Genomic DNA, 60,948 nt, shown 5'->3' on the forward strand with positions numbered 1-60,948 from the left:
CCCATTAAACGAATGGACAGGCCAAGAACAATAAACCTGGCCCAAAACATTAAGAGGCCTGGGAACAGTGGAAATCAGAAAGCAACTTGGGCCTTGGAAGAACTAGAATGGGGCTCAAAACGCAAACTAAATCCAGCTGATCTTTTAAAAACAAACCCACGTGATCCCTGACTAAGAAAAGTCAACAAAATCGGCTGAAATCAAGATTGAACAGGAGCAGGTATGAAAGAAGCACGTTTCTGAAAAACTCTGTTGCCAGGAGACCAAGCCCCGTTTTGTTTATTCAGAAGATATCCTTCTGCACCAAAGAAGGCGCCATTTTCAAAAAGATAAGCACACGCTGTTTCTATGAAAAAGAAATAAAGCGGGAAACAGGGAGTTGTTCAAAAACTGGGAACTTGCCATCGCAAGCTTCAGACTCTTGCAAAAGCAGTTAAAATGGAAGAACAGTATGGCACCCCATCAAAACGCAGGGAAATGATCACTTCAAGAAACTAATTGATAAGTGCTCGCATGCCAGAAGATGAATGGAACCCCTGTTTGTTTTAAATTAAAAATTAAAAAGATCTTTTGATTACTTGCCGCCCACTTTCAAAAGAACACTTCATATATATAAGAGGGGGTGAACAGAGAAAAAAGGACACCCAATCAACCAACTCAACCAAAACCTAGTCAAAAGACAAACACTCAAAATGATCACTTGATCACGAGAACTCCAAGCTAAGTCCAACAGACCCAGAGTCTGAAGTATCTTAATTTCAAAAGCTTTTTCAACAAGCTTGTAAGAATCATCCTGTTTTGCTCCCAGCAAGGGCAGCTGAACCACTGTTTCTGATTCGAAATTCCACTTCACAAATCAACAATAACGAGGTCTCTCTCTTTCTCTCTCTCTCTCTCTCTCTCTCTCTCGTTACAAATCTGGTTCAGCAGAGCCAAGACAAGCAGAGTTTTGAGTTTTCTCAAATATGAAAACCTCAACAAATTTATGAAAAGCCCTGACTAAGCAGCACAGGTATTACAGTCCATTTCCAGCTCGAGTCTAGCCACTTCTGCCCCTTTCAGACTGGAGAAGTCCCAGTTCTGCCCATCCAAAAGCCTTCCAAGGTTCGAAATAGATTAAAGGTCTGCCAAACTCAAGCTTTGGTATCGATTTGCAGCTGAAGCCTAGCAGTTGAAGTTGTTAAAAGTCCAGTCCAGCACAGGCGTACCCAGTCCAGCCCAGAACAGAGGCAATTATCCAGACAGAAATGGAAGCACAGCCCTCTTCTTGTCCTTGTATAGTCAGTTTTCCCTTTTTGAGTCTTGTAAAAGGGAGTTCTGCCTGAAATTGGTTCAATCTGTCATCTTTCATTCTGGCCAGAACTACCGGTTTTCGTACTGAGGAAAATTGTAAAAGTCCTTACCAGTCTAAGGCATAGAAAAGAACTTACTTGGGAGATATTCCTCACCCAAATTCACAATCGCTTGTTCAAAGTCAATAGCTTGGGGCGCAAGTTATTTTTACTCTCAAATCTGTTATAATTGAAAAATTGCTAACGGTGGCACGCTCGACACACAAAGAAAGTTAATTTATTGACCAACCATGGTCTTTAAATTAATGGGGAACTTTACCCTACCGTCACAGGTACACAAAAAGGGGTGAACAAAATCTACTATATCATCCCAATTTTCTATAACTTTAAATCGAAAACCTCTAGCATCGTCATGAGACTACCAAACAAATAATCAAAGTCAAATAAGAATCTTATAAGTACTCTTTAACAACAGAAAAAAACAGAGCACATAATAACATTGTACTAGTGTAACCATAAAAGAGATCATTGTACAGACAATAATTTTCCTTCTCTTCACTATAGCACGCTTCTGTCTTAACCTCGTTAACATGTTATCAATATTAACAGTAGCCATACCTGTTTATATGTCTGAATTAAACAACTACAGAGCAGGAAACGATATAGAAATCAGAGAAGACAAAAACACAAAAACACAAAACAACTACAGTGACGCATACAGAGTTGTTTAGTATACATATATAGAATTGACCCCAAAAAGCACAAAACAACTACAGTGACGCATACATTGACGCAAAACAACAACTACATAGAATTGACCCAAAAAGCAGAACCCTTTCTCTTCTATAACAAATAAATACATATATAGAGTTGTTTAGTATATGGATATGCATGAACCTGAAAGAACAGAGACGCATACAGAGTCGGAGAAAGCAGAAGAGCAGAAGATCAGAGACAGGAAGAACAGAGACTCACAGTTTTTTTCTTACTTCTCTGGCTCGCAGCTTTTTTTATAAAGCGACAAGGCAATCTGTTGTTCAGGGTTTCATAGGTTTTATAGAGCAACAAGGCCTCCAAACTTGGCGCTGTTTTTAAGTTTGGCGCCTTTTTTCTTTCTTTTTTTTTTTCATGAAAATTTTGGCGTTTTTTTTTATTATTTAAATTTTGGCACAACGGAAAATATGAATTCCCGCACTGCGGAAATTGTCAAATGACGCCTATTTTGGTGGAAATTAAACTCGGGAATTTGATGCCTCAATTTCCATGATTTTTTCCGCGCGTCATTTAATAAATTCCGCGCTTAAATTGCCAAACAAGGGAATTGTCAATTTCTCATCTTAAATTCCCGACTTTTAGCTAAATTCCGCGTTATTTTCCCTCATCCAAACGGAGGGTAAAGGTAAAGACAAAAATGATTTGGTGAATACGAGTGAAAGACGAAATGCCTTTGTTGAAAGGTCTGAGGCCTTTTTCGAATAAAACCAGACCAAAGATGATCACCATGCTCATGCCAAAGCCTGATTGCTAATCCCCCATTCCCACGTGCCAAGCTGCAATTTCATTGGTGACCAAAGTTGCTATTTTCCCCACACGTGATGGTGTCTTTTTTAAATTTTTTGGGTCAAACTGAAATTTCATCGAAGGATTCTTCAGGGAATTGCATTTGAGTTGACTACTGAGCTGGGTGCATCATCTTCCTCAACACTTATTTTTATTTTTATTTTTAAATTTGTGCTCTTTGACTAACAGAGTTGGATATGTTAAATGGACCTCAAGCTATTCACCATTCACTATTTTGGTATTATTGTTACCATTAACATCTTCATTCTTCAATTCAAAGCCTTCAAAAGGTAATAGTATTGTCTTTCTCAAGTTTTACTTAATTTAGTGCGTGCATTATGTTTAAAAAAAATTCTTGAATGTTCAAAGTGCTTGCTTGTTCATTTTGCTGGTTTGGAAACTGGGTTTTGACTCTAAGAGCTTAATGAACTGGAATTGATAGTTTTGGGGATTGGAAGTTCATTCATTTCCTTCAAATGAAAACTGGGTTTTTATTCTTTCATGGATTTTGGTTGCTTTCTTTATTTTTATTACTTATGCTCTGGAATTAATGGGAGTTGGTGCAAAAAGATGTGGATAATTTGCTGGATCAGTTTGGCAAGCATCAGTCAAAGACATTTCTTTTCCCCAAATGAATCTTGATTTAATCTGTGCTAAGTTAAGGATATTTCATCTCAATTGTTTGCTGATTGAGTGTGCTCCTTGAATCAATTGCCTCACAGAGTCTAGATAGACAGTTGGAAAAGTCAGTAAAGTTCGGTGAGAATGTGTTCCCAGTGATCAGAAATAAGGTTAAGGAACCTCTAACATCTCATTGATCACTGGGAACTGTGGGAATGTGTATTTATTTGACAAAATACATGTAGAATTTGGTAGCATACGGTTTTGAGTAGCAATGGATGCTCTGCAAGTTATTGCTTCTGCAACACAGATAGTTTCAAGCATGGTAAGTGCTATATCTGCATTAGAAGAAGCGTCTAGAAATTTCGATGAAGCTCCAAAGAGAATTCGGAGCTTAGAGGAATTTGTCTGTGATCTTGAAAACTTGAGTCGCCGAATTAAGCAAAAACATGTCAACAAGCTTCATAATCCTCAATTAGATTACCAAATCCAAAGCTTGAATTCCCTGATAGAACGCCTACATCCAAATATCAACAAGGCCAGGAGAATGGTGTCAAAAAATAAGGTTAAGAACATAGCTAAGGTAGTTTGGACTTCTATGGCTGGAGATCCACTTGAAAGACTAGTAAACTCAATAAGGGATGACTTGAATTGGTGGCTTGAATCTCAAACAATGGTTCACCATGTTGAGAAAGCAATAGAATCAACTGCACAAAACACCTCAGTTCAACTGAAAATCAAGACCGAACAAGGCTACCCTGTTTCGAGTAAATGTTATTCTGTGAGGAATTTACTGGAACAAGATGGTTCTCATCGAGTCATTCTAATTGTTGGGCTATCTGGTATTGGGAAGTCTTTTTTGGCTCGTCAAGTAGCTTCTGATCCTCCAGAGAAATTCATGGATGGTGCAGTTGAACTTGCTTTTGGCCAATGGTGCAGTAGAGCTGCTTGCAACAGAAGTATAGGTGAATACCAGAGGCGCTTGGCAAGAAAACTGTGTAAATTTCTGGTGCAGATCGGATTTTGGAAGAAGATTAAGGATGAATGTTCTGGAGACCTTGAATATATTGGTTGTTTGCTTCAACAAGCCTTGTATGGGAAGAGCATTCTTATTCTTCTCGATGATGTATGGGAGCAGGATATCATTGAGAGATTTGCAAAGTTATATGATAATGATTGCAAGTACCTTGTCACAACAAGAAATGAAGCTGTCTATGAAATAACAGAAGCTGAAAAGGTGGAACTAAGCAAAGACGACATAAAGGAGATAAGCATGGAAGTTCTTCTCTACCATAGCCTCCTAAGCAAAGAAGAGTTACCGGTATGAACCACATTACACTACAATTCTATTTCTGCAAAATTACTAAAATGGATTGTCACAAGTTTTCAGCCATTACATTGTTTTGATGCATATATGTTTTCTGTGTGGTTCCTATAGAGATTTTACATGATCTTATAGTCAAGCCTGCAGTTGTATTTGTAAAAGGTGGAGATGTAGTCGAATAACATTGATTAAGCCTCAGATGCATCCACTTTCTTTATGTGCTCTTCTGTCAATTTTCCAGTTTTTCTTCACTTATTTGTTGGAATTTTCTTATTCTATATGTAGCATGTAGCAGAAAGCTTACTAGAGCGTTGTGGCCACCACCCTCTGACAGTTGCTGTTATGGGTAAGGCTCTCAGAAAAGAAATGAGAGCTGATAAATGGGCACAGGCTATCACCAACTTATCCACCTTTGCTACATGTGCACCCGGTCCTGTATCGTATGTGAACGAAAAAGAAGCTGAGAATGCAGTAACCATTTTTGGGTCCTTTGAGTTCAGTCTAGATGCAATGCCTGGAGACTCTCGAAAGCTCTTCATTGCTCTTTCGGCTCTTTCATGGGCAGAACCTGTACCAGAAGCTTGTGTTGAGGCTGTCTGGTCAGTTCTTGGGCAGGAGACCTTGTTCCATCTCGTAGTCTGCAAGCTTGTTGAAGGCTCTTTGCTGATGAAAATCGATACAGATCCCTTATACTTGGTACATGACATGGTTGCTCTGTACCTTGGTAGCAAGACAAACGATTCGGTGGAGATACTACTAAATGAATCCACACCTGAAGAAACTGCATTCATCTGCCCCTGGCTTCTTATATTTGGGAAAGAGAAAGTAAAGAGTTTTGCTGAAAAGAAAATAGTGCATTTCCTCAAAGGATTTGAGGAAAAGCAGGTGATTATCACATTAAAGGCCTCTATCCAGGCTCTAATGGCTAGCAAATCCATTTCCGAACTCGAAGAAAGTAGAGCAAGCTTTAGTAGCTTATTGGGTCCTAGGACCGCGGACCTGATCTCTACGGAATCACAGAGTCTGATTGCTGTATCTGCACAAGCCATCACCACTGTATTTCGCAAGACTGATTATTGCAATTATTTTCCATACCTTGAAGCTACTGGCGCAGTCAGCAAGTTGGCAATAATCTTAGAAACTTGTGAGGACCCTTTGATCCAAACAGATATTTCAATTGTACTCGCAAAGCTTGCAGAATTTGGAAGCCCAAACACAGTCGAGAAGGTGCTCTGGAGCATTCCATTCAATCGTTTGGCCAATTTGCTCTCTCCAACTGCCGAGGAATGGCATGAGAGCATGTTTACCATATTGATGTCATTAACCAAATCTGGGAAATCGAAAGCCGTCGAGAGAATGCTTGCTTTTGAGATTGATAAGAATCTTCTTTTGCTCCTTGCGAATGGATCCGAAGTAGCTCAACATCATGCCATAGTTGCATTGAAGGCATTTTATGAGTTGGGAGGCCCTCATGTGTTAAGGTCTCTTGAACCCACAAATCTAAACGTTTTGCCATGGCAAGCTAGACATTATTTGGAAAGATTTGCTTTGATAGATCAAAATGTGCCCCTTCTACCGAAGTCGCAAACTTTTGAAGATGTCATTCATAAGGTACTAGACAGCGATAACGAGATGGTATTGGAGGCAATGCAAGATCTCATACCAATTGTGGAGAAAGCAGGAGAACCAGGAATTAGAGACATGATTACAAAAAGTCCACTAATCAAACGGCTTTCCGAACTCTTGCAGCCCGGACAGTATGAACAAAATTCAATGATTTCTCAATCTGCTTTCCTATTGACGAAGCTAGCTTGCTCTGGTGGAGAACCCTGCATTAAAAAGTTTCTGGAGTATGATATTGTACCCAACCTAGTTAAGATGATGCATTGCAGCATTGCAGAGTTGCAGGATGCAGCCTACACAGCACTACACCAGATGCTTTTTGACAGTGGTGGCGCTCTTGTTTTGAACCAAATCCTTAAGATGGGTCTCATAGAGAGGATGGTTCAATCACTGGAGAGCAGATCAATGAAGACCCGGGAAGTGAACATGCGGTGCTTCTTAGATATTGTGGAGCTCGGAAACAAATCCTGCATAGAGCTCATGTTTTCTTTGCTAGTGGTGGAGAAGCTTGTGAAAATAGAAAAGGCTAGTGGGGGGTCTGGGGAAACCTTGCTTGGATTTCTGAAGGGCATAGATAAGTGTAAGCACCTTTCTACGGCAGAGCGCAGAGTGATGAAAAAGCAAGTGGTTAGGAAGATAAGGACTTCCCTTAAAGGCCATAAATTTGAAGGTCAGATTTTAGGAGCTGTTGATGCTTGTGTATCTGAGGGCTCAAAATCTGGTAGCAGCAGCAGTGGTAGTAGTAGTCGTAGACACAAAAGGTCATAACTTTGCGGCTTCTTTAGTGGAAATTACCAGATCTTGCATTGAGATTTACATGTCAATCAAAGTATTTAGTTCAATCCGGACTCCATCAGTTTTGAAATGTATTTGTATGATCAGCAGTCCGCTTTTCTCAATCTGGAAGATGGCCTCAATCAAACTGAAAGCCTGATTGAATCTCAGTAAATTTGAAATCCGAATTCAACTTGAATTTACAAAATTAGAGATCCTAGTGTTTATCGATTTCATCTTTTGGCATTATGCCATTGTTACTCTTTTAATATACTCAGTTTTATGCAGAGGAAAAGCTTATAGTACAAGAATTAAGTGAACTACAATCAAACAAAGTGAGATGTGAAATCTCAACCAGAAGCAATTTAACCATGCCAAAAGCAGACAGAAGTAGGCCACTTGGTTTATAATGTTTAAGCAAGTCAATATAGCCATAGGATAAGTGAACTAAAAGGTTCTTAATTATGGGCTAATTGGTTTAATATTATTTAACTCAGACTTTGAACCCAAATCAACCAAATGATCCGCTACTAGGTATTGTTTCTGTATCTGTAGATGTTAGACAATAACTCTAAGCACGGTAAAGTTGCACTCATCATAGAAGTTGACCCAAATTAACCAATAATATGCATTTGTCAAAGGATGTATAAGTAAAATCTAAGCACTTAAACTGTCAACTTCATTATCATAATTTGTGCAGGGAACTGCCACACACGACATGTTTATGCTTATGTAGTCGGAAAGCTACATTATTAAGGATAAACTAAGAAAACAATTATTAATTTAACCACAAACTGAACATGATACAATAGTATACAGAATAGTATGAAGTCCGAAGAACGGTTTAGCAGGTTGAGCCAATTAAATCAGCCTGTGAGCTCCTCCATCTTGCCCTATTAGTCCAGGATAGTTGTTAGAGAGCTAGGATTTTAACAAACCGAAGTGGATGAGGATCAAGCTGTCATGTAAATGAAACATACCAGTGAAATATATTTCTCAGCATCAGTTCGTTTAAGAAAATGCATAGAGTGACGAGCAAAATTGGCTGTATTATCGCTTGGTAATTCTACTTCACCCATGTCGTCGAGTACTCTCACCTTGATGTAGGGATCTTTTGGGGGCACCATATCCTGGAAAACACAAGAACTCAGAATGATAATGAAACTTCTGTCATTAATAACCAAGAGTCAAGTTTCTCAAATCATTTGCATTAATATCATCTCCATTGTGCCACTCAATTAAAGTACAGTACTTTCCAGTTTTTAACAACAACAGCCATCCAGCTTGAATCATTCCAATTATGAACATGCCCATTGAATCAGCAACCCATCTTAGTTTTAATTCACAAACATCTAAATATCATAGAGAAGGACTCGATAACCTATGCGTTTATTTTACTATGAAGTTTAATTGCGAGTATATAGAGAGAGATTACCACTGCCAACTCGAGAACCACTCTCGACATATATGATTTTAAAGCTTCTGAATGTTTCTTAAAGTACTCTTTCTCTGAGTGACTAAGCTTCTCTTGAATTTCTTCTGGAATTTCAGACCCGACCTTCCATACCAGATTTCGTAAAATTTCTGCTCGGTTGTACCTGCATGGTTATAAGAACCATGTGAACTTAAAATATACCAACTAGAATGAAGCGTAATCATATAAAAACACAACAGATAAAAACATTACATATACGCCATCAAGCATCGTTTATTGCGAACTAAAGAGAGGTGGTGAATGAGCTGCCCATAGTGGTCCTCATTCTTAGTTGTTTCGACATCTAATCCTGCTTCCTGCATTTTTCTGTTGCAACATCAAGTCATATGTGAGTTGATTGAGTATACAAGCCAAAAGATATATCATGCATATGGAATTGTAGACAGAAAGCAAAGAGATGCACAGTTTTAAACAATACATGAAACGAGAGTTCTCAAAACAAAATATATGAAACTATAACTGAATTCTTGAGGCAAGTGCCAAAATGCCCCTATTACAAGATGATTTGTAATCCAACTCTGAATCTTGGGACAACCTAAGTCCACGCTGAAAAATGTTAAAGACTGGCTCAACAAAGTAATACACCAACCAACAAAACAGTGTAATGAAAAAATGATTTACAACGTTGTAATATGTCATATTCATTGTCTGAATGTCTTAACTGGCACAGGTCTTTTCTTCCAGTAAATTGTAAAGTTAGGAAAACAAAAATTACAAAGAAAGAATATATTAAATTGACTAGGCATACAATAAAGCCTGAGTTACATGAAGTAATCATAAAACATTGTTACAGGAAGTCATTTACAGAAATCATCATCTGTGATTTAGACATATGGAAGTAAAACGTGCAATATATTGTGTTAACTTGAAGACTTACAGGGACCGCATAAATATAAATAGTTACTATCTGACATAATAGATGTTCAATGTTGAAAATGGTTTACGAAAGCAATTAAACAACAGAAAATTCCCCTTAGTTTTAGCACCAGCACAACCACAATGAATATTAAGAACGATTTCACCAGGTAATCTGAACGACTTCATCATCTCAGGTGAGATTGAGCATGTGATTTTCTGCTGTAGAATGCCATGAGGAAACGCAACCAAAAAAAAAAAAAAAAACCAATTACAATAGAAAAACTCAAAATTGTGTTACCTTATCAAGGATCGAAGGTCAGCAAAGTGTTGACTACATTCTGCAATTACTTCACTAAATACATCACTCTACAAGATGAAGGCAAGATATATCAAATTAGAGGATACTACATATAACTTGACAAAAACAGATAGAATTAGAGAAATTCGGATTAAAATTAGAAATAGGGCAGTAGGGAAGTTCTCTCAGTACACTGAAAGGCGTGAGCTGCCCCTTTTCGCCATTTGCAATTTCTTTGACCAGTTGGATGGCTTTTGTCCCATACATCATAAAATTCAAAATAAGTCGATCGAAATGAGTGCTCCTTAAAAGACCTGCATTCATTGAAACATTTCATCAAACAGTTAAGCACATTAAATTGAGACCCTAAAGTACCCAATTAACCCAGGTCAAAAACTCACCAAAGGCAGAGGTTTTGAATAATTTTTGGAAATTAATTAATGGGTTTTGAGATTGAGAAGTAAAGATCCCACTTTTAGATTGTGGGTTGCTCAATGAGCATCTATTTTCACAGAGAGAGAGAGAGAGAGAGAGACAGAGACAGAGATTAATCCCCGAAAATAATTTTAAAAATTTACAAGAAAATAAAAGAGGGAAATCCACATCCAGTAACTGAAACCCAACTGCAACCCACAAAATTCAAAGAAGCAGAAGATTCGGAACTCACTGCTTCAAGAGTTGGCGACCATGAATTATAATCCTTGGGCTTCTTATGGGCTGGTGCTTTCTCTAATTAGAAGCCTGGAAGCGCATTCTGGTGTTTATTGGATGTAGTCTGTCGTCGAAGGAAGGGATGAGCGGGACGAGGGAAGGTGCCGATCCGAGTAAGATTAGGCGTGGGAGAGAAAAATTGAGAGAGTGAAAATCTTTTATCTATTTCGGGTTTTGGCTTTTCGCGGCTTTTTTATTTGGATTTTTAAAGTAACCGCTAAAACCATAGGTGGTTCAAAATAAAAATTAAAAGTTAGAGTACTGTTAAACGAACCATAAAATTAACTGAGTACATCTTACGATTTAAGTACACTCTAATGTTTAAATTAAAATGTAAAATTAACTAAGTACACCATATTTTACTACCAAAAATATCCATAGTACACCTTCTTTAATTTTTAATCTTTTAAAGTATTTAAAATAAACAAATAAAGTAAAATAATAATAAAATAATATTTTAACAAAACTCTCTCTCTCTCTCCTCTGCTTCTTCTTCTTCTTCTTCTTCTTCTTTCTTCTTCTTCTTCTATCTCTCTCCTGTGTGACCACCACCACTTGGTTTGTATTATTGATTGTTTAAGTTTTATGCATACAAAAATCAACTGGGATCAATACACTTCTCCTGGATTCCGAGTTGTATGTTAAAAATTAAGTCAATTTGTTTGAAGGCATGGGTTCAAAAGCTCAAGCAGTAAAACAAAGTTTTTAATTCTTAATTAAATATATTGTCTTCAATCTTTCGAGAGAGGTGTGGGTTTTCAATCTAATTTAGGGAGATTTGGTAGTTTGGGAATTTGGGGACAGCATATCTCAACTCGTCTCAGAGTGGGGTGGGTTGGGAAGGAGAGAGAGCTGTTTCTCTTTTTTTAAAATTTTATTTTATTTTTTGGTTTTAAATACTTTTAAAAATTAAAATTAAAGAGTTGACCATAGTTATAACAATGGACATGCGTCAAGTCTTAAGGATGGTGTACATATTGGGGTACACAATTCAATATATCTTTTTTTGTCATTTTATATTAGGATAAATTAGTAATTCAATAAATAGTTTGATAGTAGGTTGTACTCAGTTAATTTTAGGGTTCGTTTAGCAGCACTCAAAAGTTAATATGGTATTTGCGCATATACTTAAAAGTTCAAATGATATTTATGCAAATGTTTATTTTATGTTAGATCATGTGAGGACTCTAGTTTAAATTCACTTATAATCGTAAAATCTCAAAGTCTTGAACAAAACCTATGACAATGTGTTGTGTCGGATTCACTGCACCAAAATAGATTCAGCTGCATCCTCAACTTGTGATACTCGCAAGTGCACGAGCCGTTTGGTAGTATAGCATATGTAAGTGCGAGGTCGATCCCACGAGGATTGGTGTGATTGAATGATCCAATTTGTTTCCCCTACACAAAATAGAAATGAAAAAGAAAATAAATAAAACAAGAAGAAAAAAAAAATGAAATAACTCAAGCAAATAAGTTCCCAAGTTCAATTAGATTAACGGATTGATTCTAGCTAAAGTATGATTAAGCCATGGTGTTTGGTCATAACCTTGTGTTCCTAATTCCCTAATTTGATCATTTGTTGTCTAACCTAAAACTAAGCATTAGGAACCCATTAAGCATAGAAGAACAATTTAAACAACCAAGTATGTATCTAATCCCTGTTGTCGAATGTCCATACATACTCTTCCTATTCATAGTTCAATTCGAATTAAAGCATGGTGTCTACTCTTAATTCAAACCAAGATAGCTAACATGCAAGCCTAAATGGTGATCAATCATTCAAACTAGCATATTAACTTATAAGCATAATGAATAAGAACAAAAACCATAATTGAAACTTGGAAACTAATTAAACTTGAATGCTTAAGAAAGAATGTACATTACAAATAAAAGTAAAGTGGAACAAAGAAAACTTGAAGAAAAATTCAGTAAACTCATTTTATTACAACAATTGACAACTTGAAAGGAAACTAAGAGAATTTGAGAGAGAGAAGGGAAGGGAGCTCTAGAGAAGTGTTTGAGAGCTCCCCCCCTTGGGGTGTGTTTTGAAGCTTGAAGGCTTCTCTATTTATAGGGCTAAGAGGGAGGAACAACATGATGAAATCCAACACCACCATTCCTCTTTTAATACAACCCATAACTCACACTTCATCTTGTCTATGTTAGTGTGGTTGGAATCAATCTCATCCCATACTTCTTTTGCTGCACCTCAAGCTTTCTTCACATGGGATCAAAGGTGATCAATTGTGGCTGCCTTTTGCTGCCAACCCATGTGGTCTTCTTTTGGTTGTTGAACAAAAACGAGTCTTCTGAACCAGACTTGGTGTAGGAAGGCCAGAGGTTTCAAAACTTATCCAATGGGGCTCAAATTTGGATATGTTATAGTAGACACCCATTGGAACAACTTCTATGAAGAAAGTATTCCTATCGGAGCAGTAGAAGTGTGCGTTTTGGGCCTTTCAATTTGGCTGCCGAACAGAGACTGGAATTGACTTCATTTCATTTATGCTTTACATGCATGCACATGCTTTCTCTTTAATAGCTCCAGCATGTACCAACTTGCTCCTTTAGAATTTCATAGCTGGAATGCCTCCCCACTTCACTCATTATGTTGGATCCAAAGTCAGTTGCAGCATGGGTGAGGCACTGCAAATCCTCCTGAGCATGGTTCAGTGTTGGACGGGCTAAGGACTCCACATATGTTCAATTGGGCTGAATTTTGGATATGTTATACTAGACACCCAATTGAACAACTTCTATGAAGAATGTCTCCTCATCCGAGTTGTACAGATTGCTGAAATGAGACCTGCAAGGTGACTTACGAAACTGGACTGACAAGAAGTGTGGCCCAACTTTGGTTTTGTCTTTAAGCTCTTGCTCTTATCCCAATCAGCCCTTAACATGCATGGATTGCATCAAATGTGATCTCTTGCTATCTTAACCTACAAAACATACAAACAGAGGTAAGTGACTCAAAATAAAGAGAAACTAAGCAAAATCACTAAGTAAAGAAGGCAAGCAAGTGTATGAAATTATGGACTTATCAAAACAGAAAATGGATTAAAAGCACAAGTTTAACTCAATAACATAACCAAATCATAAGCTAGAAGGGTACAAAATGATATACAATTATGAACCGATCACAATGAAACCGTTTCAAAACTCCAACTATAAATCCATATTATATTTTAAAGGGAGATTCATTATTATACCCAATATATGAGCCCAAATTATTATTTTTTAATAAAAAAACCCTATAAAAAATAGACTTTAGAAACACACCAAAAGTCCATTTATAACATAACAAAAAGGCTTTTTACTTCTTTTAAATTACAAAATTTCCATTGATTTCTTAAAACAAATCCAACCCCAAAACCTTATAAAAAAGCCCAAAACACTCAACAGGACATCAAAGTAATTTAATAATCAAAATTAAATTCAATAGAGCCAGTTGTCATTTTTTGGGTTTTTTTTTGTTTGTTTATAGAAATTAAATGGTGTAGGGTTTATCTATATTATTAGGGATAAGAAAGGGTATATGACTAAATATCTCTATTTTAAATAGTAGCTAAAACGAGACATGAAAGACAGAAGGAAATAAAAATTTGGGTGCCAAAGATATTTAAAAAAAGTTATAACAAATACATTGGGCTATAACAAAGAATAATAATAATAATCCTCATAATATTACAATTGAAGACACGATTATCTGTACCACAAAAAAGTTGATGGGATGGAAAATATGTAATTAATTAGTGCTTGAGCATTATGAATTAATTGTTGAATTAGTTGGATTTGCATTAGCTATTAAAAAAGATCTTTAAAATAGTGTTTCCTTTATCGTTTGTCTTGGACTTTTTTTTTTTTTTTTGGGTAAACTGGAGGGGATAAACCCCGAACACAACAGGTCTTGGACTTTCTTTTGTTGTCATAAAACATGAACTTTGCGAAGGCCTTTTTTCTCGTATCCCTGGCAGCGCTATTACCATTGCACTTCACAACTCTTATGAGGCCTCTGCACGCGAGTTATATGAGGCTACACCAACTAGTGAGATGCTTGGTTTGTCACGTTAATTTGTAGTTTGTACCATCTAAGCATTCATTAAAGGCTTGCGTTATGCCCTAAATTTGAGAGGTATTTCAAGTCAATCATGAACTGCTAGGTGTTTATACTTTCCCATGCATAGGTGAGACCCATGCATGCCAGGCAAGCAATTAATGAAAATTTTGATGTCAGAGTTAACACCAGAACCAAATTGCAAAAAATTGAAAAGCTTAAGATATGTAATTGTTAAAATTGAAAATGCAAGGACAAACGTGTCTTAAGGATAAGAGTTCATGATACTAAATCGAAATTAACCCTTGATTTTAAGTATTGGGGTGGGTATATATATGCCACTTTCATAGTCGAAGGCACATATCTCTATTTTGTAGTACAAGGCACGTCCACTCCTGCGCAGACACAAGAATTATAATTTTTTTTACAATAAAACAAATAAGAAAGAAGGAAAACAAGGAAAGATGAAATAAAACTGCAATCACTTTTGGAAGGCAGTGGTAATGGAGAATAGAAAGCCGAGCTCATCCATATGATCTTAGTCATGATTCAATATCGAACTTATCACAAATATATATATCATCTTCATTGTTCATATAAATTAAACATTAATTAGACCTCCTACAACTAATTTAGCAAGGGCTTATAAGGAGTTGGGCTACTCCCCCATTGCCAATTAATTTTGAGATGGAACCTCAACTTCCTTCAATTGAGGTAAATACGACTGGACCAAAACTAGTTGATCATATAATCCCTAGAATTGAAATGGATTTAATGTCACGAATTTGAAATTTCTACTTGGCAGAATCTTTTTGATTGTCAATATTAACCAAACTAGACCATTTCTGGTAATTGATTTGCATATGCCATCATTATAATTTGCGACAATTTAGCAAATAAAACCACAGTGGCCGGAAATTACTGATGAATAATTCAAAATTCTTTTAATCATTGATTAGTTGGCGCCAAAAATGAAGTCATGCACTTAAAAAACTCCTAATGATTGAACACGGCATCAAACACAAGGCGGTCGGTCTTGATGACCAGGCTAGGTCAGCCGCGGTGGACAAACAAAATTCCGTCACGTCCTTATTATCATTAATTATATAAAACAAAAAGATATGGTAATTTTGTTTGACTATATTATTATACAAAAAGATATAATCCTAATATTTTTATAAGTTCATTAAAAAAAATATAAACTTATCGTACAAGTTAATGTCAAACTTTTAACATGTGAGTTAACAAATAAAAAATAAAGGAAAGTTTTGTTGAATAATTTTTTTAATAATTACAATAATGAAGAAAACATACAATATTGACTGAGTTGCCCATTATTTTTTAGAAGAAACGGGAAATAACTGAGCTGCAATTTTATGACCTTTTCTATTGCACCCAATCTTTGGGATCTCCACCTCGTATATATATACTTGTGAAGAGCCAGGCACATAACATCTTGTTTATGCGCTCGACTCAAAATTATTCAAATAAGTCTTATAAAATATCGACCTCAATTAATTTGTAAGGATCTACAGAGAAACACAGAGGTCAGAGGCAATGGCTGGGTTGCAAAGATCTTCAGTGTCGTTTAGGAGGCAAGGCTCCTCAGGGTTTGTGTGGGATGACAAGCACTTATCAAGAGAGCTTGTAGACAAAGTAGCACCGCTGCTAAAAGAAGAACGAGGAAGAGCACGACAAGACCAAGAGAAGGCTGAGATTATAGAGGGAGTTAGGGCACCAAAACCAATCAACACCGTCAGTAGAAGCAGATCCAACGGTGGGGGACGTGGCTACAGGACTGGGAAAGTCACGCCGGCTATCGAACCTCCTTCGCCGAAGGTCTCTGTATGCGGCTTTTGTGGCGGTTTTGGTAAACCGTCGAGAAAGAGTATTAATCTTAGAGCAAGGGCTTGGTAAGCGTGGATTACCGTAGAATTAGGATAGCAAAAACGATGTCAAAGGTTTAGACAACAAAGAAGGGGAGCAAAAACGATGGTATATTTGTGATATGTATCATTTTTATTTTTTTAAATTTACTTTTGTTAGTTTGATTGATTTTGATTGGTTACGAGTGAGATATAAGTATGGGGTTCTTCAGGAAATCTCAATCATGTACGAAGGAAATTAAGCTTAAATGAAGTCTAGAACAATTAATTATTAAGCTTTGGGCAATTTGGGTTTGTAACTTTTTGTGTTTCATGTGGGTTTTTAAAATGATTAAGAAAAAAAAAAACATGTTTCGTATCTCAATCTAATTCGTAAGGGTTGCAGTTGATAGAGAAAAAAAGTAGAACATCGGAGAATCTTCATGATCTAGGTATTCTGGGGATCACAAAAGAAAGATGGATATCATGGCAACCAGCTTGAACTAGTTTTTTGAACAAATTCTATTATTTCTTAAATTCCTGTAATTGTGTCGGACTTCATTACTATATAAAGAAGTTTCGATTTTAGTTTAGGTATCACCAATGTTTTTTTTTTTAAGTACAAGTGATTGGGAGAGAGGGTTGCACAAATATTTAGAGGTGTGCTGTTGTACCGCTAACACCAAAAAACTGCCAGTCACCGACCAGCTTTTGTGGTCAGCAAAACGTGGTTGACAAAAAAGTCAACGCAGTTGCAGAAGATAGAGAGAGAGAATAATAATAATTAGGATCATTGTAAGCCTATAAATAGGTGATTATCAAAGAAAAAGATGACAAGTTTGTAGAGACTAATTTCTATTGTCTTCCTTTACTCCACATTTCTCTCTACAAATTCCCTTAAGTTATATAACACATTATCAGCACGAGTCTCTAACATATTAATTGTATTTCCAAGGTTATTATTCGTATAAACAATTGAGTATTTTCCATTTAATACTTGTATTATACATGTACGTACATATTTCTCAATAACACTTTCATTTTCCATATAACACTCGTATAATACTTCATGTTGATTGTTTCTAGAGTTATTATCCTTATATTTTCCCTTTAAATACTCGTATTATACACATACATATGTATTTTTAATAATACTTCCGATTTCCGTACACGTCTTAAAGACTCGGTAAAATACAAGTTTTTTTATTTATAAAATGCAAACATAAAATACACGTATATACGTATTTTTCATGTTTAATACACATTTATTTTTTTAAAAATCAATAATGCACACAAACTTCACTTATTATACACATAATTTTCACATATTAGTGATGAAAAATAAAATATACTAAAATATTGTAAAATATTACATAATGGCCAAAAATTTCAGTTGTAACTAGCAAAAATTATTATTTTTCTAATAAATAGTACAACAGTGCGGCCATGCTAGGTCTTCTTTTAGGTAAATAGTATAGCCGGGCGGCTATACTTAGTGTTTTTTTTTTCAAATTTTTACTCAAATTAATAGTGTAGCGGGGTGGCTATACTCCGTTTCTTTTGTTTTTTTTTTTCAAAAAAATAGTATCGCCACCCGGCTATACTTTTTCTAATATTTATTCAAATTAATCGTATCGCCGGGCGGCTATACTCCATTTTTAACATTTTATTCAAATTAATAGTATAGCGGGCTATACTCTGTGTTATTTTCATTTTTTTCAATATAATAATATAGCCGTTCGGCTATACTTCTTTTTTAATATATATTTTTTAAATTAATAGTATAGCCGTGCGGCTAGATTCCCTTTTTTTTTTAATTAACATTTATTCATATTAATAGTATTTCCAAGGTTATTATTCGTATAAACAATTTAGTATTTTTCGTTTAATACTCGTATTAAACATGTATGTATATATTTCTCAATAACACTAACATTTTCCATATAATACTTGTATAATACTTCATGTTGATTTTTTCTAGAGTTATTATCCATATGTTTTCCCATTAAATACTCATATTATACACGTATGTATGTATTTTTCAATAATACTTCCAATTTCAGTACACGTCTTAAAGGCTCGGTAAAATATAAGTTTTTTTAATTTATAAAATGCAAACAAAAAATACATGTATGTATGTATTTTTCACGTTTAATATATGTTTATTTTTATAATAAAAAATTCAATAATACGCACAAACTTCACTTATTATACACATAATTTTCACATATTATTGATGAAAAATTAAATAAAATAAAATAAAAAATAAAAAATTGTAAAATATTACATAATTGAAACAATTATCACTTTTCTAATAAATAGTACGATCGTGCGGGCACACTAGGTCTTTTTTGTTTTTCTTTTTTAAAGTAAATAGGATAGCCGCGCGGCTATACTCCACTTTCTAATATTTTTACAAATCTTTTGTATAGCCGATCGGCTATACTACGTGTTTTTCAAATTTTTAATCAAATTTATAGTCTAGCCGTAAGGCTATACTCTGTTTTTAAATATTTATTCAACTTAATAGTTTGGCCGCGCGGCTATACTCGTTTTTAAATATTTATTCATTTTAATAGTATTTATAGTGTTATTATTCGTATAAACAATTTAGTATTTTCCGTTTAAAACTCATATTATATATGTATGTATATATTTCTCAATAACACTAACATTGTCCATATGATACTCGTATAATACTTCATGTTAATTTTTTGTAGAGTTATTATCCGTATGTTTTCCCGTTAAATACTCATATTATACATGTACATATGTAGTTTTCAATAATACTTCCTATTTCCGTACACGTGGTAGGCTCGTTAAAATACAGATTTTTTATTATTTATAAAATGCAAACATAAAATACACGTATGTACATATTTTTCATGTTTAATATATGTTTAAAATAATAATAATAATACACACAAACTTCACTTATTATGCACATAATTTTCACATATTATTGATGAAAAATAAAATATTAAAATAAAATATTGTAAAATATTACATAATGTCCAAAATTATCATTTTTCTAATAAATACTGTGTGGCCATACTAGGTATTTTTATTATTATAAAGTAAATCGTATACTCCGTGAGTTTTTTTTTAATATAATAGTGTGTTTACTAATCAGGAATTGGAATTCTCATTATGAATTGAATTCCGCATATGGAGGATTCCTGCGTTTACTTTACATCAAAGAATTGAAAAGTAAGTGGGGCCCACACAAAATTAGGAATTAAATTCCTGATTTTGGAGGAATTCAATTCTTGGGTGGGAGGTGGTCTTCTAATTTATGGAGAACTAACCCATTAGGAATTGATCTTTTTTTACCCATTATATCCTCACACAATATTCAAAATTTCAAATTTGTCATCTACTTAAACCCAACCACGAGGACATTTGCGTAATTAGTACCACTCCTACCCCAATTTCATATGGTTTAGTAAACAACTTCAATAGGAATCCGAAATCTAACTCCGCTCAATCCATATGGTGTAGTAAACAACTTCAATAGGAATTCGGAATCTAATTCTCCTCAATTCAATTCCCCCTAATCTAATTACGGATTAGGAAACATGTCATAATAGTATAGCAGCCGTGCAACTATACTCTGTTTTTAAAAAAAATATTTATTTAACATGTCAAATGTTTCAATAATACACACAAACTTCACGTATCATACACATAATTTCCACATACTATTGATGAAAGAAAATATATATTAAAATATTAAAACAAATGATCGTAAAATATTACATAATGGCCAGAATTTTCGGTTGTAACTAGCTAAAATTATTATTCTTCTAATAAATAGTAGGCCCATGCGGATGCGGCTATACTAGGTCTTTTTTCTTTTCATTTTTAAAGTAAACCGTATAGCCGCCCGGCTATACTCCGTGATTTTCAAACTTTTAATCAAATTTATAGCCGCCCGCCTGTACTCCGTGTGTTTTTAATGGTGAAAATGTTCAGTTGTAACTTGCCAAAATTATCATTTTTTTTAATAAATAGTACGACCGTGCGGCCATACTAGCTTTTTTTTTATAAATAAATAGTATAGCCACCCGGCTCGACTCCATTTTTTAATATTTATTTAGATTAATAGTATAGCCGGTCGGCTATACGCCGCGTGTTCAAATTTTTATCGACTTAATAGTATAGCCGTGCGGCCATATGCCGTGTGTAAACTTTTATTCACATTAATAGTATAGCCGATCGGCTATGTATTTTTTTAATAATACTTCCGTTTTCTGTACACGTATTAAAAACTCAGTAACATACAAGTTGTTTTTATTTATTTATAGAAAACAAACATAAAATACACGTATGTATGTATTTTTCATTGTTTAATACACATTTTTTTTCACAAAGTTTTCAATTATACACACAAGCTTCACATATTATACACATAATTTCCACATATTATTGATTAAAAAATAATATATATTAAAATATTACATAATGGCGAAAATTTTCAGTTGTGACTTGCCAAAATTATCATTTTTCTAATAAATAGTATGACCATGCGGCCATACTAGGTCTTTTTTCTTTTTTAAAAATAAATAGTATAGCCAACCGGCTATACTCCATTTTTAAAAATATTTATTCAAATTAATAGTATAGCACTCCGTGCTTTTTTTAATTTTGTTAATGTTTTTTTTCAAAATAATCGGCTATACTCCATTTGTTTTATATTTATTCAAATTAATGGTATAGCCGCGCGGCTCTACTCCGTTTTTTTTATTTATATTTATTCATATTAATAGTATTCCCAGGGTTATTATTTGTATAAAGAATTTTGTATTTTCCATTTAATCTCGTATTATACATGTACGTACATATTTCTCAATAATACTTTCATTTTCCATATAATACTCTTATGATACTCCATGTTGATTTTTTCTAGAGAGTAATTATCCGTATATTTTTCCAGTTAAATATTCGTATTATACATGTAAATATGTATTTTTTAATAATACTACATTTTTCCATACACGTCTTATAGACTTGGTAAAATACAAGTTTTTTATTTATTTTTTATGTATGAAAAGCGAACATAAAATACATGTATGTATGTATTTTTCATGTCTAATACTCATTCATTTTACAAAATTTTCAATAATACACGCAAGCTTCACGTATTATACACATAATTTCCACATATTATTGATTAAAAATAATATATATTAAAATTTTAAAATAAATTATTGTAAAATATTACTAATGGCGAAAATTTGTAGTTTGTAGCATCTAAGTATTCATTAAAGGCACATTTAATTGTGTTATGCCTTAGATTTGAGACGCATCTCAAGTCAATTATGGACTGCTAGGTGTTTATACTTTCTCATATGGCAATGCGTAATTGATTTGATGTACCATTATAGTAATATTCTCGTTACATAAAAATTATTCTCATAAGATTAGCTCATGCAAAATTGTTTCTTTAAGAATTTAATTAAAAACACGTTTCTTGTTGAAATAAATTCTCTAAACTGATTTGTTTATACTGATTTTCTTCTCTCTTATTTCACATAAGAAAATGTCCAAAGTGTTAGCATTCTGGATGGGATCTTCTTTAACAAACTGATCTGCTGGGATGCGGCCATCCATCACGAACTGTCACAAAAAAATAAAAAAAGCAGGATCCACCAACTACTAATGCCGAAAATTTCATTAGAGAACAGAAAAAGATGAACATAAATGTGCTCCGTTGAGTCTATTACATTGTGCACATGTGTCTCATGAAATTAAGCATACCTTTGTTTATATAAACTTTTATGGAAATAATGTTAGTTTTGTAGGGGTGGTTATACATGTACACCCAACAATCTATCGTGTTTAAAAACGTATGAGTGTGTTGTTTTACATATACGTATACAGTCCGTTGTTTTATATATACACATACAATCCGCTTCATATGCTGAAGGACATGAATTTGCACAACCATCTGTTTGATTTTCTAATTTTCCGGCTTCTATAGCTCTAAAATATAATTGGAATATTGGAATTCCTCAGGATCTTTGTAATTTTATATTGTTTCATAAAAAATATGACGGGGATCTTTAGTGATGAAAATAATCCAATTAATTTAAGTCAGACAAGATGCCAGAGATCTTGAACCTGATAGAAAGGCATAAAATTTTCAATTTACCTCAACAAAACTTTGCCCAGGTAACTTTTTCAACAACTTTTTTCTCATCAAGTTCCTCAACCTAGCTTCGTCTTCCCACCTACTAGCTTCAGCGTATATATTTGACATAAGTACGTAGGATGTAACAGTTTGAGTATCTAAACGGGACAGGCGGGCTACCACAAGTTCGGCTAGCTCAACATTGCCATGTATCCTGCAAGCACTTAGTAAAGCTCCCCACACACCTGCATCTGGCTCAACCGGCATCGTCTCAATAAACTTATATGCCTCAAGCAAGCAACCAGCACGACCAAGAAGATCAACCATACAAGCATAGTGCTCTACACCAGGGGAGATCGAGTAGTCTTTAATCATGCTCTCAAAGTGCTTTCTCCCTTCTTCTACTAGACCCGCATGCCTACAAGCAGTCAAAACAGCAGTGAAAGTGAAACTATTTGGTTTGGTACCCTGTTCTTTCATCATAGAGAAAAGCATGAGAGCATCGTCCCCATGACCATGAGATGCACAAGCCCCTATTATAGATGTCCAGGACACAACACTTTTATCAGGCAATCCCTGAAATACATCCTTGGCCAGGTCTATGTTCCCGCACTTCGCATACATGTCAATGAGTACATTTGTGATTGAAGCATTGGTTCCAAAGCCTTTCATTCGAGCCAGCTCATGCAACCATCTACCAGTGTTCAGTGCACCCAAGCTAGCACAGGCTGAAATAACACTGACTATTGTGATATAGTCATACTCTACATTTTCAGTTTGCATCCTACGAAAGAGCTTTATTGCATCAGTCCCTGCATTGTTCTGTTCATAAGCGGCGATCATTGCATTCCACGAGACCAGGTTTCTTACTACCATCCCTTTGAATAAAGATCTTGCCGTGTCAAGATTCCCACACTTACCATAAAATGCAATCAAAGCATTCATGAGTGCCATATCTGAGTCAACACCAACTTTAATTCCGAAACCATGGATTAGTTTTCCTAAATCCAAAAATTTTAAACTAGCACAAGCAGGGAGGATGCTGACCAGCGTAACCACATTTGGTTGGGTCCCTGAAGCAACCATATCTCGCAAAACAGATAACCCTTCTCTGTAGAACCCATTTTGCACATAGCCTGCTATCATCGCAGTCCAAGAAACTATGTTCTTCACAATCATGTCACTGAAAATAATCTCTGAGTTCAAAGTTTCACCGCTTTGTGCATACATACTGACCAAAGAGCTCTGAACAAACACATCTGAATGAAACCCATATTTAATAACGTTACAATGCACTTCTTTCCCTTCCCTCAAAGCCAACTGCACTGTGCAGGAGCGAACCACAAAAGGGAAAGTATAGTTATCAGGGGACAACCCACTGTGATGCATGTTTCTGTACAAAACTATGGCTTCATGGCAAGGACCCCGATCAGCATAACCCCTGATCAAAGTGTTCCAAAGAAATGCATCCCTTTCGGGCATTGTGTCGAACAGTTTTCGTGCATAGTCCATGGTAGGGGCCATGGAAGATGCCAAAGTAACAAGCTTTGTGGAGAGGAGAAGGTTTTGGTTGGATCCATGTTGGAAGATTAGAGCATGGATGCACTTAAGGTCTGAAAGAGAAGAGCAAGAGTTAAAAAAGTAGTTAAAAGGGAGGGAATGGTAGTTCCTGGGACAGAAGTGAAATGGGACAGAAGTAATAGGTTTGAGTTTTCTTAGGAGTGGACGGACGGAATAAGCACACATGAAATTTTGGCATTGGTTTTAAGTTTTGGACTGTGCAACTTTCATAGTCCAAGGCACATATCTCTATTTTGTAGTCCAAGGCGCATGCACTCCTGAGCAGCCTGAAACCTGGGGTCAGACACAAGAATTAGAATTTTTTATTATTATTAAAAATTATTATAAAAAATAAAAAAAAACACCCAAATAAGAAAGAAGGAAAAAAATGAAAGATGAAATAACTGCAATCAGTTTTGGAAGGCAGTGGCCATAAACTGTAAGATAAGTCCTAAAACCACTTGAAAATTTGATATATCAGTCTAAGCATTCTGAATGATGCTCATGGGGCAGCACTAGTTATAAAACACAAATGATCCGCCCCATAAGCACCGAAAAGCAATCAAATCTGTTTCAAGATGCCAACCTGAAGAAAAAATAATAGCAGTCTTATGCGTGTAACACGAAAAAGAATAACAAGCATGCAAAAGAGCACACAATTGAATAGTTCCAGTAAAGCTCTAATAAGAAAAGAGCAAAACAATATGGTTCAGAGCATTATACATCTATTACAGATCTGTGACTTCCAATCTCAAACTAAAATTATAGAGTGAGGCAAATGTTTCATGTTTGTTGATGAACAGGGCATATTAACAGGTGGTATAGGATAGTATGGTATCAACAGAATTAAATCAAATGAATGCGCATTGTGGGAACAGAAGGCTAACCTACAGAAATCAAGATAGTTTCCTGTGTCACTTGAATTAAAACAAAACAGGTATGGAGCCTAAACTGTTTATATAGTGGTGCAGCCCGTGCGTATTTAACGGTACCAATCATCATCTCCAAATATAACTATTTGAGAGCTTTTGTATTGAGTATTTTACTGAAGAGCAATGGGAAGAACATTCCTTGAAGTAAATTCATTAACCATAGGAAAGCCTGTTTAAGATGATTTGATCAGCTTGCTTTACAATTTCATTTTTCCTGCCCTGTGTGAATTGATAGGCAAAGCACATGATTCCTTGATTCATTTTTACCCATCTCTAAAATTACCAATAAAAGTAAGCTCTACGCAAATCATCCACATTTTTATGGAATATCATGCTTAAATGAGAATTAGATTTTTTTTATAAAAAAATTAAGTAATTGCATCCACATTATCAGTAATTACACTATTTCACAACATAAAAACAACAGGCAAATACAATCAATTCAGAAAAGAAAAAAAAAAACTACATGAAATCAACCAAGAATGCACAAAAGTAACAAATGAAATCAAACCAAAAATAACAAACCTCCAGGGCCTGAATGGAAGCTTCCGATTCAACTTCGTAGATTCTAATCTCTTGCTCAGTGGCTTCTTTGGTGTGAACGCTAGCTTAGTGTTATCGGAACTCTTCAATGGATTCTCCAGGAAAGACAGTAAAGACAAAGTGGAAATCTGAGAGAGAGAGAGAGAGAGTTGCAGCACTTTCTATAGCAGGCTAGTGTTGCGGGAAGTGGAAGCCATGGGAGCTGCAGACGACAGGGTCGACGATGAATTATTAATAGGGAGTTTCACTAAAATACAAAAAATGGGGGCTGAAATTATAAAAATACCCAACACCTAAAACACTTTATAAACATACCAAAAACTCATCATTACACACACTCAAAACTCATTTATAAACATACCCAAATTTAGGATTGGGTATTTTTATAAATACATGTTTAGAATTGGGTATTTTTATAAATATCTATTATTAATATTCAGTTGAAGAAGAATCTTATATCAATTTGGGCCAACCCATGGGTTAAGCCCGTTATTCGAGCCCAATCAAAATGAGAATATCTGATTGCCAAATTATGGTTCCGCATGAACACATATGATATCACTCATATCTCTCATGAGTGGAAAATGTCCTATAAATTAAGAATCTCATTCACATGCTGATGCCAATAAAGTCACTTGCGACTTTTTATTTTTTGTTATTTTTTTTATAATCCGATAAACAAAGACCGACACTTGCATTTTTGAGTAATTAAATTAAAACTTACCTTTGTGTCTTTCTGAGCTATTAAGATTCTCCAATGTGTTGATGGAAATCTTCAGATCTGTCTGTCATGTTCTGACACAATGAGAAGCATTAGATCTTGCCCAACTGCTTCAAAATGTATAATTGTTCTTATTCACATGCTCTTTCTGCTGGTTAGCTCAAATACTGCAAATGGAGAAAATTTTGACTCTTTCTTACAGCTCCCACAATCCGGGTCAACCAGAACCCGACCCAAATCCAAGAGGGTTCTTTTTGTTGGTGATTTTGGTGCAAAAGGAGATGGCATCACTGATGACTCTAAGGTTACAAATTTCTGTTCTTTCTGTGCTAGCTTTTAATGTGTATATAGTGATCATCTACTAATTATGTCTCCATTTTCTTTCCTTTTCTGGGTTTTGGAAATTCTAATTTTGGGTGTAAGAATGATGACATTGTTACTTAGTGTTGTTTCAATGGCTCAATTTATGAACTGAGTGATTACAATTCATTGTCTATTTGGGTAGGTAGAGTTGTGAATTGAACTGAAATTGCATTGTGCCCATTTTGCAGAACCATGATTGACTTAAGAAATTTGCTATTAAATCCCCAGATATTCAAAGTTTGCTGCAGAATTAAATCACTTAATATATAACTTATGTAGGACATCGACAGGCGTTTATGCTTGATGAGATAGCTATGGAGCCTCATTTTGTTAGAATTTAGCAGGCACCATTCTTTTGCATTATTTTGCACAAACCTATTAGTGAAGTCCCGTGTCCAGGAATGATATTTTTTCCCATTCCCTTCAGGCTTTCAAAAATGCTTGGGAAATAGCTTGTTCATTGCCCATGCGCACGAGAATTGTAATTCCTGTTGGAAGCACTTACCTTGTCCACCCTGTCGATATTGCTGGACCGTGTAGATCAAAGGTTACTTTAATGGTATGATTCAATTCTCTTACATCCCTTCTAATTAGCAGCATTTAGATGATAATGTATCTATTGTTCGGTTGATATTTGTCATTCAAAATTATCTGCATTCACTTTAATAGACTGCATGTCTTTATAGATCTCTGGTACCATTGTTGCTCCCAAAGATCCGGATGCTTGGATTGGTTTGAATCCACGTAAGTGGCTTTATTTCCATGGAGTGAACCACCTTACCCTAGAAGGGGGAGGGAGAATCAATGGGATGGGGCAGGAGTGGTGGGCTCGGTCTTGCAAGACCAACTCAACAAATGTATTGCTCTCTTGAACCTGTAAACTTATGTTTCATTTAAAGACGATTCTACCTGCATCTGTCTAAAACTAGCTTGAACTTGTTTGTGGCAGCCATGTCGACATGCTCCAACGGTTAGTGCTTTCTTATTTTATGAGCAAGCAGTGTTTCGTTTCTTCTCATATTGTTTTCATTTTACTTCCGTTATAAGTTTCTTGTCTCTGATGGTTTCATAGCCTTAATTTGGGATATCAAATACATTCCAGGCAGTTACATTCCATAGGTGCAAGAATTTGAAGGTCAAGGATCTTATGATTGTCAATAGTCAACAAATGCACTTGGCATTCACTAACTGTATGCGGGTAGTGGCATCCAATCTCAGAGTGATGGCCCCTGCTGTTAGTCCCAATACTGATGGAATCCACATTAGTGCATCAAGGGGTGTTGAAGTCAAGAACAGCATAATAAGAACAGGTCAGTTATCCAAGGAAACTGTTGCTAAATTTAAATCTATTCAGTGTTCTTGATCCTAGAAGTATATCTTTTTTTCAAGTTGTTGCAGAGAAGGTTGTTACTTGTTACCTTTAGCAATTAGATGTTGATTTTTGTGCCAGTTTGCATATCTATATGCATTGTAAGTTGTAACTCATTCATTATCTTACATCAAGTCCTTATACTCAATCCAGGAGATGACTGCATTTCAATAGTCAGCAATTCTTCACGAATCCGGATTATAAATATTGCTTGTGGCCCTGGTCATGGCATAAGGTAAATCTTTACTTTCATTTAGGCTTCACTCTGGGAATCATACGTACACCTTACTAATTTTCAAATGCCTTCTTAAGCATTGGAAGCTTGGGAAAGTCAAACTCTTGGTCACAAGTGCATGATGTATTGGTTGATGCAGCATTCCTGTCTAACACGGACAATGGAGTGAGGATCAAAACATGGCAGGTAATTTTATTCTCTAAGTTCTCTGTTCACATGCACACACGAGGCATATGTACCTTTTTTCTTTTTTCTCCTTTTCTTTTCTCTTGATCTGAACTAATATGTAGTTGATTGAAATTGATTTTTCTGACACCTTCATCAGGGAGGTAGTGGTTTTGCCTCTAACATTGCATTCCGGAATGTGTTGATGGACAATGTATCAAATCCGATAATAATAGATCAATATTATTGCGACTCTTTGCTGCCATGTCTAAATCAGGTATGGAATTCGTATCGTACTTAGCATGGAGAGGGTTCTTAATTCTCCAGGCAAAACAAAGAGCGTTAGACACCACTCCCTCATCATATATTTTTTGAGCTATCCAATCTACAACATACTAACATCCGAATCCTGAGAAAATGCAGAGTTCAGCAGTAAAGGTGGAGAATATATCCTTCGTGAACATTAAAGGGACTTCTGCTACAGAAGAAGCAATAAGTTTTGCTTGCAGTGATGACTCTCCATGTGAAGGATTATATTTAGAAGATATTCAGCTTCAATCATCCATTGGGGGAGTCACAAGATCTCTTTGCTGGGAAGCTCAGGGCTCAAGTTCGGGTTCAGTCAACCCACCCGCTTGCTTTTCAAGTTTTTCGAGTAGTGAAAACTTCATTAAGCAGAAAGTCAATCCACAGACCATTCATTCACAGAGGTTAGCCAATCTGGACTATGGAGGAAGGGCAACCCAATAGAATTTGTGGTAAATATCTACCTATATAGTTTATAGATTGGATTTTATTTTTATTTTTTGGAATTCATCTTGTTCTTGAAGGCATATGGGATCCTTGAAGCAATTTTTCCTTGTTTATCCCACTTTAACAAATGTGTTCGAAGAAAAGAGACCTTGATGATGGTGAAATCCATGCGTTGAAATAAATTGTACATATTATATTCCTCTTATGACTAATAAACTTTGTTTCTATATATTTATGTATATTGTAAAAAAAATAAACTTTTCGGAGAGAGATTTTTTTGTTATTCGTCTGTGTGTTGCGTGTTTTGGTTCTGTGGTATGTTCTGCAATGTTCATGGTTAAGAAGCTTATGATGAAATGTGCAACTGGTTTCTTTATTCGCACGAAAAGAGAGAAAAAGTGTTTACGAATTTTAAGAAGGGAATAGTTTGGGAATGGCCAACTGAACTTCCTGATGATATTTACAATTTAAAGAAACAAAAGAATACCTTAAAAAGCACTGAACCGATGACAACTGAGAAAGAAGAGTTTAATTTTGTAAAATAAGGGGCAAAGGAAGGAGTTGGGTAAACATTGAATAGTAAAACATAATAATCAAATTAATGCATTATGTGAGTTATGCCAGTTTGTCATGTCTGCTCCTTTGCATTCAAATTCAAGTCCACTCCTTGTAAATTGTTAATTGAGTTAGTTACACTAACACCCCCTGAGGTTTTAAAAATTACATGAACACTCTCTGAGGTTTCAATTTGTTTTCACAAAACCCATTTTCATTTATTCTACATCCAAAAATTTGATGATTTCATACATAAAAACTTTTGCAAATAACAAAATGGCTAAATTGTAGCAATGGTCCTGGACTAAGACCAAACTTTACTTTTCGTCTCTCATATTGCTAAATTGTTACGGTGGTGTAAACAACAGTCACCAACTACTTTCTGGGAAGAACATAAAGGGTTTTATTACTGGTAATTTTTATATATGTATTTTACTGAATCTACTATCTGCACCAATGTAATTTGTTAAAGAACACATATATTCCATTTCGATTAATCCTTACAACATGTTCCCTCCTGGGATATACTACAAAACACACAAAGATAAGTTTTATTTGCGAATCATACAACAGTAATAGCAGGAGCAGCAAGTTTTAAGTGAAATTAATTATTCCTTTAGTCTAACTACTTCAGAAAACACAGTACAAATTGCGCAGCATTCGATGTCTTTATTCCTTCAACCTTTCCTTCTAAGCTTGGAGGTCAACAATCCCAAGTATGAGAGCCATTCATTTTAACCACAATGGTTCCTTTGTCAAAACCAAATGCAACCCTGTAGGAGGCAAGGAAAGTATATTTTGATAAATATGCTGGTAAAACAATGCAATAAAACAAATCCTAACAAGCTAAGGGCAACAAATTGAGAGTCCTTTGCCACATTTACATGCTTGTATATCAAACGGTTACTCGAAAAATCATCCTCTCAGATACACATCTTAACCCACAAGAAAGAACAAAACAGAAACTTACTTGTTTGATCCTTTCAAGTGTCCAATGGCCCATACTCTTTCAAGAGCATAGTTCAATTTGTTCTCTAGCCTGTGATACAACAAGAATCGTTTACAACATGAGTTTCGATCAAAGCGATGCAATAGCAAGAATTAAACAGAAAACTGAGTCAATTTAATTTGTAATGTAAGTAGTTTGGTTCAGAAGTTACCTAAAAGTGGTTGCATTCCATATGTGAATGTTCCCATCCTCAGAAACTGTAATTATTATGGGAAGCTCAGCATGAACACATACAGCTGTTACATTGTGCGCATGACCTTCTAGAGTTTGCACACAACTTTTTGTTTCAATGTCCCATACCTGTTGCCAAAAAAATTTACAAATAAAATTCAAATTAGTATGACACGCATACGCATCATCATCGTACACTGTACTTATAGAGCTAAACAGAAAGCTGATAACCAGCATTTGGTCCCAAACCTTAGCAGTAAAGTCATCTGAGCCACTCAATAGATATGGTTTATCCCCGCGACTGAAGTAATCGATGCAATTAACTCCTTTTGAGTGGCCATCTAAGGTAAACTCTGCGGTAGGAGAACCAATGTTCCATATCTACAATGAAACAGGACATTGTAAAAATTTAAGTGTCACAAAGGTCATGACACCAGCAATATTGCAGTTAAGTAATTTGCAACAAATTAACAGTGCCTTCAATACCTTAATGGTGCCATCAAGCGATGCACTAGCAAAAGTATTGGTGTCTTTCGGATTAAATGCCACTTGCATCACATAGTGCGAATGCCCCTCGAAGATCTGAGTACTTGACCAATCCCTGTCCCAATCCCAAAGCTTTATAACCTTGTCATCAGAACATGACAACAGATATGGTAGAGTAGGATGGACAGCAACACCCCTGATAAAGTCTGTGTGGGCTTCATATTCTTTGATCTTTTCCATCGTATCATAGTTGTATACACGAATGTATTTGTCATCAGACGCGGTGACAATCCAGTTTTCGCGTGCTATGAACTTGGCTGACCTCACTGCAAGCGCAAAAACAGATGTTAAATACAAAGTCATGACCAGTTGGCAACATCAAGAACAAATGAAAGAAAATCATGTACCTGGTGACTCAGTGACCTTGAAGGACTTCTCCATGGTCTGGACCAGTAAAATTAAGTTAGCCCCATCGGGAAGATTTATTGAAAGGCACGAAAATCCCAAATCGGGTAATTAGGAGTTTGATATTAATGGTGAAAGTAACAACGGCTCACCTGTGACTGGTAGTTCCAGATACAAACAGTTCCTGAATACAAACTTACTAAAATCCTGCATAGAAATCATTACATGATAAGAATATGAAAATCAAAGTTAGGAGATGCAGAAAACATAACAGCATTGTCAAGAAGGTAGAAAATTACCATGGCTCAGTTGGATGTTGATCCACAGATTTAACCCTTTCTGAGGTTTGAGCAAATTCTTTCTGGTCCAGAAAATAATACAACAGCTTAGAATCAAAATTGAAACACGTCTTATTTCCATAAAATTAAAATTATTTTAAAAAAAAGATATGGGAATAGCCATACCTCAATGGTTAGTGAAAGAGGCTGCTTCCCACCAAATTTGTCAGTTGCAAAATTGAAACAAAAATGTGTTAGTCCAATAATTTCAAGTATAATACGCATGCATAGTCCAATAATTCAAAATGACTTTTTTCTTTTTGACCGAGTCAGACTGGAATAAGCCTGAACCCCATTTCCTTCTGGTCTTCTTGTATATTAGACTAATAAATAGTTTCTACCAACATATATAGCTACAAGTCTGGCAATGGTGAAGCGAACCCCATTTTTCCATATTTTGTGATGTCGTAATACTGGGAAAATCATATTTACACAAGTCATAAGGTGGTACATAAATGTGGTTTCCCTAATATTTTTTTCATGACGGGGACATACAAGCCTAGGTATTCCCTCCCCGTCAAAGAGAAAAAAAATACTTAATAGGAAGACTCATAACATGATGAAACACAACATTAAGGGAAACAATGTGAGCAAAAAAGGAGTAATAAACTCACCATTTTTTTGTGAATAGCAGGAAGGATATATAATGATTGATATGCAAAATTGCTTGTGATGACTTGAGCGATATTGAAGATGAGATATATGACCTCTTTTTATAGCATGGCATTCTAAAAGCTTAATTAGCAGCCAAGGAAACTTCTGTTCATATGTCAATACTAAAAGTCAAAGACCCATATCCCATATGTTGTCATCAAGTGTGTTAGATGCGGTCCATTCATTTTATCCATTATAATTGACGGTCCAGATGCAAGTTTCAGTAACCTCTCTTTGACGGTGTAACATGGGACAAAATTAAGGGTCAATTGGCAAATCATCACAAAGCTTACCTTTTGAAACTTCAACACGTCGAATAGAATACAAGTCTTCATGCCCATGTATTGAAAGCTGTTGCAAATTGCAATCGCATGCATCTGCCTTGTATTTGTCATTATCATGAGAAGATGGGAGGAACCAGTGTGTGTATATTATATATAATGCATTTATCGATAACATTATTATTAAAATAACTAACACTTTTTGGAAATCACCAAAGAATATTAGTAGTAGATTTACAAATTAATTAACAATGAATTAGTGTAATCTGGATTAGTTTAGTAAACAATAATGAGAATTAGTAAACAATAACAATGGAATTCAACTATATTCCTGTGTTGATTCCTTATGGTTAGTAAACAACTTAATTGAAATGATTCTTCCTACACTGATTCACTACTTCCCTGATTCCTTGCATTGAGGTTGCTTTACATTTTTTAATTATTGAAAAAAATTGTTCACTAATCAGGGTTGACCCTGAAAATTCGAAGGCCCGAGACACATCACTAAAATGACACCTTAGAGTTCTCACGGCATTTGTGCATTTCACATGTGGAATAATGACGTATTTAGGTTATGAGCTTGATAAACTGTAGAATTCTTTTTTTATTTTATTTTATAAACTTTGGGCAATTTTAACTTTTTAATTAATCTTCAAAAAGGAGAATAATATGTAGGCTTAATTGCACCAATGTCCCTTGAAACTTCGGTCAAATATCACTTCTCCCCCGCCCCCCCCCCCCCCCCCAAAACTCAAAATGACCAACTTTCATCCCTTGACCGAGGTTTGGTGACTCACTTTGCCCTCTGCTATCAACTCCATCAAAAAATCTGTTAACTTTGATGACGTGGCAAGCGGAGCCCACCTCTAGATAGATAAAAAAAAAATTAAAAATTAAAATAAAAACATAAAAAACTACATTTAAAAAAAATAATAATAAAAAGTAACAAAAAAAAAAAAACAAACCCACCACTCCCCTTCTCCGCTCCTCCCACCCCCCATCGCAGAACCCAGAATCCAGCCCCACAGACACCCCCCGTCCTCATGACCATCACTCACAACCCACCCTGCAAAAAGAGAGAGAGCACCCCCCACAGCAGAAAAATTCAGAAAAATTATATATATAACAAGAGTTGCCGTGGTTTATTTCATCCAATAGCACTTGTAGTAAGAGCTTTTCAAAATAGTGCTTCTTAGCTAATTAGTTTGTTTTGCCATCATAGAAGATGAACTTTGCAAAGATTGCTCTTTTCATGGTCCTCATCGTTGGTGTTGCACTTCTCAATTCCCCTGAGGCCTCTATTGTACGAGGGGTTTCCCTAGTTAGTGAGATTCTTGCTTTGTTTGTTTTTTGTTTTTTGTTTATAACACAAGCGATAATCTAAACTATAAGAGAGATGGTATTTCTCACACTTACACACTATCAAAGTGCTATGGGGATTCTAAGACCACTGGTCTCCTTATTAGTGCACATTACATGGTGACCGATATTTATTTCTTAATGGCATAGATTTTGACTAGCATATGCAAAATTATTTATCTAAGAAATTAGTACCAAGTCCCCTTATTTAGATTAAGTGTTCTAACACTTTTTAGAATATAGATTATGCCCATAATCCAAGTTCCACAACTCATTCTTGTGGTGTGGGTCATATGTTAAATGAGGTGACGAAATTTTACCGTTATCAATCTCAATCTCAATCGAAATTTTCGTCTAATATTATTCATGTGCTCATCATGTACACAGAAAAAATTGTCATTTCAAGCAATAAACTCCCATTTGACCTATAAATCAAGTATTAAAACATTATGCACATATGAGTACCAAGTACAAATAGAATGAAATTTCGATTTGGACTGAGAATGGTAACATGATTAACATAAACATATGACACACACAGATAACATGCATGAGTAATCCAATTTAACATTAGGTTCATATATCAGCAGGAAGCACTTTTAGATAATTACACTAATTTCTTTTATTTCTTTTTCCACAGAGCCAATTCTGCATGGCACAGAAACGATGATTCGCAAGCAAGGACCAATGAATGGCCTTCGGAACATGGCAGGTAGCATTGCTTGATTGAAGAAAGGCCTTTTGCATGCGTGGAAGTGCGTGCAGCGAGGCTAGTATATATAAATTGATGTCCAACAGTAAGCCATTTCCAATATATTAGAAGATTGCACAAAATTTCACATCTATTTTGAAATCATAAATTGATCTCCAACAGTCAATTGCACCAAAAGAGACTAGAATCAATTGCATACAAATTCTCAGTATCGCATATGACAGCTTTACCTTTGCATTTTGTAAACTGGAGTGCCTTTCCATAGCCATATCTATAAGCTAGCGACCTCCAAGCTTGGGGCACCCCTCAGCAAGAGGTAAATCCAAGTTTTCAACAGTTCTAAACGTTCTAGGGACCATCTTATCCACATAAAGAGTTCCCTCCAAATGATCACACTCATGCTGCAAAATTCGAGCCTGCCAGCCTGAAGCACTTATTTTGATGGGCTGGCCATTTCGATCAAAACCTGAAACCTCAACATCAAGGTTTCGCTCCACCACTGCTCTGAATCCATCAACACTGCAAAACATCACGGTGAAAGAAGAAATTACCAACCTTAGATAATTTGAATTTTCATGGACATCATCATCAAGGTCTAACTCACGTGCAAATATTTCTTAAGTTGAGCACCCTACACAAACAAAAGAAACAAGGATACCAAGATGATGATCCTATGTTCGTTTTGCTATGTCCCAATGATGGAGATCCGCTAAGAAAACAGCGATTGCCAAAAGAAACTACTGAATAACTTAATAACACAACGCATATATTTCCCATCGTTTGATGTGGTCTTTTGTAGTCTCTTGCAATTCCTAGTTTTAAAATTTCAACCATTGAGATGAAAACTATTTACAAAATGAGGAATGTTGATAATGCAGTAGCATCATGTTTCCTATCAGTTTGTGAACTAGATATAATTCTGTAATCCAGGGACTCAAGGAAGAATAGGGCATCAAGGAAGACTCTGTTCTCCTCAATGGGGATGATTCATTGACTTCATGTTCCAAACTTAATTATAGATTTAACTCGTTTCTGGCCAACAAAGAAAACCAGTTGTGTCCCTTACCTTAAGCACCCTTCAAAGAATACTGCAGTCCTGTTGCTCTTCTTTTGAAGCTTTGGGTTAAGAATCACCTGCCTCAAAAACAACAAAAATAAGTTGTACTGGTCAAGTGAAACCTTTTCAATGCTAAGAATTAATATGTTATGAGGATGTTCACCTCGCACACACATTATTAACATACCAAAAGATCAAAAGGCCGTCTATCTTGAGCGGCAGTCTCTTCCTTGGGTGCATAACTGATATATTCCTTTGTATCTTCCAAAACTATTATCTGCAGAGATGAGAAAGAAATTTTTGTTACCTGAATTAAGAAGTTGTTTTGTTAAATGCAAGGATTTCATTAAAGGACTGATCAAATTTTAATCTTCAACGAGAATTTAAGACTTGTTATTGTAATATGATATCCACAACACCCATTCCCCATATACAAGTTACAACCGCCCATTAAGCTAAGCAATAAGTTGCACTAAAATAAAAATAGTTGCTTGTAAAAAACATAATATTGACATCAGTAAATTCAGCAATGTAGCTTAAAATGAACTAAAATTTGACTATTTAAAAGGTCTATCTACTGTTTAAAGTTAACCCTTCCCAGAAACCAACACAAGGGGAAAAAAGAAAGTTAAAATTTTGCTCCTTCACCATATTTTCTCCGCAGCCAAACAAAATCGAATGATAAAACAGAGAAAGAACTATAAAAAAATTGAGCCATGAAGGTGAAAAAACTAAACTGAAAACCCCAAAACTAACCCTCAAGGGAATTCCAATTTGCGGAGCAGCAAGACCGACCCCAGGAGCCTTCCTCATCACCTTCACCATATCATCAATTATCTTCTGGATCCTCTCCGACCCAATATCCCCTGGCTCAACATCTTGGGCCGGTTCGTGCAAAACCGGGTCACCCGCTTTCACTATATCGGGCAAGCTCGTGCTTTTCTTCTTCTCTCCTAGACCCAGAAGCCAACCCGCTTTGGCAACTGGAGAAGAGCCTGAGCTGTAGCTTTTCCGAGTCGGGAAATGTGTGTTAAAGGCCTGTTCCGGGTTTAGAGGTCCGGGGTTCGAAAAGTGTATTCGGGTTTTCCGAAATATCGGGGTGATTGTTCTGGGTTGGAGGCATTTTTCGGCGAGAGATATCGGGGCGAGACGAAGTGAGAATCTGTATATGGTTTCCATAGCCGTAGTCTGGATTTGCAGGACAGAGTTTAAGGATGTTGTGAAGGAGATGGTGTCGTCCGCTGCTTAAATCAAACGACAGAATGCATGTCGTCGTCGTTCTGGCACTTAACGACAACGAAAGTGATGTTCACACCAAGCATATTCTTTTCTTCTTCTGGTTTTTTGGTAAATATCACGAGGTGTCCCCACACCTGAAGGGTCTTGAATGGTGGGATTAATTCCCGCTCGGGGTTCGGCTTGTCCCTGGCCACAAAGTACTTCAAACCCCTGCCATTGAGGCACTAGGTAACTCGCTTCCTTGGCACATGCACTCCTGAGCAGCCTGAAACCTTGGGTCAGACACAAGAATTATAATTTTTTTATAAATAAAAAAACCCAAATAAGAAAGAAGGAAAACAATGAAAGATGAAATAACTGCAATCACTTTTGGAAGGCAGTGGCCATAAACTGTAAGACAAGTCCTAAAACCACTTAAAAATTTGATATATCAGTCTAAGCAAGCATTCTGAATGATGCTCATGGGGCAGCACTAGTTATAAAACACAAATGATCTGCCCCATAAGCACCGAAAAGCAATCAAATCTGTTTCAAGATGCCAACTTGAAGAAAAAATAATAGCAGTCTTATGCGTGTAACACGAAAAAGAATCAAGCATGCAAAAGAGCACCCAATTGAATAGTTCCAATAAAGCTCTAATAAGAAAAGAGCAAAACAATATGGTTCAGAGCATTATACATCTATTACAGATCTGTGACTTCCAATCTCAAACTAAAATTATAGAGTGAGGCAAATGTTTCATGTTTGTTGATGAACAGGACATATTAACAGGTGGTATAGGATAGTATGGTATCAACAGAATTAAATCAACGATGAATGCGCATTGTGGGGACAGAATGCTAACCTACAGAAATCAAGATAATTTCATTTTTCCTGCCTTGTGTGAATTGATAGGCAAAGCACATGATTCCTTGATTCATTTTTGCCCATCTCTAAAATTACCAATAAAAGTAAGCACTACGCAAATCATCCACATTTTTATGGAATATCATGCTTAAATGAGAATTATATATATATTTTTTAAAATTAAGTAATTGCATTCACATTATCAGTAATTACACTATTTCACAACATAAAAACAACAGGCAAATACAATCAATTCAGAAAAAAAAAAAAAAAAAAAAAAACTATATTAAATCAACCAAGAATGCACAAAAGTAACAAATGAAATCAAACCAAAAATAACAAACCTCCAGGGCCTGAATGGAAGTTTCCAATTCAACTTCCTAGATTCTAATCTCTTGCTCAGTGGCTACTTTGGTGTGAACGCTAGCTTAGTGTTATCGGAACTCTTCAATGGATTCTCCAGGAAAGACAGTAAAGACAAAGTGGAAATCTGAGAGAGAGAGAGAGAGAGAGAGAGAGAGAGAGAGAGAGAGAGAGAGAGAGTTGCAGCACTTTCTATAGCAGGCTAGTGTTGCGGGAAGTGGAAGCCATGGGAGCTGCAGACGAGAGAGTCGACGATGAATTAATGTTCAGTTGAAGAAGAATCTTATATCAATTTGGGCCAACCCGTGGGTTAAGCCCGCTATTTGAGCCCAATCAAAATGAGAATATCTGATTGCCAAATTATGGTTCCGCTATGAACACATATGATAAGACACCTGGAATGAAAGCACTGTTTCTGACCACATATGATAAGACACCTGCGACTTTTTATTTTTTGTTATTTTTTTATAATCCGATAAAAAAAGACCGACACTTTCATTTTTGAGTATTAACTTACATTTGTGTCTTTTTGAGCTATTAGAGCAAGTCCAGCCATAGAGCCAAACCGGGCTAAAGGCCCCCAGGCAAGCAAAAAACGAGTCCAGCGGGAGAGATCCAGCCCGGGCAAGGCATGGGACCCACCAGCCTGGGCAAGCCCACGGGCAAATCTTGACTGGGCTCAAGCCCGAAGGCGCTGATGTCACGCTGATGTCAGAGAGCAAAAAAATTCAATTTTTTTTTTTTAAAAAAACCAAAATATTATGGATGTTTTCCTTATAAATACATAACAATTTTATTCACTTTCTAAATTGTTTATATTTTGTTGCATAATCTTTTTCTTTTTCTTGCCCTTGCCCTAGCCTTCCAAGGGCGGAACCAACTAAGGCAAGGCTGCCACTATTCACGTGAATAGTAGCCTTGCCTTAGCCTTCATGGGTGGACTTGCTCTTAAGATTCTCCAATGTGTTGATGGAAATCTTCAAATCTGTCTGTCATGTTCTGACACAATGAGAAGCATTAGATCTTGCCCAACTGCTTCAAAATGTATAATTGTTCTTATTCACATGCTCTTTCTGCTGGTTAGCTCAAATACTGCAAATGGAGAAAATTTTGACTCTTTCTTACAGCTCCCACAATCCGGGTCAACAGTAATAGTAGGAGCAGCAACCAGATTTTGACTCTTTCTTATAGCTCAAATACTGCAACAGTAATAGCGCTCGAAAAAGACTCCATGAAATTTGTACTCGAGAAGTAGTTTGCCTTCAGTGGAGTGTTCGGTTCATTTTTACACATGATTTTTCATGTTATTCACATATTATTTTGAGTTAGTTCTTGACATTTTATAGCTTTTTACTTCCTTTTTGTGTTTTCTTAGATTTTACCTTGGTTAGAATGAAAATGAGCTAAAAGTGCATTATTGGTTATAAATTCTGTTTTTGTTCATTTTCGTAGGTCAACTTCTTGGCCTGGGATCAACATGCTCTGGTGCTCGGATGGGGTGAAGATCTTCATGAAACTTGTTCCAATGGATGTTAACTACAACATATCCAAATTTGAGCTCCATTGGACAAGTATTGCCTATCCAACCAATCCAGCATGTTATCACAGCTCTGGAAATCCGAAGTAGTCCAGCTTTTACCTCCAATGTGTCACTTGATTCTTCTTGTTACCATAACACTTGGTAACAAGAATTTACCTTAGTGAAAGAGATATTTTCTGAGGCAAAGAGCATATTTTCAAGGACAAAGCTTCATCATGGCAAGGGGACAATGGGTGAAGGCTTTGGAGGAAAGAATGACTTTTATATTCAAAGTGTGAGCTGTAAATTGATGGGCAAGGAAAAGGTGAGTGCAATCTGAAGTATGAGAGGCTTTTGAACGTGGGTAACCTATGCATTCTATCAATTCCAAACTTTGCAGAGATTTTGAGAGCTAGAGAGCAAGAAGGAGGAGAGCAAGGAGCAACTAAGGGGAGGGAAGAATGGCATAAAAATTAGAGAGAACCTTGGGGAGCCTTGAGGCAAGGATCCAAGGGGTTGAAGATGCATTCTCTTTCTCCTCTTTGTTCTTAGTTTCTTTCATTTTATTTGTTTCTTGTAATTTCTTAGTTTCAATGTAACTTCTTATTTAGCTAGGGCTTAGGTTGAAGCCCTAAACATGATTACCTTATTGTTTTGATACTTGAGTGTATGAATTTCTGGATATTGTTGATGAATTCCAATTCACCAAATTAATCTATCCTTGATGTATGTTCTTCTTTGATTGATCACCTTTGAAAGCATGCTTCTTGAGGTTGTTGGGATTATGTGTATCTTCATGTTATCCTAAGCAATAAATGGGTGAAGTAAGAATCATCCATGTGAATTGGTTTCTTGAATACCTAATGTAAACACCATGCTATTAGGATTCTTGTGATGTTCATATTCTCTTTGAACTTAACGGGTTTTTCTTGTAATTGAATCAAAGTACTAAGCACACCTAGATTCGATTATAGGGAAGGCACAAGTATTGTAGCACTAGTACTGCACTTTACGTATATTAGAGAGAATCAATGCGTCTTGAGCCACTCGTACTGGTCTTGATTGCGAACATTTTCATCAACACGTTTAGAGTTCATCACTTGAGTATTCATGAACTTGGGTAGAATTGTTTAGGGTGGATTCCGAAACCCTAGTGTTTGTTACATTTTAATTTCACAATTTGATAATTCATCTCTGCCATTCTCATTTAAATTCAAAGTCCATTTACTTTCATGCAATAGAAATAGGTCACTTGAACCAAACCAAACCCCCCCCCCCCCCCAATGTGTGTGTGAGTTGTGTGTTTGATACGTTGTGTGTCTTGTTTACTGAATTCTGTTTATTTTCATAACTGTTTTGGACTTTTGGTCTGCGTTGTATTCTTCATTTTTGTGTGCTGAATCCAACCGAATAAAGAACGTGAATTTTGGACAAACGGTTGGAAAGTTATAGGTCAAAAACTGAACAGAGGTCGAAACTGAAAAACAGAGAAAACGACTCTGTGCAAAAACGACCGGTCGCTTTTACCTCACGACCGGTCGCTCATCACGCAAAAATTAAGTTTCGACTCTGTGCTAAAACGACCGGTCGCCCTGTTCATACGACCGGTCGCCAATCACTGTTCACAACCGGTCTCCGGACACTGTTCACGCACTATTTTAGCACTGTTCATAGGTGATAAAGTGGTGATAAAATGGTGATAGAAAATGCTGTTTGTGTTTTTCTTTAGTTTTCTTGTGTTGTTTCATTTCTTTTACACTTCTTTACTCATTTCTAGTTTCCCTTTTTCATTTGTGCATTTGTGGTGTGTTAAATAAGTGTTCTTTACGTACTCAAATTAGAACTTATAGGAAGCCGACAAGTTTTTCGTGGGATCGACCCCGTACTTACATAATCTATACTTCGATAGATTCGTGCACTTGCGGGTATTTTTAATTGGTTGTTTGCACATTAATTTGTGTCCTTTTAGGAATGCAACATGGAGGTAAGGCTTATCACCTGCGGGCGTATGTTGGGGACATAACGCTCGAAAAAGGCTCCATTGAGTTTGTACTCGAGAAGTAGCTTGCATGCAATGGAGGTAAGGTTTGTCGCCTGGGGCATATGTCAGGGACATAGCGCTCGAAAAAGACTCCATGAAGTTTGTACTCGAGAAGTAGCTTGCCTTCAGTGGAGATAAGGTTGGTCGCCTGCGGGCGTATGTCGAGGACATAGCGCTCGAAAAAAGCTCCATTTTGTTTGTACTCATGAAGTAGCTTGCCTACAATAGAGGCAATGGAGGCTCGTTGCCTGCTTGGAGTCGAGCTGATAAGCTACAACTTGAACAATGGCCTTCTTATTGTAGTAAGATGTGAGCTACTGTTGGTAAGCTGCAACTCGAACAATGGCCCTTTCTCGTTCTTCTTCGAGCATATCAAGGTTGACTTTTATTTGCTTACAGTTTTGATCAAGACTGCCCACCTCAATGCTCATAGAAGGGACTGTGATGTGTGGGGGGATGATTGCTTTTGTCCCATAGGCCAGAGGTGTCTCGCCGGTTGATCTCCTTTTAGTTGTGCGATAAGCCCATAGGACTCCTGGCAGCTTGTCAACCCATTTTTCTTATGCGCCTTCCAGTCTTTTCTTCAAGCAGTCCAGCATGATCTTGTTAGATGCCTCTGCTTGGCCATTTCCATGCGGGTATCTGGGAGTTGACAGGTGCTGTTTGATGCCATACTTCGCAAGGAATGTGGTGATCTGCCTGCCCACGAATTGTGTACCATTGTTGGTGACTATCGACTGGGGGCAACCGAATCTGCAGATGATGTTCTTCCAGATAAACCGCTCAACGTTAGCTTCCTTGGTAGATGATAAAGCCTCGGCCTCGATTCATTTGGTGAAGTAATCAGTGGCGACGATCATCATCTCCTTCTTGGCAGGTGTTGTCGGCATAGGTCCCACCAAGTCAATGGCCCACTGCATGAATGGCCATGGACTGTTCTGCGAATGGTATTCTTCAGCTAGCAAGCCATGGATGGCTTATAGCATTGGCATCAATCACACCTTCGAGCATACTCCATGGAGTCTTGGCGCATGATAGATTAGAAATAGCCTATGCTGAGAGCCTTCTGGGCGAGCGATCTGCCCCCAGCGTGATTTCCACATTCACCGTCATGTATTTTGCAGAGAACCTCGAGCGTTTGCAGGTACTTGATGTAAGTAAGATGAGGTTCGGAGTAAAATCTGCAAACAAACACGTCGCCTTTCACGTAGTATCTCGCAGCCTTCTATTTGATTTTCCTAGCATCGGACTTGTCCTTTGGCAAGTTTTTGTTAACTAGGTAGTCAATGATGGGATCTTGTCAGCTAGGATCCTCGTCGATCTGCATCAAGTCGGGCTCCCTGTCTCAGAAAAATTCTATATATAACAAGAGTTGCTGTGGTTTATTTCATCCAATAGCACTTGTACTAAGAGCTTTTCAAAATAGTGCTTCTTAGCTAATTAGTTTGTTTTGCCATCATAGAAGATGAACTTTGCAAAGATTGCTCTTTTCATGGTCCTCATCGTTGGTGTTGCACTTCTCAATTCCCCTGAGGCCTCTGCTGTACGAGGGGTTGCCCTAGTTAGTGAGATTCTTGCTTTGTTTATTTTTTGTTTTTTGTTTATAATACAAGTGATAATCTAAACTATAAGAGAGATGGTGTTTCTCACACTTACACACTATTAAGGTGCTATGGGGATTCTAAGACCACTAGTCTCCTTATTAGTGCACATTACATGTTGACCGATATTTATTTCTTAATGGCATAGATTTTGACTAGCATATGCAAAATTATTTTTCTAAGAAATTAGTACCGAGTCCCCTTATCTAGATTAAAGTGTTCTAACACTTTTTAGAATAGATTTATGCCCATAATCCAAGTTCCACACCTCATTCTTGTGGTGTGGGTCATATGTTAAATGAGGTGACGAAATTTTACCGTTATCAATCTCAATCGAAATCGAAATTTCCGTCTAATATTATTCATGTGCTCATCACGTACACGGATAAAATTGTCATTTCAAGCAATAAACTCCCATTTGACCTATAAATCAAGCATTACAACACTATGCACATATGAGTACCAAGTACAACTAGAATGAAATTTCGATTTGGACTGAGAATGGTAACATGATTAACATAAACATATGACACACACAGATAACATGCATGGGTAATCCAATTTAACATTAGGTTCAGATATCAGTAGGAAGCACTTTTAGATAATTACACTGATTTCTTTTATTTCTTTTTCCACAGAGCCAATTCTGCATGGCACAGAAACGATGATTCACAAGCAAGGACCAATGAATGGCCTTCGGAACATGGCAGGTACCATTGCGTGATTGAAGAAAGGCCTTTCGCATGCGTGGAAGTGCGTGCAGCGAGGCTAGTATATAAAAATTGATGTCCAATAGTAAGCCATTTCCAATATATTAGAAGATTGCACAAAATTTCACATCTATTTTGAAATCATAAATTGATCTCCAACAGTCAATTGCACCAAAAGAGACCCGAATCAATTGCATACAAATTCTCAGTATCGCATATGACAGCTTTACCTTTGCATTTTGTAAACTGGAGTGCCTTTCCATAGCCATAGCTATAAGCTAGCGACCTCCAAGCTTGGGGCACCCCTCAGCAAGAGGTAAATCCAAGTTTTCAACAGTTCTAAACGTTCTAGGGACCATCTTGTTATCTGAATTAAGAAGTTGTTTTGTTAAATGCAAGGATTTCATTAAAGGGACTGATCAAATTTTAATCTTCAACAAGAATTTAAGACTTGGTATTGTAACATGATATCCACAACACCCATTCCCCATATACAAGTTACAACCGCCCATTAAGCTGAGCAATAAGTTGCACTAAAATAAAAATAGTTGCTTGTAAAAAACATAATATTGACATCAGTAAATTCAGCAATGTAGCTTAAAATGAACTAAGATTTGACCATTTAAAAGGTATATCTACTGTTTAAAGTTAACCCTTCCCAGAAACCAACACAAGTGGAAAAAAGAAAGCTAAAATTTTGCTCCTTCACCATATTTTCTCCGCAGCCAAACAAAATCGAATGATAAAACAGAGAAAGAACTATAAAAAATTGAGCCATTAAGGTGAAAAAACTAAACTGAAAACCCCAAAACTGACCCTCAAGGGAATTCCAATTTGCGGAGCAGCAAGACCGACCCCAGGAGCCTTCCTCATCACCTTCACCATATCATCAATTATCTTCTGGATCCTCTCCGACCCAATATCCCCTGGCTCAACATCTTGGGCCGGTTCGTGCAAAACCGGGTCACCCGCTTTCACTATATCGGGCAAGCTCGTGCTTTTCTTCTTCTCTCCCAAACCCAGAAGCCAACCCGCTTTGGCAACTGGAGAAGAGCCTGAGCTGTAGCTTTTACGGGTCGGGAAATGTGTGTTAAAGGCATGTTCTGGGTTTAGAGGTCCGGGGTTCGAAAAGTGTATTCGGGTTTTCCGAAATATCGGGGTGATTGTTCTGGGTTGGAGGCATTTTTCGGCGAGAGATATCGGGGCGAGACGAAGTGAGAATCTGTATATGGTTTCCATAGCCGTAGTCTGGATTTGCAGGACAGGGTTTAAAGATGTTCTGAAGGAGATGGTGTCGTCCGATGCTTAAATCAAACGACAGAATGCACGTCGTCGTCGTTCTGGCACTTAACGACAACGAAAGTGGTGTTCACACCAAGCATATTCTTTTCTTCTTCTAATTTTTTGGTAAATATCATGAGGTGTCCCCACACCCGAAGGGTCCTAAATGGTGGGATTAATTCCCGCTCGGGGTTCGGCTTGTCCCTAGCCACAAAGGACTTCAAACGGATTTCAAACCCCTGCCATTGAGGCATTAGGTAACTCGCTAGCTGGAGGTGGCGGTTTGCCAACCGCACCACACCTTTTGGTTTCTTCTTCTTCTTTTGTTTTTGAAGTCTCTTTATCACAAATAGTTACTCACGTTTGTGAAATTAGGGAGTTAATCATATATATTTAAATAAATTAATAACTATTTGTGAATGTAAAAGTTGATATATCATCCTCCCTCCTCATAGCATTTGTGATGCTTGCACCACCTCCCTTTTGGTTTCTTGGTGTTTGGTTCTTTGGGCTTTAGGTTGTTACTAGAAATTTATTAAATTAAACGTTATTTTAAACCTTGTCAACAAAGATAATTTATATTTGCAAAAAAAGAAGAAGATAACTTTATACTTGTCTTGCCTATTTTAATTTTATTTATATTTAGACAAATTAAAATTCTATCACAATCTTTCATAAATTAGTGTGATTGTTTGTAAAATTGTGATAGTGAATTACATATTATTTTTTAATAACTTATTGAAATTATATTTATTCTATTATTTTCCCGATACCAATTTATCCATTTAGCGTAACTATCCGATCCGACTTGTTAACTATGAATACTACTTGTTTACTTAAAAAATTAAAAAAAAATTAAATAAATAAAAAAGAAGAAAAAGAAACTTGGTTGAAAGCTGTATGCGCGTATCCTTTCATACTTGTATTCAACCTCTTCATCTTTCTCTAGCAATCCATCAATCCAGTTGGCCTTTGCAGACCACCGCCATTTTGATTCATTTGAGTGAGCTTCGACCTCCAATGCAGCGCCCTCTCCGAAGACCCGATTTATAGGTAGCTCCAAACTTGACCCTATCGAAATCCCAGCTCCTAAGCACTCTTCCTTATACTCGTTAAATATATTCGAATATTTTAAGAAGGTAGCAGTTATACCACCTATTTCCTCTATGCGGTAGATATGACATTGGATACCGCCACTGTCAACTTCAACAAAAAGCAAATATTTAAAAAGTGTAGTCGCGCGACTATACTTTTAAAATATATTAATATATTTAAAGAGTACAGCCGTGCGGCTATACTCTTTAAATATATGCGAGTTCGGGTTACTATGTACTCTATGGTGCATTGGCGGGTTCGGGTTCGATAGAGCTAGTGATCCTCGAGTGGTTGTCCTTGTGATGTTGTGTATCTATGTTTTGGGGAGAGTTTGTGTCATGGTGGCAAATCTGTGGGTCTTATGTGTAACGTTGTGCTTTTTGTGTGATGGCAGTGTCCCGCCCTCAATATTGGCCATAGTGTCTTTTAGGGGTGGTTGCTGTTCGATAACCGCGAATTTTTCCCCTCACCGCAAACCGACCGCTTTTTGCGGTTTACCAACCGCAAAAATCGGTCAGTTACCGTGAATTAACGAGTTAAACTGATTTGAATATTTTGGGCCTAAATTAAACAATTTTATATCTTTAAGTGTGGTTTTTTTGTGTCATAAAAATTCAATCTTCCACACTTTTAAGCCTAGGTTTGATGCTTCTTTTGAAGCTTTTTGAGTTCAAGCATACTTTAACCAAAAAATATAAATTCACAACCTAAAGAAATAAATTCACAACCTCAACTTCTCAAGCATATATAAATTCACAACCTCAACCTCAACTTCTCAAGCATTCACAACCTAAAGAAAAATCAAATTCAAAGTTAATTAAAGTTACAAACCAAAAGGAGAACTCAAGTGTAGGTGGTGGTGAGTGGATTTTATTATAAGAAAAAGCCCTTCTTTATGAGTTGGAGTGGAGGTTGTGTTTCGGGTGTATCGGTTTGTGTTTGGGGGATTAGAGGCATTAGGTGTGTTAGAGTGACTAGACTCCATCTATAACACAACACAACACAAAAGCAACAACATAAAAGCATATCAATAACATATTAAACTCAACCAAAATAAAACACAACATCTAACTACTAAAATGCAATTAAAAATATATATATATTTGCGGTTTGCAGTAACCGCGAGTTGCCAAAATTACATACCGCAATTACAGTTCGGTTTCTAAAACCGCAATTTTCGGTCGATTTTTAGCTATTGCGGTTCCAATGTGGTATAATGTCGGTTGGTTTTTGCGATTTTTCGGTCTAAAATGCCACCCCTAGTTTTAGAGGCATTGATGCTGAAATGTACAGATGGGTATCAAAATTTCTTTCTGCGTGGATGACTGTTTCGTATGTTTTCTAAATAGACCACCACAACCTACAAAAACCTTTGGAAATACAATGCTTCACATTGCAGCTAAATTGACAATATAGAGATTGTCTACCAGATACTTGATTATCATCCGTCCCTTCTCGACATACAGAACAAAAATGGTGATCTTCTACTACATCTAGTTGCATCCTCTAGGCATCTCTGTGTAGTTGAGCATTTTCTGTTGCAGTGCAAAACTTCTCCTCTCAACATTCATAATCAAAGAGGTAACACTGTGATGCATGTTGTCTTGGAAAATCACCACCTAGAGGTAGCTACATTGTTGTTGAAATGTGAAGATGGATTGGGGGCAAATAAAGGAAATTTGGCAAATGGATACAAAAAGTCACCCATGTGCATGGCTATTGAAGCTGGAAATCTTGGCCTTATTGAACGAATGCTATCCATTATAATGTCGGCAATTGACAACTCAATTCTGCGCGTTATCATTAATTATCCCTTCCTTCGATGGTGTTGCGTAGATTTCAGCTGCACCAAAATGGATTCAGCTGCATCCTCAACTTGTGATACTCGCAAGTGCACGAACCGTTGGTAGTTTAGCGTATGTAAGTGCGAGGTCGATTCCACAGGGATTGGTGATTGAATGATCCAATTCAGTTTTCCTACACAAAACAGAAACAAAAACAAAGAACATGAAAGAAGGAAGAAAATAAGAAAGTAACTCAAGCAAATAAGTTCCCAAGTTCAATTTAGATTAATGGATTGATTCTAGCTAAAGTATGATTAAGCCATGGTGTGTGGTCATAACCTTGTGTTCCTAATTCCCTAATTTGATCATTTGTTGTCTAACCTAAAATTAAGCATTAGGAACCCATTAAGCATAGAAGAACATTTTAAACAACCAAGCATGTATCTAATCCCTGTTGTCGAATGTCCATACATACTCTTCCTATTCATAGTTCAATTCGAATTAAAGCATGGTGTATACTCCTAATTCAAACCAAGATAGCTAACATGCAAGCCTAAATGGTGATCAATCATTCAAACTAGCATATTAACTTATAAGCATAATGAATAAGAACAAAAACCATAATTGAAACTTGGAAACTAATTAAACTTGAATACTTAAGAAAGAATGTACATTTAGGGCTGTGCAGGATCCAAACCAATCCACTAAAACCGACCAATCCAATCCAATCCAATCCAATTTTCATTGGTTTCGACAACATTGATGGATTGGATTGGATTAGAAAAATAGAAATCCAATTGGATTGGATCGGATGGCGGATCAAGAATTGAAAATCCAACCTAAACCGAACCAATCCAATATACACATTAATATACTTTCATGTTGTATAATATTTACATTTCATCTTGTTTCTCACTAATATATTAATCTTACTTTCGAAAAAATCAAAACGTTAACATATTAAATATAATATTATATTAATTTATATTAAAAATTAATATATTAATGTCATATCTTTCATCATATTGAATTTTGAATTAAATGTTATGAAAGATTATGAAGTTTTTTTTATCATAATTATTTTTTCATACAAACCGATCATCCAATCCAATCCAATCCAATGTACATTGGATCGGATTGGATTGGATCCTGACATCCAAACACATTGGATTGGATTGTAAAATTTGTAATCCAATAGAAGATTGGATTGGATTGGATTGGTAAAAAACCATTGGTTTCGAACCGATGCTCACCCCTATGTACATTACAAGAAAAATAAATTACAACTAAGAAAACATTAAAGAAAGCTAGAATTGAGAACTAGAAAGCAAAACTAAGAGAATTTGAGGGAGAGAAGGGAAGGGAGCTCTAGAGAAGTGTTTGAGAGCTCCCCCCCTTGGGGTGTGATTACAAGCTTAGAGAACTTCCCTATTTATAGGCCTAGGGGAAGTGAAAATCTGAATTATACAATTGAATTTTCTAAACACACTAACTTCACCTAACACACAACACTTAATTCACCAACTTAACCTAACACACAATTGCATTTGAAAACAATTCTTCTTGTCATTAAGCTTAGTGTTGCATCATCCACTTCAACTTCAATTAATTCATTTGGCTGCTGCAAAATTCCACTCAAAAATAGGTATTGAATATGCTTCACCAAACTTTCCCACAATCAACAACACTTCATCATGCATATGTCATGCATGACAATGCATTGCAGCCAGCTTGTGGGCTCGTTTTGGGCTTGTGACTCCAATCTGAAAAATCTGGAAAAATATGGATCTTGAAGCTCTTTGAATTATCTTTCCAAGAATATGCAGCCCAACTCAAGGAAAAATCGGAAAGCCCTTCAAATGTGATTTTTGGCCCAGTAACGCAGATGCTGCCGAATTTGACCTTAAGTTGCCAAAACATGTATAACTTTCTCTAGAAGACTCAGAATCATGAACCGTAAAATTATACAGAAACTAGACTTCTGTATCTTTCCAATGATATATGGCTCATCATCTGGTTCTTCTTGAGCAAGTACAGTCCAATCCGTGAAGTTGACTGATCTGCAGACACCGTTTTGAGCTAACTTGTCTCCAAAATGCAATTAGTGAGTCTCAAGCTTATAACACTGAAACAAACACAAAACTTATTAAAAGCGCAAGTTTAACTCAAAAAAATAACCAAATCATAAATTAGAAGGGTACAAAATGATATGTAAATATGCACCGATCGGATGGCAGTGCTCAGAACTAAGTTGTTAATTGCCAACATTCTTATGGATAACATTCGTTCAACAAGACCAAGATTTCCAGCTTCAACAGCCATGCACATGGGTGCCTTTTTGTATTCATTTGTCAGATTTCCATTATTTGCCCCCAATCTGTCTTCACATTTCAACAACAATGCAGCCACCTCTAGGTGGTGATTTTCCAAGGCAACATGCATCACAGTGTTGCCTCTTTGATTCTGGACGTTGAAAGGGGAAGTTTTATACTGCAAGTAAACGCTCGACTACACAGAGATGCCCAGCGGATGCAACTACATATAGTGAAATATCTCCATTTTTGTTCTATAAGTCAAGAAGGGACGGATGATAATCGAGTATTTGGGAGACAATCTTTGTATTGCCAACATTAGCCACAATGTGAAGCACGGTATTTCCACGGGGCTTCACAGGTTGTGGTTGTCTATTCAGAAAATGTACGAAACAGTCATCCATGTAAAAGGAAATTTTGATGCCCATCTGTACATTTCAGCATCAATGCCTCTAAAACCATTCTCGACATCCTCCCTAGCAAGCTCATCCCTAGTATTAGGGGTGGTTGTGGTTCGGTAACTGCGAATTTTTCCCCGAATCGTAAACCGACCGACTATTTGCGGTAAGGTGATTTTTGAAACCAAAAATCGGTCGATTACCGTGAATTAACGGTTTAAACCAATTTGAATATTTTAGGCCTAAATTAGACAATTTTAGATTTTTAAGTGTGGTTTTTTTGTGTCATAGAAATTCAATTTTCAACACTTTTAAGCTTAGGTTTGATGCTTCTTTTGAAGCTTTTTGAGTTCAAGCATACTTTAACCAAAAAATATAAATTCACAACCTAAAGAAATAAATTTACAACCTCAACTTCTCAAGCATATATAAGTTACCAACCTAAAGAAATAAATTCACAACCTCAACTTCTCAAGCATATATAAATTAAGGCCTTATCATTTGGCCCGAGGGCTCATGGGCTTATGGGGGCCCGCCCGGCCCGGCCCGTTATGGGCTTTGAGAGGGCCCGGCCCGCTTGGGCTTAGGCTGGGCTTGGGCTTGGGTGTTTGAAGCCCGGCCCGGCCCATAGGCCCGTCCCAATTAAGCCCATGAAAGCCCGGCCTGGTCCGCCCACAAAAGCCCGGCCCGTTAGGCCCGCATACATATATAATTATGTATAAATAAGGGTTTTGGATTAGGATTACATCACTTGAATGACAAATCCCCCTCTTTCATTTTTTTGTGTGTGTGTTACTTGTTTGAAAAATTGTGTTTCTATTGAATTCTACTCATTCCTAGTTTTTAATTGGATGATTAGCACATTAATTTATGTCATTTATTAATACAACAATTATATATATATATATATATATATATATATATATAATCATATCACCAAACATAATCATATCACCAAATATAATCATACTTTTCTTTATCACATCACCAAACATTTGCATATTTATTCATACCATCCTTATAAAAAAAATAATTTTTTTTTACACTTATTATTTTTTAGGCCCATTTCGGCCGCGCCCGATGGGCTTTTTCAAGCCCGGCCTATGAGATGGGCTTGGGCTTTGAATTTTCTAAAAAAGTCCAGCCCGGCCCGGCTCGATATTTTCTCTCTCCTCTTTAAAGCTCGGCCCGGCCCGACCCAAGCCCATTAAATTTGGGCCGGGCTAGCTCTGCCTGGGCCATTGACGAGCCCTATATAAATTCACAACCTCAACCTCAACTTCTCAAGTATTCACAACCTAAAGAAAAATTCAATTCAAAGTTAATTAAAGTTACAAACCAAAAGAAGAACTCAAGTGTAGGTGGTGGTGAGTGGATTTTATTATAAGAAGAAGCCATTCTTTATGAGTTGGAGTGGAGGTTGTGTTTCGGGTGTATCGGTTTGTGTTTTGGGGATTAGAGGCATTAGGTGTGTTAGAGTGGCTAGACTTCATCTATAACACAACACAACACAAAAGCAACAACATAAAAGCATATTAATAACATATTAAACTCAACCAAAATAAAACACAACATCTAACTACTAAAATGCAATTGTAAAAAAATATATTTGCGGTTTGCGGTAACCGCGAGTTGCCAAAATCACATACCGCAACCACAACCGCAATTGCGATTCGGTTTCTAAAACCGCAATTTTCGGTCGGTTTTTAGCTATTGCGGTTCCAATGAGGTATAATGTCGATTGGTTTTTGCGATTTTTCAATTTTTCGGTCTAAAATGCCACCCCTAGTGTCTTTGGCCTTGTCCTTACATCTGGTGTGCTTAGGCTAGGGTTTGACAAAACCTATACTTTAGGTGGCCATATATAAGGCTCTCACTATAGAATTCTTGTTGGCGAGTCATTCTATAGTGAGGGCCTTATATATGGCCCTTAGGTGAGGTTCTATCTCTTAATCATTGGATCAGGCTAACCAATTTGATATAATGGCTAACTAATTTGTTCCAACGGTTAAAAGATAAGGTCTCACATAAGGACCATATATAAGGCCCTCAGTATAGAATTCTTGTTGGCGTTTATGCCTGGTTTTGGGCTTTGTTTGGTTTTGGGGTGGGCCTATGGGCTATGTGTGTTGCTTTGCTGGGCTTATTGTTTTGAGCCTACCTTTGTGTAACTGCCATCGTGTTCTTTTCCTCTTTTAATGGAATTATCTTTCTGACCAAAAAAAAATTGGGATATGAACTTCCCTTTTATGTATGTACGAAACATAAGATTTTCTTAGTAACTTACAAAGGAAAATGATAGAACCAAACTAATCACCGATTGAACTCGGAATAATGTATACATGTGCGTGAGTGTAATCAGAGAACAAAAATATATGGCGATGATCTCAAAAATTGCATAATTTATTTTGACATAGCACCGTGAGAAACCATTGATATAACAGTGATCAATTCCAACATTTGATGGTCGTACATATATGTGATAGATATACACAAGGAATATGTAAAGTGCTTGATAAGGTCTTGTGTTAATATCTCTTCATGCATTTTGTTTTGTATGAAGTCAATGATATGTGCGTATTCTCCTATCAAACCGAGTTTTGAAATTCACCTCAAAGTATTTGTTAGATAAGATGCTCCGCTTAAGAATTTTTCTATCCAATCTTTCTAAAAAAGAATTGGTCAAATGCTTTTATCCAAACCAATCGACTATATCCTCATATCCTATCTTTTTCCTTTTCTTTTTCTCTGTGTTTTTTGGTCCACCAGCGTAATAATGCTTTTGTTTCTTCTTCCTTTGGCTTTGTTCTTATTTGTTCCCCTTTGGCCTTCCTAACGCAAAAATGTAATCTCTTCTCTTGTTGCTAATATCTGATCCAAGCCCACTCCTCTGCCATCCCTAAGGTATAGGTCACCCATATCATATGGATGCCAACCTGCCATACCTTCTCAGTTAATCGCACGCATGTGCAATGTACTTCTTAAATTTCATTTTTTATTTTGATGAAGGAGCGGCTAGGTTTTCTCACGTACACTGCCTAAGTGTCATCGAAGTTCGAATATGAAACAACCGATCTACAAGTCAAGATCATTTTCCACCCGACTAGACCCGTTGACAATTTCATATTATTATTATTATTGCATACAACGTGTGCATCTTGTGTACCTCCATAGATGGGCAGAGTTAGGTACAGATGCCATACTATTCTTTATTACAACAAGTCGTAAGTCACGAAGCTTCTTTCTACTTGATCCAATAATACAGAAAGGAGAGGAGAAACAAACACATAATTGCATCCCAAGGTATTACATAATTTCTTGACTCAACAACTATGGCGCCTAATAATAAGGCATCTCTCGGCTTTAACCCTTGTCTTAAGCCGCAAATTATTTCAAGGGTCCACTCACATGCGTGTAGCTTAATAACTACAAAATAAATATATACATCAAATCTTTACAGGGAAGATGGTCAATTTTCGCATCTATATGATTAAGCCAAACTCCTTTTAATAATTCAATGAAACAAGAGAATACCTGCCAAATTTTATTGAAAGAAAACCAACTGCCGCTTTCAATATCAATATGAACTAGTTGTATTTCCTTGACCAAACCCATGTGATTAATTAGTAGGATATTAATCATCTGTCACTTAATTAGCCAGCAGGGATGCTGTTTTCAACTAAAAATATCAAACTAGAAAGTCAAAAGCTTGAAATCTTAAACTGATCATGGAGAAATATTTGACATTATCCTTTTTGTATTTTTTTGGGTAACTTTAACTTAGAAGAGGCTCTTTTATTAATTAGCATCTTGCTAAAAAAAATAGAAGAAAAAAAGGAATATAATAAACTATATATAGCACTTTTTTTTCCCATATAAATATGGAAGCAAAGGAGCTCAGAAAGCTCATCTTTTGTGAATTGTTCTTGGATTGGAGAAAACTGAAGAGAAGCAGCAACCATGAAGAAGAGCACCGTGTCTCCTCATCCATACCACTCTCCGATAATCGTCGACGAGAAAGACGAAGCCAAAAGCTTTAGAGTGGAGAAAGTTGGAGCTTCAAGGTCTCATGCTATGGAAAATGGCAAAGAGGAAGCACCAAAGAATAAGCTGGAGAGGAAGTCAACTGAAGACATCAACGAAAGCGCAGAGGCATTCATCAAGAAGTTCAGGAAGCAGCTTTTGATCCAAAGGCTTGAGTCGATTGAGAATTATGAGCAAATGCTTGCGAGGGGCCTCTAACTGATGTACTCTTCCTCCATTATTTACGTGCACTATATTATCATAATTAAGATTAATTATGTACGTATTCCTATATTATTTATTTATTTACTCTTCCTCCACCAACTGATCAAGGCTAATCTTTCTCGTAGTAATACTAATTCAGAGATTCCATTTCATGTCTTATGTCCTTGGACAATTGAGAAAAAAAGACAAAACAACGCATGCATGTACCCAAAAAAAAACAGAGCACTTGCATGTTGACTTATGGCACCCTGCGCTGGATATATGGATCTCATTATCCCAATTCATATGCATAAAGATTTAGATCTCGAAATGAAAACTAGATTGTTTATCACCATATATGTGATAGTGTCAAGGGAAAGAAGGCACACTAATGGCAAATTTGCGTATCAGTAATAGGTATCAGAATCATTCAAATTTCTTCTTTCTTGTGTTTACTAACACATTTGTATTGGAATGATTCCAATTCTTTACTTCCCATGTGTTTACTTAAACCCAAGAAAATCAAATCAACTAGAAAGAAGTAGTTGATCTGATTCTAATTCCGTATTCCCTTATTCTTAAGTTCCCCATTCCTTACAAGTAAACGTGAGAAATCTATAGATGTGTTGTCGCGAGGACGTATATCCTCTTTTGTAGAGAAGTTGTCACTTACATAGTCCTTATCCTTTCGTGATAAAAACCATTCCCTATTGATAGTTTATAACTCTCTAATGATAAGTTTATCATCTTATCGAACCCTTTAGTTATGTGTATGCTAGTACACCAATGTCATGGTGTACCTCATATACATCAAATACACACATAGTACTGTCATCATGATCATATTCCTACATCTCACACATGATCTTGATGATGTAAGAAATCATTAGCTAGGTTAGGTAGCTAACTGGCTTGCAATCTTATCTTTTAAATATTTTTGTTGATCTAAATAAATGCATCAATACTAAATATAGAGGCTCGAATGCGTAATATTTCAATAGACGAATCCCATATCTTTCATTTCGAATTTAATCCTAGATATGGTTTTATTTCTTCAATCATATCTATTGAAGAGCCATAATACCTTTGTCAGTCCGGCCGAATTTGAACTATTCTTAAGCCCCTATTCCCTCAAAACAAACACCTGGTCTCTCTGTTCTTTCTTTTCTTACTTCTCATTTAAGGTAAAGATGCAAATTTTGACTTGTCTTATCTGCAGTTTCTGTGCAGGATGTATGGGATCTGCAAGGATTGTGGATGGCAGCACAGCAGCAATGGAGTTGTCATTCTTTCATAGGTTCAAAAAAAATCTAGCAACTAAAACACTAACCATGTGACGTGATTCCCACTCAATTACAGCTCGCATCCACCCCTATAACTTTTTTTCTACAACTTTATCCAATAATAAAATTAACAAAACCGATATTAAATGAAAAACAACAAGTTTAGATTTACACATTGTAGATCCTTTGAGGTGGTTTGTTGGATAGGAAAAATTATGGTGTGTGATGATGCTCGTACGCGTGGCACACCAACGTTATGTTTCAGGTTTACACAAATTATAAAATATTAAATAAATTTAAAATTTATTGTATAGAATTTAAAATGTTATAATTTGAGTGAACTCGTAAATAATTGGGCATACTTCGTGGTCACTTGAAGCATTGCTCTCTCATAAAGGCCAGTCGGTATCCATCATCATGCGACTGCATTTTCAGCTTGATCTGAAAGAACAATAAAGTTAAGTGAAAGGTAATTTGAGAGCACCGATTGATTTGGTGGATTGAAAAGAACAAGTATTCTTCCTTTTTATCTTCGTGAAAGTTGAAAAGATGTGAATGAGTGGAGTGAGTGAGTAAAGTGGGTCGTGTCCTTTTAGTGTACCTTTTTATCATTGTTTTTTATATTATATATTTCTTATAGAAAATAATAAATAAAAAATCACAAAGTTGGGAGTTAAAACCTCCCTGACAAAACCCTAAGAAAAGAGAACTCTAGCCGACCCCTCAGCGGCCTTTCTCTCCTCTCATCCCCTCTCCATCCCCCTTTTATTTTCCTTTATTTTACTTTGTTGTTTTGTTTTGTGGTGTGGAACAAACTATAAGAAGCTGTGATAGTCTGTCATCTTTCGGCCCACGTACACGAGGATTTGGCTCCAGTTGTTAGCCTTCAACATGAGTTTGGAGTTGCAATGAGAGGAAGATGTCGGGTTGTGTTGTGTTCGAGTTTAACCAGTATAATACTATTAGTTTAGTCATATGGCGCTATGGCTCTCTTTGGGTTACTCGGAAGAATGTGGAGCGGTGATCCTATTTCTTAATTTGTTTGTATAATAATTTTCAAGAACTCTTTAGGAGTTTGTTATCATTTGTTAGTTTTATTATTTCTTTCTAATTTTGGACTTTCAATATGAATCTTCCATTTCTACCGACGGATTTGTGTTGTAGATTTGAATATACATGCTTTTGGTTGTTAAATTAGGGATTTTAATTAATTTGTGGGTTGTGCGTGATTCTCTTCAGATCAATTCAACTTCTTGTTTAGTTTGATCGTTGAAAAAAATTTATCCATATTTGATGACTTATTTGTACTTATTTTCGTTCCTGTTATAAATAAAATACTATCACTCTTTATTATAAAAAAATTAAATGATTTGTAGAATCAACTTGATTGAACTTCTTCTCAACAAATGATTTGTATAATCAACAGAGGACTGCAAAGCTGAATATGAAAAAATATAATCAAACCAAGTACAAAAGCTCAATCAAATATTACCATATTATATTGCTAAAAAGGACAGGAACCAAGTCCTACCTCTCAGAACACAACAAAACGATGCAATCACCATAAAAATATAATTTAAGTGTTCTCTTCAAAGCAACCCAAATATGAAATATCTCCCCATCTCCAACTCAACTCAACACAAAAGGTAAGAAAGAAAAAAAACAAACAATGATATCACAACAGGCCAGCTCAGAAGATTCCCAAACTTGAGAGCCAAAAACAACCACCTTCAATTTGGATGAAGATTTTCATTTCTCAACATTAATTAAAGCCTCATATTACCACATAATAATGACACATAGAGCACAAATCAACTCAGTAGTAGTAGTTTCTTCCTCTCATAAATCTTATTGACACAAACAATTAGCCCGTACATCTATTGCTGCAACAATCTTAGCTGCTGCTGCTGCAACATAGGCAGGTTTACGAGGGAGCATGACCGGGCCATCTCGCCGGCGATAGGGATCACTGGGAGGTTGTCGCAGTCGCATATTTCGATCATGAAGCCATCAGGGTCGTGGAAGAACAATTGATCAACGTGGATGCCACCTTCCTCCACCATGGCTCGCTTGTACTTGAGCTCCATCTCCTTGAGTTTCTTCTCCACAGCCCCCATGCTCTCACACTAGGGCATGAAAAATTAAAAATAAGTTGCAATAATACACAGGACAGCAAATCAACGATCTCATTTTTCTTATCTTCTCTCATCGTATCTATCAAATCCAAGACAAATCTTAGGATGATTTGTTTTGTTTATCTTTCTCAAACGAGGGAGTTAAGTAATAGTCGTATAACATTGACTCTTTGGTTGGCATGTTAGGCATGCGTTGTCAAATAATAACCTAATAATAATTGATCACATTGAAAGTGGCACATTAGGTAATAAGTTAAATTGCAGATGTTACGTGTCAGCTGGCGCTAGCCTTACTGTCTTTGTCTAAGGTATTTAGTTGTATTTTTGTCCTCATTAGGGAGAAAAATTTAGTTGCAACGTTATTTATAGCACTATTTTACTATACCCATCAATAATACTATGCCACTTAAAAGTGTTGTCACACTTGTCGACAACGCTATTGGCCTTGAATAGCAAAATAGTGACATTCCCGTCTCATGAAATACTTTCTCTTCATTACGACCCCAAAAGAATTTAGAAACATATATTTAATTTAATTAATATTTTTTTTGCCCATTGAATAGGATATCATTGAAAAAGGAAGATGGGAAGAAACCAAGGTTAGAAAACACTACAAGCAAAATATGAATTCAAGATAAGCTCCAAATACAAAGATTATCAAGTCGTACTAAAAAACAAAGAAATTTAAATCCCAGAAGAATTCAAAGCTATCTATATGGACTTTTTTAATTAAAAAAACATAATTACCTGGAAAGAAATATGATTATCCTTGGGATTAATCTCAGTTTTCTTGGGCATGCTCTCAGGGTCCTCAGATTGCAAAAGATGAATTCCAATTCCATATCCAAATAGCCTAAAACCCACAAATAAACTTACATTCATCATCAAAACCATATGAAGATTTAAACAGAAAATAATATTTCTCAGGTTAAATTAAAATAATAATAAAAAGAATTCCCATCAACCCATCATTATTCAAAGTGGGAATTAATTAATTTCCCGAGTTCATTAATTAATAGTGAAACCTACCATGCACCATCAAAATTAAAAGATCCAGGCCTCCTGATTGGGACAAACCCAAGAACATTCTGGTAAAAATCAATAGATTGCTCAACGGATCGGCAGATGAGTGAGATGTGGTTCAAAGATTTCAGATGAAGAGGGTTTCCCATGGTTTCCTTCATGGTTTTGAAGATGATGAGGATGAAAAAAAATGGCTTCAAACTACGATAAGAAAATGAATCAAAAAGACAAAGAAAATGGGGAGACGAAAAACCTAGAAATTCTTTGCGGAAGTTGAAGTTGTCACCGAAAGAAATGGGGACCTCTCTTTATATAAGGAAGTTGACGGAGCTTCATGGCTGCCACGTGTCCATCCATGCAACGTGTCGGATAGCCATGACTCTGACACGTAGATTACACGTTGCTGATGACTGGGATCACGAGCACTATAGAGACAACAAATATGTGGGTCCTGGGCACGTAAGCGGCCCATTCTTCTATTATTATTCTTGCTCTTAGAGCATCTTCAAGAGAAATGTCAAATACCTAACCTCAAATTTAAATTGATGACTGATGTGGCAATTTGACATCTTACACAGATTTACACTCCACTCGATATCTTCAAGAGAAATGTCAAATACCTAACCTCAAATTTAAATTGATGACTGATGTGGCAATTTGACATCTTACACAGATTTACACTCCACCCGATATGTCAAATTAAATTATTATTTTATTACATTTTAGTGTTGATTTATTTTTAATTAAAATAATAATAATAATAATAATAAAATATTCATTTGACGTTTTGCTTTTGGAATGTCAAAAAT

At 36.2% G+C, this 60,948-nt stretch overlaps 9 protein-coding genes and 1 pseudogene across 11 annotated transcripts; 4 read left to right on the forward strand and 6 right to left on the reverse strand.

The window, feature by feature from the left end:
* The first annotated feature begins 2,829 nt into the window (after nt 1–2,829).
* LOC110750070 (uncharacterized) lies at nt 2,830–7,305 on the forward strand. The gene is made up of 3 exons (XM_021950333.2): nt 2,830–3,142; nt 3,575–4,794; nt 5,083–7,305. Exons 2-3 carry the CDS (start codon nt 3,748–3,750, stop codon nt 7,186–7,188), a joined length of 3,153 nt encoding a protein of 1,050 aa, XP_021806025.2. The 5' UTR covers nt 2,830–3,142; nt 3,575–3,747; the 3' UTR covers nt 7,189–7,305.
* Nucleotides 7,306–7,852: 547 nt separating this feature from the next.
* On the reverse strand, nt 7,853–10,734 carry PSF1 (partner of SLD five 1). The gene is made up of 7 exons (XM_021950309.2): nt 10,513–10,734; nt 10,038–10,159; nt 9,846–9,913; nt 8,882–8,995; nt 8,630–8,792; nt 8,175–8,324; nt 7,853–8,087 (listed from the first exon to the last, which is right to left on the reverse strand). Exons 2-7 carry the CDS (start codon nt 10,113–10,115, stop codon nt 8,061–8,063), a joined length of 600 nt encoding a protein of 199 aa, XP_021806001.1. The 5' UTR covers nt 10,116–10,159; nt 10,513–10,734; the 3' UTR covers nt 7,853–8,060.
* A 5,364-nt stretch (nt 10,735–16,098) lies between these two features.
* On the forward strand, nt 16,099–16,670 carry LOC110750053 (MAPK kinase substrate protein At1g80180). Its single transcript, XM_088251294.1, has one exon. The coding sequence runs from the start codon at nt 16,174–16,176 to the stop codon at nt 16,531–16,533; it is 360 nt and encodes a 119-aa protein (XP_088107420.1). The 5' UTR covers nt 16,099–16,173; the 3' UTR covers nt 16,534–16,670.
* A 5,924-nt stretch (nt 16,671–22,594) lies between these two features.
* LOC110750068 (pentatricopeptide repeat-containing protein At1g08070, chloroplastic) lies at nt 22,595–25,871 on the reverse strand. The gene is made up of 2 exons (XM_021950331.2): nt 25,632–25,871; nt 22,595–24,468 (listed from the first exon to the last, which is right to left on the reverse strand). Exon 2 carries the CDS (start codon nt 24,358–24,360, stop codon nt 22,627–22,629), a length of 1,734 nt encoding a protein of 577 aa, XP_021806023.1. The 5' UTR covers nt 24,361–24,468; nt 25,632–25,871; the 3' UTR covers nt 22,595–22,626.
* A 353-nt stretch (nt 25,872–26,224) lies between these two features.
* LOC110750043 (Pectin lyase-like superfamily protein) lies at nt 26,225–29,484 on the forward strand. Its single transcript, XM_088250311.1, has 9 exons — nt 26,225–26,674; nt 27,161–27,292; nt 27,420–27,590; nt 27,683–27,703; nt 27,836–28,043; nt 28,256–28,337; nt 28,415–28,523; nt 28,663–28,779; nt 28,926–29,484. Exons 1-9 carry the CDS (start codon nt 26,453–26,455, stop codon nt 29,250–29,252), a joined length of 1,389 nt encoding a protein of 462 aa, XP_088106437.1. The 5' UTR covers nt 26,225–26,452; the 3' UTR covers nt 29,253–29,484.
* Nucleotides 29,485–30,269: 785 nt separating this feature from the next.
* On the reverse strand, nt 30,270–32,949 carry LOC110750059 (coatomer subunit beta'-1-like). The gene is made up of 10 exons (XM_021950320.2): nt 32,834–32,949; nt 32,346–32,366; nt 32,181–32,242; nt 32,034–32,088; nt 31,884–31,920; nt 31,477–31,802; nt 31,240–31,371; nt 30,971–31,119; nt 30,781–30,849; nt 30,270–30,583 (listed from the first exon to the last, which is right to left on the reverse strand). The coding sequence occupies exons 1-10, from the start codon at nt 32,834–32,836 to the stop codon at nt 30,514–30,516; spliced, it is 924 nt and encodes a 307-aa protein (XP_021806012.2). The 5' UTR covers nt 32,837–32,949; the 3' UTR covers nt 30,270–30,513.
* A 1,901-nt stretch (nt 32,950–34,850) lies between these two features.
* Nucleotides 34,851–39,030, reverse strand: PDF1A (peptide deformylase 1A). Of its 3 annotated transcripts, XM_088250313.1 has the most exons (6): nt 38,712–39,030; nt 37,039–37,793; nt 36,470–36,559; nt 36,292–36,359; nt 35,456–35,744; nt 34,851–35,283 (listed from the first exon to the last, which is right to left on the reverse strand). In XM_088250313.1, exons 2-5 carry the CDS (start codon nt 37,459–37,461, stop codon nt 35,504–35,506), a joined length of 822 nt encoding a protein of 273 aa, XP_088106439.1. In that variant the 5' UTR covers nt 37,462–37,793; nt 38,712–39,030; the 3' UTR covers nt 34,851–35,283; nt 35,456–35,503. The 3 variants fall into 3 exon arrangements, with proteins under 3 accessions (XP_088106439.1, XP_088106440.1, XP_088106438.1); XM_088250314.1 differs by lacking the exon at nt 34,851–35,283 and having other exon boundaries at nt 35,294–35,744; nt 37,039–37,786; XM_088250312.1 differs by lacking the exon at nt 34,851–35,283 and having other exon boundaries at nt 35,294–35,744.
* Nucleotides 39,031–45,378: 6,348 nt separating this feature from the next.
* LOC110750054 (peptide deformylase 1A, chloroplastic/mitochondrial pseudogene) lies at nt 45,379–45,840 on the reverse strand (annotated as a pseudogene).
* A 9,521-nt stretch (nt 45,841–55,361) lies between these two features.
* On the forward strand, nt 55,362–55,818 carry LOC110750062 (cotton fiber protein). Its single transcript, XM_021950325.2, has one exon. The coding sequence runs from the start codon at nt 55,432–55,434 to the stop codon at nt 55,711–55,713; it is 282 nt and encodes a 93-aa protein (XP_021806017.2). The 5' UTR covers nt 55,362–55,431; the 3' UTR covers nt 55,714–55,818.
* A 2,640-nt stretch (nt 55,819–58,458) lies between these two features.
* On the reverse strand, nt 58,459–60,421 carry LOC110750069 (glyoxylase I 4). Its single transcript, XM_021950332.2, has 3 exons — nt 60,146–60,421; nt 59,864–59,969; nt 58,459–59,107 (listed from the first exon to the last, which is right to left on the reverse strand). Exons 1-3 carry the CDS (start codon nt 60,298–60,300, stop codon nt 58,859–58,861), a joined length of 510 nt encoding a protein of 169 aa, XP_021806024.1. The 5' UTR covers nt 60,301–60,421; the 3' UTR covers nt 58,459–58,858.
* Nucleotides 60,422–60,948: the final 527 nt, after the last annotated feature.

The sequence above is a fragment of the Prunus avium genome, chromosome 3 (genome assembly GCF_965620075.1).
Source record: "Prunus avium chromosome 3, drPruAviu1.hap1.1, whole genome shotgun sequence".
Lineage (NCBI taxonomy): Eukaryota > Viridiplantae > Streptophyta > Magnoliopsida > Rosales > Rosaceae > Prunus > Prunus avium.

Coding starts and splice junctions, on each gene's coding strand:
- PDF1A (XM_088250313.1), bottom strand. CDS start 37,461: ATGGAAACCATATACAGATTCTCACTTCGTCTCGCCCCGATATCTCTC. Junction 36,560..37,038: donor AAATTGGAATTCCCTTGAGG/GTTAGTTTTGGG, acceptor TCATCTCTGCAG/ATAATAGTTTTGGAAGATAC. Junction 35,745..36,291: donor TTCTTTGAAGGGTGCTTAAG/GTAAGGGACACA, acceptor GATGTTTTGCAG/TGTTGATGGATTCAGAGCAG.
- LOC110750069 (XM_021950332.2), bottom strand. CDS start 60,300: ATGAAGGAAACCATGGGAAACCCTCTTCATCTGAAATCTTTGAACCAC. Junction 59,970..60,145: donor TTTAATTTTGATGGTGCATG/GTAGGTTTCACT, acceptor TGTGGGTTTTAG/GCTATTTGGATATGGAATTG. Junction 59,108..59,863: donor ATAATCATATTTCTTTCCAG/GTAATTATGTTT, acceptor TTCATGCCCTAG/TGTGAGAGCATGGGGGCTGT.
- LOC110750043 (XM_088250311.1), top strand. CDS start 26,453: ATGAGAAGCATTAGATCTTGCCCAACTGCTTCAAAATGTATAATTGTT. Junction 27,591..27,682: donor GCAAGACCAACTCAACAAAT/GTATTGCTCTCT, acceptor TGTTTGTGGCAG/CCATGTCGACATGCTCCAAC. Junction 28,524..28,662: donor TGAGGATCAAAACATGGCAG/GTAATTTTATTC, acceptor CACCTTCATCAG/GGAGGTAGTGGTTTTGCCTC.
- PSF1 (XM_021950309.2), bottom strand. CDS start 10,115: ATGATGTATGGGACAAAAGCCATCCAACTGGTCAAAGAAATTGCAAAT. Junction 8,793..8,881: donor CGATGCTTGATGGCGTATAT/GTAATGTTTTTA, acceptor ATAACCATGCAG/GTACAACCGAGCAGAAATTT. Junction 8,088..8,174: donor CTGAGAAATATATTTCACTG/GTATGTTTCATT, acceptor CTGGACTAATAG/GGCAAGATGGAGGAGCTCAC.
- LOC110750059 (XM_021950320.2), bottom strand. Junction 32,089..32,180: donor CAACATCCAACTGAGCCATG/GTAATTTTCTAC, acceptor ATTTCTATGCAG/GATTTTAGTAAGTTTGTATT. Junction 31,921..32,033: donor TCTGGAACTACCAGTCACAG/GTGAGCCGTTGT, acceptor TTACTGGTCCAG/ACCATGGAGAAGTCCTTCAA.
- LOC110750053 (XM_088251294.1), top strand. CDS start 16,174: ATGGCTGGGTTGCAAAGATCTTCAGTGTCGTTTAGGAGGCAAGGCTCC.
- LOC110750068 (XM_021950331.2), bottom strand. CDS start 24,360: ATGTGTGCTTATTCCGTCCGTCCACTCCTAAGAAAACTCAAACCTATT.
- LOC110750070 (XM_021950333.2), top strand. CDS start 3,748: ATGGATGCTCTGCAAGTTATTGCTTCTGCAACACAGATAGTTTCAAGC. Junction 4,795..5,082: donor TAAGCAAAGAAGAGTTACCG/GTATGAACCACA, acceptor TTCTATATGTAG/CATGTAGCAGAAAGCTTACT.
- LOC110750062 (XM_021950325.2), top strand. CDS start 55,432: ATGAAGAAGAGCACCGTGTCTCCTCATCCATACCACTCTCCGATAATC.